We start from the raw sequence: 72,089 nt of genomic DNA on the forward strand, positions 1-72,089 counted from the left end.
ACTTAATATAAGACCTGAAACCATAAAGCTACTAGAAGAAAACATAGGCAGTATGATGTTTGACATTGTTCTTAGCAATAGCAATATTTATTCAGATATGTCTCCTCAGGCAAGGGAAACAAAAACAAAAACAAACCATAAAAATAGGACTACATTAAACTGAAAAGCTTTTACAAAGCAAAGGAAACTATCAACAAAACAAAAGAGCCACCTACTAAATGGGAGAAGATATTTACAGACCATATATTTGGTAAGGAGTTAAAATCCAAAATATACAAAGAACTCATAGAACTCAACATCAAAAAACAAACAACTCGATTTTTAAAATGGGCATAGGACCTGAATAGACATTTCTCCAAGAAGATGTATAGATGGTCAATAGACACATGAAAATGTGCTCAACATCACTAATCATCAGGGAAATGCAAATGAAAACCACAATGAGATATCACCTCATACCTGTCAGAATGCCTATTATAAAAAAGGCAACAAATAACAAGTGTTGGAGAGGATATGGAGAAAAGGGAACCCTGTGCACTATTGGAGGGAATGTAAATTGGTGCAGCCACTATAGAAAACAGTATGGACGTTCCTCAAAAAATTAAAAATAGAACTTCCGTATGATCCAGCAATTCCACTCCTGGGTATTTATCCAAAGAAAACAATAACACTAATTCAAAAAGATATATGTACCCCATGTTCATTGCAGCATTATTTACAATAGCCAAGATGTTGAAGCAACCTAAGTATCCACTGATAGATGAAAGAATAAAGAAAATATTATATATATATATATATATATATATATATATATAATGGAATATTACTCAGCCATAAAAAACAATGAAATCTTGCTATTTGCAACAACATGGAAGGACCTAGAGGGTATTATGCTATGTGAAATAAGTCAGAGAAAGACAAATATAATATTAGTTCACTTATATGTGTAATCTATAAAACAAATGAACAAACATAACAAAATAGAAACAGAGTCATAGGTACAGGGAACAAATAGGTGGTTGCCAGCGGGGAAGGGGATAGGGGAATGAGTGAAAAATGTAAGGAAGATTAAGAGGTACAAACTTCTAGTTACAAAATAAATGAGTCACAGGGATGAAATGTACAGAGTGAGAAATATTGTCAATAAAAATGTAATAGTTTTGTGTGGTGAAACATGGTAACTAGATATATCATTGGTGGTCATTTTGTAATATATAGAAATATCAAATCACTATGTTGTGCACCAGGAACTAACATAGTGTTGTAGGTCAATTATACTTCAAAAATAAATGAACAAATAAAAAACTCGTAGAAATAGAGGTCAGATTTATGGTTACCAGAGGTAAGGGGTGGGGGGATGGGGGAATTCGATGAAGGTGGTCAAAAGATACACTTTCAGTAATAAGATAAATAAGTACTAGGAATGTAATATAATGATAAATATATCATGTAACAACATGATAAATATAATTAACACTGCTGCATGTTTTGTTTGTTTATAAATTTATTTATCTTTTATTTATTTTTGGCTGCGTTGGGTCTTCGTTGCTTTCTCTAGTTGCAGCGAGCGGGGCCTACTCTTCATTGTGGTGCACGGGCTTTAATATCCACTTTGTAGCCAAATTTAAAAGCAGTTAATGGCTTTGCTGATGGAATCTAAAGATTAGGATGTGATAACTAATGTAAAATGCATTGGGGACAAAGGATCCTGGCACCCTTGTCTACTGGGAAATGGCTGTTGGCAACTTATGCCAGAACAATGGAACAATTTGCTCTTTGGCTCCAGAAGGTATGTGCTTTTTTGAGATTTACAGTGTACACTCTACTTCTTCTCCTTTTCCTCCTTCTTGCTTTGATTAGTCTCACCTATAGTCTTCATATATGATTCTCATAGTCCATGACACACTATGTTCTTCTTTTTTTTTTTTTTAGTTCATGAATTTATTGAATGCCTACTCTGTGCTCACCTCTGCACTAAGCTCTGGGAGTACAAAGATAATTAAGAAATGGTCCTTGTATGTAAACCTCTGCATTCCCGCTGGAATGACTGAAACATATTCAAATTATGAGTCTATGTGGCTTGAATATCACTCTAGGCATTCAAATGTATGTTGAATGAATGAGAGTGAAAATAAGAGTATTCATAAAGCAAGCAGAGAGGAAGTGATAGCTCCTGATGGGATAAAAAGGCTTCACAGAAGAGGTAACATTTGAGTAACAATCCTACAGGAAGCTAGATGAGGAAGTAAGGGAAGTGGAAGAGCCATTGGAGGCAGAAGAAAAGCTTGAGCAATAGCATAAAAGAGTAAAGTTGTGTGATGAGTTCAAAGAACATTATGACGAACGAATGTAGCCAGAAGGGCAATTCTCAGCATGGTTCCTCACCAGCCAAGACACATCCAAAGGACCTGCAATGGATCTGCACAATTTTCATCATGCTAATTGTAGCTGTGAAAATTATTTTCTGCTCAAGAAAACATTTGAAATGAAAAGGACTATAATGGTAAAATAGGAAAACTCTTGCGTCTTCAATTATATTAAAGCAGTACATAGTCACTACCTTCAGTATTTTAACTATTATTCTATCAAATTATTTATGACATGCCTCACCACACCAGAGGACCATGGGTGGCACTACTGGACTACGGTACTTGATACTGATATAAGCATGATTGTAAGGCCTATTGATGCATGTTTATTTAAAGCATTGTGTTATTGACTCTGCTGTTAATAAATGAACAAATGACCCTCTGGAGGAATAGCTAAAATACGTGCTTATTTTCAGAATTCTAGAGGTACATTTTTATTTATAATTGGATAGACTATATTAATTAACTTTATAGACCAGGATGATTTATGTAACTTATAGGCCTTGTATTTTTATAATTTTTATTTTTTTGCATATATTAAGTGTAGTTAGAAGGTATTTCATTGATTGCTCTCCATAATTCTTTACTTTTGAAATTTTTAAATATTTTTAATTTTTTAATATAATTTTTAAAGGTTTCCATTTACAGTTATTGTGAAATATTGGCTATATTTCCTGTGTTGTACAATATATCCTTAAGCCAATAGTTTGTATCTCCACTCTCCTACCCCTTTTTTGCTCCCTCACCCCCAACTGGTAAGCATTAGTTTGTTCTCTATAATTGTGAGTCCACTTCATTTTTGTTATATCCACTAGTCTGTTGTATTTTTTAGATTCCACATATAATAAGTGATATAATACAGTATTTGTCTTTCTCTGTCTGACTTACTTCACATAGCATAATGCCCTCCAAGTCCATCCATGTTGCTGCAAATGGCAAAATTTTATTCTTTATTACGACTGAGTAGTATTCCATTGTGTATATATATATACCACATCTTTATCCATTCATCTGTTGATGGACACTTAGGTTGTTTCCATATCTTGGAAATTGTAAATAATGCTGCTATGAACACTGGAGTGCATGTATCTTTTCAAATTAGTGTTTTTGTTTTTGTTTTAGATATATACTCAGGAGTGGAATTGCTGGGTCATGTGGTAGTTCTATTTTTAGTTTTTTGAGAAATCTCCATTTCCAGTGTGGCTGCACCAATTTACATTCCCACCAACAGTATACAAGGGTTCCCTTTTCTCTACATCTTCTTGCCAACATTTGTTTTTTGGGTTCTTTTTAATGATAGCCATTCTGACAGATGTGAGGTCTTGATCTCATTGTGGTCTTGATTTGCAGTTCCCTGATAATTAGCAATGTTGAGCATTTTTTCATGTGCCTCTTGACTATCTGCATTTCCTGTGTGGAAAAGTGTCTATTCAGTCCTTCTGCCCATTTTTCAATCTTTTTTTTTTTTTTGAGTTGTATGAGCTGTTTAAATATGTTGGATATGAACCCCTTATCTGTTGTAACATTTGCAAATATTTTCTCCCATTCAGTAGGTTGTCTTTTCATTTTGTCAGTGGTTTCCTTTGCTGTGCAACAGCTTTTATGTTTAATTAGTTCCCATTAATTTATCTTTGTTTTTATTTCCTTTAATTTAGGAGACAGATCCAAAAGGATATTGTTATGATTTATGTCAAAGAGTGTTCTGTCTATGTTTTCCTGTAGGAGTTTTATAGTATCCAGTCCTACATTTAGGTCTTTAATCCATTTTGAGTTTATTTTTGTGTAAGGTGTTAGGGAGTGTTCTAATTTCATTCTTTTACATGTAGCTGTCTGGCTTTCCCAGCACCACTTATTGCAGAGACTGTCTTTTCTCCATTGTATAATCTTGCCTTCTTTCTCATACATTAATTGACCATAAGTGCATGGATTTATTTCTGAGCTCTCTATCCTTTCCATTGATCTATGTGTCTGTTTTTGTGCCAGAACCATCTTTGTTTTGATTACTGTAGCTTTGTAGTATAGTCTGAAGTCAGGGAGCCTGATTCTTCCAGCTCTGTTTTTCTTTCTCAAGATTGCTTTAGTTATTCAGGGTCTTTTGGGTCTCCACACAAATATTAAAATTTTTTTGTTCTAGTTCTGTGAAAAATACCATTGGCAATTTGATAGGGATTGCATTGAATCTGTAGATGGCCTTGGGTAGTATAATCATTTTGACATATTGATTCCTCCAATCCAAGAACATGGTGTATCTTTCCATCTGTTTGTGTCATCTTCAATTTCTTTTATCAGCATCTTATAGTTTTTAGAGTACAGGTCTTTTGTCTCCTTAGGTGGTGTCTTTAGGATTTTCTATGTATAGTGTCATGTCATCTGCAAACAGTGACAGTTTTACTTCTTCTTTTCCAATTTGGCTTCCTTTTATTTCTTTTTCTTCTCTTGTTGCTGTGGCTAAGAGTTCCAAAACTATGTTGAATAAAAGTGGCAAGAGTGTACATTCTTGTCTTGTTCCTGATCTTAAAGGAAATGCTTTCAGGTGTTCACCATTGAGTATGATGTTAGCTGTAGGTTTGTCATATATGGTCTTTATTATGTTGAGGTATATTCCTTTGGTGCCCCCTTTCTGGAGAGTTTTTATCATAAATGAGTGTTGAATTTTGTCAAAAGCTTTTTCTGCAACTATTGAGATGATCATATGGTTTTTACTCTTCAACTTGTTGATGTGGTGTATCACACTGATTGATTTGTGAGTATTGAAAATTACTTGCATCCCTGGGATTAATCCCACTTGATCATGGTGTATGATCCTTTTAATGTATTGTTGGATTTGGATTGCTAGTATATTGTTGAGGATTTTTCTGTCTATGTTCATCAGTGATATCAGCCTGTAGTTTTCTTTTTTTGTGGTATCTTTGTCTGGTTTTGGTATCAGGGTGATGGTGGTCTCATAGAATGAGTTTGGGAGTATTCCTTCTTCTGCAATTTTTTGTAGTAGTTTCAGGATAAGTGTTAATTCTTCTCTAAATGTTTGATATAATTTGCCTGTGTAGCCATCTGGTCCCGAACTTTTGTTTGTTGGGAGTTTTTAAATCACAGTTTCAATTTCAGTACTTGTAATTAGTTGGTTCATATTTTCTATTTCTCCCTGGTTCAGTCTTGGGAGATTGTACCTTTCTAAGAATTCGTCCATTTCTCCCTGGTTGCCATTTTATTGGCATATAGTTGCTTGAAGTAGTCTCTTATGATCTTTTGTATTTCTGTGGTGTCCATTGTAACTTCTTTTTCATTTCTGATTTTATTGATTTGAGCTCTCTCCCTTTTTTTCTTGATGAGTCTGGCTAAAGGTTTATCAATTTTTTTTTATCTTTTCAAAGAACCAGTTTTTAATTTCATTGATCTTTTCTATTATTTTTTAGTCTCTATTTCATTTATTTCTGTTCCGATCTTTATGATTTCTTTCCTTCTACTAACCTTGGGTTTTGTTTGTTCTTCTTTCTCTAGTTCCTTTAAGCATGAGGTTAGGTTGTTTACTTGAGATTTTTCTTGTGTCCTGAGGTAAACTTGTATCACTATAAACTTTCTTCCTAGAACTGCTTTTGCTGAATCCCATAGGTTTTGGATAATCATGTTTTCGTTTTCATTTGTCTCTTTCATTTTTTTGATTTCCTCCTTGATTTTTTCAGTGATCCATTGGTTGTTTAGTAGCATATTGTTTAGCCTCCATGTGATTGTGTTTCTTCCAGTTTTTTAATTGTAGTTAATTTCTAGTCCATAACTCTTTACTTTTTAAAAAGTATGTGAAAATTTAATGAGTTGGCTAAGCAATAACATACCAAGTGCATTATAACTGAAAAATGTAAATATATACATTATTCGCCATATATTTTTGCTAAGCACATTTTTCATCTTCACATACCTTGGTTCTGAGTTTGAAATATCATGCTATTTTCCTTTTTAAAAAATGCCTATATGTCATATGAAGCAGTACTGACTTTATTCTGTACATGAAAGGGGCCATTAAAGTATTTTCTATCTAGTGAATGACACACTTAATACCTTCTATATATCATTTATACATAGTTTTTTTAAAGTACAGCCTTTCAGAAGCATTTAGTGAAAGAGGCCAGTTACCGAAATGATTCCCTAGTAAAGTTGTAGCTGGCAGAGGGAAGTGGCTGGAACTTTGTCATGAATCTACTCTGAAGCTTTTGACCTATGCACAAGCCCAAAGAAGGTTCCAATTTCACTTGTATCACTTAATGTTTCTTTATAGAAGTAAATTCTTAAAGGGAAACTTAAGAACTACAGAGGATATGCTTATAGCAGTAACTCCCACTTACTGAACACCAACTTTACACCAAGCACATATTTCCTCTAACCATTGTAACAGCTTTATGAGGCTCATTTAGCTTCTCCATGATCACATAGTCAATAAAAGGCAGAGCTGAGATTTCAAGTCTGGTTTGTCTGAACTCAACTTCTGTCTAACCACGACCTCCTCCTCTAGGCCCTCTGTATGCAAGCTCTCTTTGCTTCAATGTGAAAGAAAGTATCAACTTTAGTGATAACGACAAAGAGATTTATATTTGATTTAATTTTTATAGAAAGGTATTCTAATTGCTTTTATCATACTCTCCTAGTTTTCTTCCTGCCTCTATTAAAAAAAAAAAAAAAGTAACCATGTATGCTCCTGCCACCTGGTGGCAATATTTCTAATTTACAAAAAAAGGTTTTAGAAATGTTGAAAGGAACCTTTTATGTGGCTCTTCAAATTCAAATTAGAAAGTGACCAAAGCACATAGCATCCACAGCTTTCTTTCCTAGGTAGATATAACTGGTGCCTGCTCACTAGTCATGCCCCTGTGAGCCCTTCCTATCCATGTTAGATTAGCCAAACCATCTCCTTGCCAGCAGTTCCTAAGACTTCTCCCACTGCACATCTGTGTCTCTGGCCTCTTGTCAACCCACACACTCCAGTCTCTATTAATGCACATAGAAAGTCTTCTTTGCAGTATGATATTAGTACCTAAGCTCTCTGACTCTGTTCTTTGCACAAGTGAAATAATGTCTGTAAAGCACTGAGTGACCTCTAAGTTCTCTTAGATAATCATTTGAGTGATTGTCTTATCTCTCTCACTGTTGTTTAAAGTCTTGTAGAAACTTTGTTCCTGAAATACCAACCTACTGCCCATAGCACAGTGGCTTCCACTCAGAATAATTACTCAGAATTTTCCACCCAAGAGAGGAAAGAGGGGAACATTACTCAGGTTTCTGTTCCCCATTAAAAGGGTTGCACAGGCACCTTCTCTTCAAGGCAATGGGTCTGTTAGGAGACAAGCACTGACATTGCTCCTTGACAATTGTGGTTCTTTCAGACCTAAGTAAATTTGTGTGATACGCCATATCTCTGTGGGAATTGATCACAGTGTGTATTAAAAGACCACTGTTGTGGCCAGTTGTTCTTATCACAATAAGTATGAAGAGTTTAAAAAGTTGGGGGGGGCATATTCAGCAGGTATTATAATTCTTATGAAGCATCATTCAAGAACTGAAAAATTCTTCCATTTCTTAGTTCAGGGTTATCCAGTCTGAGTGAGGGCACCCATCTGGAAAGGTAGCGCAAAGAAAACAATGAATTAGAAGGAGGTGCTGGGTTCTATGGCTCCCTGACCTTCAGGGAATCAGTAGGAAAAAGCTTGCAATTAGGCAGTGAAGTCTTTGGGGTATTGCTTATCTAAGTATTTGCTACCACTGAGTCCTTTGGTTATTATACTGGTGCCATTTTTGAGGGCTTGCAAACTGAGCTTTGTGAGAAAGATGCAAGGGTGAAGTTTTTATTCTGCCAACAATGAACTGACTGTATGATCATGAAACTTAGTCCTCTCAGAGTGGATATTTCAAGACTGATTCTAGGAGTTTGTGTACAATACAACTTTTCAGTTGTTAATTCATAATTGTTTAAATTACTATGGTACAATTATAAGTTCTTAAGCTAGTAAAGTACTTACCAACCACTGATACTGGGCGGTAGGAAGTGAGGTCTGGAAAGGCTATAACTTTAGTACTCACTGTTAATCTGCCCTCTATTGAGGGCATCCTATGTGCAGAGATCAGTACAATCTCTTCTCCAAAGTCACAATCTCCCCTCTCCAGAGATTATAGTTCCCCTTCTTAAGATGTTAGTGAAAAATTGGGAGTAGGTGGAAGCTATATTGCAGTGAAAAATTGAGGATGAGCATCAAAGGAAATCAGCAGAAAATAGTGCCTTATTTCCCACAAAGCGGTCCCCAATTGATGGTAGTTAAGTCTAGGGACATGAGTAGCCACCTTCAGTCATTTCCAATAAACTCCCAGCTAAAGTCATGGATAATATTTTCCCAACTTAAAGACCTGATCTAAATTTGGGAGCCAGACTTACTGGGTTTGAATTGCTGCTTGCTATATCCCAAGGAAAAATCTTCTCGTGGTCCATGTTGTTGTAGGCACTGAGCCAGACCCAGGGAAAGCATGGGGCAGAATTGTACTCTGCAGGACAGCATGCTCCATCAAGATTCTAGAGATGGGGTCTGAGTTCAGATCTAACATTCTACCTCTTCCTTCACACTGTTAGGTTAGCCTCTATCCTCAAGAAATGTCCAAAAAATAAATCCATACCTCCAGCTGATCTTAATACGTCAGAGAGAGCAAAATACCAGGTGTTTTATATACTATAGTTCAACAAGCATTTACAACAATACCATGAGTTATATTAGATTTTGTCAGCCCCGAACTCCTTCCTTAGGAATTCTCCCTTCCCCTACCTCCACTTCCTTCAAGAGAGGCAAACCTTGTTAGTGCTCCCTCTCCCACTTGTGGTCTCAGTGATGCGTACATTATTTAGGCCCAGAAAAATTTTGGAGCCTCATTCCCTAGAAACAATGACTGATACCAGGATTAGCACATGACCTTCATGAGGCCACCAGGGTCTTTCTTGCAACTGACATAGAGTTATCATGTGAGATAAGTATTCCTTCCACTGGGAAGATATTACTTTGGGGATTTCAGCAGCAATTGACTTGATCAGATGAAGAAGATTGTCTGCAAAATTAAGGCAAATAAAAGCAAGCAGAGATTTTGTGTGTGTGTGTGTGTGTGTGTGTGTGTGTGTGTGTAAGAGAGAGAGGAGAGAGAGAGAGAGATCCAGCTCTACTGACCACCCCAGAGCAGGTACAGTGGGGTAAAACAGAAAATGAACATCTTCTTGGGTTGTGTGATTTCTCAGCCTGACAATTATTAGCATCATATTACTTTAAATTTGGATTCTGTTCATGTATTTCTATCCCTGCCATGCTTTGGGGAATTTGTATTTCTAAAGCACTGTAGCTTAGCCTGAAAATTCTGTGATTTTTCAAATCTTGAAACAACTCCTCACCCCCCAAAAGTGCACCATCAAGAAACAAGCTACATGGTGATGGAAACTAAACTTTTGGTGGTAAGCACACTGTAGTGTATACAGAAGTAGAAATAATAATGCTGTACACATTTTAAAAAACAAAACAAAACAAGCTACAAATACTGCACAGCCCATTGGAAGTGTAGACTCTCCAAAGCCTACTTCAGAAGCGGTCATGAAGGAAATGGGCAAGAGAAGGTTCCAAGAAAGCAGTCAGGAATATGGCATGCATATCATGTGCCAGGCACTCTTCTAAGTGTTTTAAGCATATTAATTCACACACTGAGTCCTCACATTTACCAACAAGGCAACTGAAGCATGAAGAAGCTAAGTAACCTACCCAAGGTCACAAAAACGCCAAGATCAGAATAAACACAGTCTGGTCTGGATACATACATTAACCACACACTTTGCTTCTTCTATGAAATGGACAAGAGATTCCTATCAGCGAGAACTAGGGGCTGGCAGGTGAACTAATCAAAGAACTCACACCCTGCCAAGGAGGGAGTCTCTGTAATTCATAGTCAACATGATATGAACTTTGTAATGTTTCCCATTCTTTTATTTTTCCAAAGGGAATTTTTACTGGGGGAGATGAAAATAACTTGCCTTGTAGTTTATAGGTTATCAGGTCATGGGGGTCAACTTAGGACATAATCACAGGACTGTGTACCACCCAAAAACCTTGGCCTTTGAGCTTCAGGCAGTAATTGAAGGGACTTTGGAGTCAACTTCCAGGAAGATAATAAGTGGTTTCTAAACATAAAAGAAGGGTTTGCACAGATATTTGAATGGCCAAAAGGGCAGATGTATGGCAAAGACTGCTATTTACCCCCAATATCTGTCCTTACTTTTATATATGTCATAGTATAAAAATCCTAATATTTACCTGAGTCCATGGCCTACCAGAAAAAAAACGGTATTTGTCAGGTTTCATTGCAGAATGAGTTCACTTTCAGAACAAGTTCACAAGAGAATGTGTGACCTCAACATTAAACTCCCCGCTTCCCCTTTACTTGTGACCAATACAGGGTAGAACCTTGACTGCCCACTGATCTATGTTTTGAGAGAGATGATGAAGTTGGAAGTTCCAACCAATTTACAGCTAAAAGATAAGTTCCCAGAAGCTTATAAGTAAGATTTTTAAAATATAGAGATAAATAGAAACTGCCAGACACATTACCCTTGAATAAAGCACATGTAGAGGGCTTCCCTGGTGGCACAGTGGTTGACAGTCTGCCTGCCGATGCAGAGGACATGGGTTCGTTCCCCGGTCTGGGAGGATCCCACATGCTGCGGAGCGGCTGGGCCCGTGAGCCATGGCCACTGAGCCTGCGCGTCCAGAACCTGTGCTCTGCAACGGGAGAGGCCACAACAGTGAGAGGCCCACGTACCACACACACACACACAAAAAGCACATGTAGAAAAGGGGACAGAAAAAAAAAATCACAAAGATTCACCAGAAATATTTATTTTCCATATAGGAGCTAGTGGAAAAAGCTCCACCTCTATCTCTTTTCTACACTATAAGAAAGACCAATTAAATATATAAGCCCTAACCTTTAAGAAGATGAGTATAGGGTTTATACAAAAAGTAGAAGAAACAAGATAATCCGGTGTCCAGAATGAAATGACAACCCACCTCTATTCCATCAAACCTTAATACGAACATGGAACCCTTTAATCCAATTGCGCTGTCAAAGCACGTGCACACACACACACACACACACACCCGTAAGTTTAGCTTCTCTTAAACACAGGAATATTGAGCTTGTATGGTAGGTTATTGTGGTAATATCCTCCAATTTATTTTTGCCTCCCTGTATCCACTTGGATAATTCCCTACCATTCTAACTCTGGGTTTGGTCATTTGACTTGCTTCGGCCAATGGAACAACAGTAAATAAGATTCAAGCAGAGACTTAAAAATTAATTGTCTATTGGAGATTTCTCTCTGGCTTTCTAGTAACAATGAGACCACAACCATGTAAACTAGCCAGTTGAAGAATGCAAGTCCTCATGCAAAGAGACCTCAGTCAGCCCAGCTGAAGCCATGACAAACCAGCCCACCCCAACCCAACCCACTAGCTGACTGAAGATGCCTGAGTCATTCCAGCCAAGACCAGTTCAGACCATAAAAACGACCTGGTTTTTCAATTTAAAAAAAGTAATACTTCTTCCAAAAAAAAAAAAAAAACCCCACCTAGTTGAACACAGCGTAAATTACCAAATTTTAGATCTATGAGCTAAATAAATAGCTGTTTTGTAAGCCACTAAGTTTTGAGGTTGGTTTGTTTTGCACGCTAACTGATTTGGGATTTATGGTGTGGCAACATGGTCCCGGGGACATGTGCCCACACATGTGTGGATACAGACTATACCTGCTTTAATCATTTATGATAGGTGCCTGCTCCCACAGGTATTTTAATGGGACCCTTATCTTAAAGTCTTGGAGGCTGCACTTCCAAACGAAAAGGTAATATTGGTGGTAGATCTGACGCTCACTAGCATCACTGTTTCCCAGAAAAGGGGGGCTAGAAATTGGTCCTGTGTCTATATTGACTATGAGGGTCAATCATGCCCAAGAAAATACTCTGTAGGTGGACTGCAGTGTGTTGTATAGGAACTGGTGTTTCTGGAGGAGACCTAAGAGAAGTTTGCAGGTAACACAAAAGATAATGATTTTGTCTCCCCCTCCACCACTTCTTATGGAGAGAATAGGTGGGGGTATTTTTAACAGAGCCAACTAAGACTTTACAAAGTAGGGAATATAATTAGAAGGCACAACACCCTCCTCCTTCTCTCAGCCCCCTTGGGGAGTATGGAAAACTTCTCTAGAGGAGATTCTGGCTCTGACCAACAGTGAAGTCAGCAGTTGTTCATGGCAGAGAGGGAAGCACATAATGGACACGGGAATCCACATCAGCATGGGCTAGACACAAACTCCCTCTTTCCAAAAATAACAGGAGAGGAAAGTGACCTTGAAAGGGAGAAGCTGACAACTGGCTAGCACAGGTCATTTCAAGAAAAGAACTTCAGAGAACTCAAATGAATTCTTATGCTTCCAGTTTATTCAACAGAAAAGAGATTAACTCAGTGTGGCCTGGGGCCTGCTTTGCCCCAAGAATGGTTTATGAATGGCTGGGCACAGGCAGCTTCTGTCAGGGGACCTAGAAGAAAAGGCAAGGACTTTCCCCAGTTTCTGCCAACAACAGATCTTAGGATCCTTGGTCCACAGCAGAGTTTTCTGGATTTTCTTTCTTTAGAGAGAGAGGACTCATTGGAAGGGTTACTGAGTCATCAGAGGAATGATTCCATCAGTGGGAACAAAGGGATTATCAAAAGCAAGAGGAGTGTGTCCCGGGGGTGAGATGACGGGACCAGAGAGCAGCATCCAGTTTTCAGCTTCTGTGTGAAGACCAAAGTAACCCACCAGGGGTTCAGGGTCCACCTCAGAAGTCAAATTCTCCTCTCAAGAGTCTCAGTCTGCCCAGCAGGGGTGACTGTCATCTTTCCTGAGGGGATGGTCATCTTCTCAGGGGCTTCAGCCTTCCTTCTTGGGGGCATGATTTTCTCTCCAGTCTGAAGATGCATAGGAGCCACAGTTATCCCTCCAGGGGTCACAGCCTGGTGGCCCACAGGGGTCATGGTCTCCTCTCCAGAGGTTTCAGTCTTCCATTCTGGAGCTAGGGGGTGTTTTCCAAAGGACAGAGTTTCCCTTGTAGGGGTCACAAGCCCCCCTCTGGGGACTGTGGTCATAGTTTCAGACTTTCTATGGGTCTCAGTGGCCACAGCCTCTCCTCCTGGGGGCAAGATCCCCAAATCAGTGGTCAAATCCTTGATCACAGTCAGCCTTTCTGGGCCAATTCTTGAAGAATTCACAGCAGTTGAGAGCCAAAATTCTGGTGGAGGAGTTGAACTGAACTCTAGAGGAAATCATCAGAAAAGGTTGAGATTCCTACCCCCTTCATTTCCATCCTATTACTGGCAGGACTAGACCTACTCCAGGGCTGAAGTACCTGCTCCCAAACCAGAATTGGAGGATTTCCTAATGCAGCCACTTGAGGACATAGACAAAATCTCAACACATAGAAGCCCTGCTCCCCTACCTCATCATGTTAACATGATCCCAGGGACCCATGGGCACTCAGTGGGTCTGTTACACTTCCGGTGAATAACCCCAAGGACAAGTCTGCCAGTTCTCTATGCTTAAGCCCTTGATTTGACCTTTGCACCTTGAGTAAGACCTTGCCCCCAAAGCCTATTTCTTACTTGTGGAATCCTCAAGGAGAACCCTTTTGTGTCCCCCATTGTGGGAGGCACCAGGAACAATGCTGAGGGCAAGAAGCTGCTCTCGATAGCACGCTGTAAAGAACTGGGTTGGAGTCCCATTTCCACCCCTGACTGGCTGTATTATCTTTCTGAGCCCTAGTCTCCTCACAAAATGAGGGTTATAGACCATCTCCAAGATTGTTGCAGCTCTAGCATGCCAGGTTCCATCTCCTAACTGCCAAGGCAGTCTCTACTATCAAAGAGGTATCAAAAAGAAACCTAATTTCCTTTTCTGGCTCTTGTCCCATGAAAACAGGAAAAAGAAGTAGAGAAATAAACTAACATATATTGTGTTCACTATGAGCCAGCATGTTTTCATTCCATATCTCATTTAGTTTGTATAATGTTTTGAGTATAAGGATTACTCCCATTGTGTAGATGGGGAAAACAAAGCTCACAGAGGTCAAATAGAGCATGCATTCAAACCAAGATTAGAAAGCAGACTAGTGTGGCATCAAAGCTTATTCTCCTCTTTCAGTGTCATGTTGCCTCACCAACATCTGTTAGATCTAACAGAAAGCACTCACAAGTAGCTGGGTGTGCAACAGCCAACCCCAGTTTCCAGGTCATAGCTACTCACCAGCCTTCACCAGGAGATTATTCAATGTGTAGACAAGGGGGAAAGGGCCAGTTCCACAGAAAATGCCCCTGACGTCATCCAGGTCCAATGTCCATACCATGCCCCGCCCCAAAATGCTCTCTCATTATGAAAAATGCCTGAAAAAGCAGTAGTCAGTCAACCCACTGTACTAGGTACAATGGCAAAAACAGATGGGCTCTCAGAAGGCAATATGGCAGGATGGTTAGGCATGTAGTCTGTATTTGAATCTAGCCTCTACTGCTTATTAGCTATGGGATCTTGAAAAAAGTTACGTAAAGCTATGTGTCTTAGTTGCCTCATGTGTGAAAAAAATGGATAATAACATTTCCAACATTTTTAGGATCCAAAGAACTTCTACATGCACATGTTACAACATGGATGGAATTGGAAGACATTATGGTAAGTGAAATAAGCCAGTTACAAAAAGACAAATACTATGATTCCACTCATAGAAGTACTTAGAGTAGTTAAATTCATAGAGGTGGAAGGTAGAGCTGGAATTAGCAGGAGCTATGTGAGGGAGGAATGGGCAGTTGTTTAATGGGTGTGGAGTTTCAGTTTGGGAAGACAAGAAAGTTCTGAGATGGATAAGGGTGATAGTTACACAACAATGTGAGTGTACTTAATGCTACTGAACTGTAACAAAATGGGTAAAATGGTGACTTTTATGTTGTATATATTTTGCCACGATTTGAAAAACAATTTTTAAATTCCTACATGTAAAATATTTGGAGCAATGCTTTGCACATAGTAAATGTTCATAAATGTTAAATACTGTCTGGCTCCCCAGCCTGCTAATCACCTCTATCATCATATTAAATGATAGATATTGTTTTATTTTTAAAAAATCACATCAACGTACCTTATACCGTAGCGATGTTAGAAAGGAGGAATAGAGCAGATAATATTGTACACTTTACACATATAAGAAAATAAAGGCTTTAATCCATGATTTTTTAAACTTCAGATATAACTAAAAGGCAGATGTTTAGCCTTGAATCCAGGTTTTATTATTACTTTATGAGTGTTTTCTGTAAGGCTGATGGAAAAGATACAATCTGTCACATCCAAACAGCTCCGAGGCCAAATCAGTTGGCTCCTTCTGGGCTTTACTTTTCCCAAATGTAAAATAAGAATGAACCTCATAATTGTTAAGTTTGAAACTGAAGATTCTGAGATTTTTTTCTACTTACAGGCTAACAAGTTAACCTGCCAGTTTTATAGGTACACACACACATACACTCACACACTGTACAGACAAAGGCCTCATGGAAGCAGAGGGAAACTCTGTGCTGGAGCAAGAAAGGAACAAGGTCTCCCCTTGTAACTGAAGCTGACGGCATCATCATAGCCAACCCACTCCTTCCCCTTGTAGGCATATGGGACATACTGATCATCAATCCAGCGCTTCTTTGCTCTCCAGATGAAGGAGCAAATCTGCCAAGAAGATCACCAGGTCAGTTCTGTGAAGTGCCATGGAGGGAAGCACCAGTAAGGATAAAGAACTCAAGAATCCCTCACCAGGGAGTGAGAAGAAGGTAGACCAAAGAGGGGGTGGGGAAGCCACTCACAAAGGACCTTCTCTCTATCCTGAAAAATTCCTATTACTGCACTTTCCTTCCTCTGACATCCGTGATGGAAAAACAGAGAGAACCAAGGAGTGGCTGACATCCTTAAGTAACCAAACCAGGGTTCGGTAAATAATGTCAATACCAAACTACCACAGTAGCAAACTTGACTCTGGACCAAACCTGTATCTTTTTCAAAGAAGTTTCATGAACAAGTATCTCCTCTGTTCATTAAAACCAACATAAACTGCCCCATCTAGGTAGTTATCAAACTAACTTTCGAATCTATAATAAATATAAAGGTCTCAAAGGCAGGGAGAACTAGGTTATTACAATCAAAGAAGCACTGAGTGTGGACTGGGTACCCATCCCTGATCTGGAGACCATAGGCTGCAAAGACGTAGATGTGTTCAAGTTGGGCTGCAGAAGTTAATGTGTAAGGTTTGTTTTGTTTTTTTTTTGAAATTAAAAGTTTAGTCTACCAAAATTTCTTTGACCCATAATGTCCTTCAAGAACACTCCTTCAACTATGTTATCACTCATAACCATGCTTCATTGGACTAGCAGGAAAACATCTCCAAGAAGCCAGCACAGAATAGAGATTGGAGAGACCCCAGCACCTCCACTACTACCTCAGGTAAAGACACAGCTCACCCCCTGGCACCCCTACACACCTATGTCTATGTGCCTGCTGTTCTCTGCCTAGGAGGTCCTTCCCATCTTGTCATTCCTGCCCATCAGGACTCTACCTGTGCTTCAAAGATCTGCTCAAAATCCACCTGTGCCATAAGACCTTCCCAGGTAATATAGCCACACACTCGGTGCCCCTTACTGTCTTCTCTTTTGTTTCACATCCCTTGGGTCCATGTCTCTTTCCTTCAGTCAACAGTAAGCTTTGCTGAGATGGGGATTAGGGAGTGGAATTAGGGTAGAGGAGAAAGAATCTCTGATGGGAGATGTCTTGAATTACTTCAAAATCATCTAGTAGTGGGAGGGAGCGATTCAGGGAGCAGAGAAGAAACAAGATTGACCATGAGTGGTTATTGATTGAAGCTGGGTGAGGGGTATTTGGTATTAAGTCAGGATTGACTTAGATATCTTTTAAGATTCTTCTAAGGGGTAAAATATCTGTCCCGCTCCATTCAGACTCCACCTAGTCCCTCACCCCTAACAAAGGACTCAAATAACTTCCCCAGAAGAAACAGAGAATATCCCAGAGAGTGGGTTTCCCTTGCCCCAGTAAACCACCTCCTTGTCCTGTCTCTAGCCCTCACTCTTGTTTTTCTCCCTGTCCTTGCTCTTGCCCTGGGCTGGGGTGTGGGAGCCCTAACTAATAGACAGAGCTCCCCATTCCTGTCACCTCATAATAAGCCAAGAAGCCAGCTTGCTTGGTGTACTTCCCTGGAGATGCTGGTCCCACAGCTTCTGCCCACAACTCATTCTTAGAGGCTTTGAGGAGGCGAAAAGTACGTCCATAGGTGGGGAGCCCCATAAGGAGCTTCTCAGGTGCTGCCCCAAGCTCTCGCCAGTAGTTCATGGCATATGCCTGCAGGTAGGAAGAACACAAACCCCTCCTTCTTACCAGGAGCCAATGGCCTGACTCAGGGACAGATTTCTGGGCCACATGAGAGCTTTCTCTTTCTTACCGAAGATTTGGGGTCCTTGGGCATAAAGAACAGCGGGCTATTGTGTCCTGTGAACTTTTCCCAGCTTCCATGTAAGTCATAAGACAAGACGCTGATGAAATCCAGCAGTCTGTAAGGGGCAGGAAGAGGAGATATGAAGATTGTGCTAGCTAGATTTCCAAGTCCGATCATCACAACAATGACTAGCTAACTAGCTGTAAATTGGGCACTCAACTTCCCTGCCATTTCTGCCTGTGGGGACTGCCCAAGCTGTGCCCTCCACTTGAGAGGCTGCCCCTGGAACACACAGCTGGTTAGGGACAGTGGTGCATCAGGACCTATGCCATGCTGAGAGTATCCAAGGGAGTGAGCAGGGGTCAGAACAGAAAACAAAGGCATTCAGGCTGATACAAGTGCAACAGAGATCTGCATAAATCGTCATGTGTAAGCAGTTCTGACCCACAGCATGAAAAAACTTCTGTCCTTCTACCATTATAGGAACCATTGAAACCCATCTCTTCCAGAAAGCTTTCCCAATGACAAAGTGTAATTGAGCCTGACCAGGTCACAGGTGTACAGGTTAACATGGATTATCTAATTTAATTTGAATCTGTCCAATGCCCTAAGTACTACAATTGTCTCCATTTTAAAATGAAGAAATTGAAACTCAGACCATTATCTAATTTGTCTAAGGTGACCCAGCTAGGTGAAGGTGGTCTCACTCAATCCTGCCTGGCTGTAAGACCAACACTAGCCAATTGTGCCCCACTATGTCTCTCACCTTTCCTGCCACCATGGAACCACTCTCCCTAAGTGTAATCACATGCAAAAATTGCGTGTGATTTCTTGTGTTCTGCATCTGCCTCAGTTATCACATCTGTAAATACCTGATTCTTGAGCTTTGAGAAAATTAGTCCAGAGCTGTCCAGAAAGTTAGGAGCTCTCTTTGCCTGATTTTGTAACTTTTGCATGAAGACCTGTGCTCTGAAAACTGGGCCTGACTGGGCATTTCTATTTTTGTTTCAGTGGCAGTAGTTGGTAATTAATCCATCTCTATGATACCAGCCATCTGGCATGCAGTGTATGTCTAAGGGGACTCTGGGACAGCAGAGGCCAGACTCCTGGATTCTTCTCCTAGAGCCCCAGCGATAGGCGATACAGACCTCTACCCAAGAGGATGCTGTGGTGCGGACTGGTACCACATCACCTCCCTCTGATCTGCTAAGGAAAGCTCAGAATATAATGGAATAATCCTTGTCCCCACCTATGCTCCTGATCAGCCCACCTCCCAAAGGTGCACTTATAGCAGGGCAGGAACTTGGAAAGCTCAAGGAATGTTACTCTGGGTACTCTGGGCACCTCTGGGGTTCTGAGCTTGAGATGTCTCCTTCCCTCCAATGTCCTGCCCACCAAGGCAGCACCCACTCACCTTCCCAGAAGGTGCACATCATATGCTTTTTGGATGACACGGGGGTCCCCAGAGACAGCAGCGGAGAGCAGCAGCCTTGGACGCATGGTGAGCTGCGCCTCCTTCCTGAAAGCAAGCAGGAGCTCCTGGGAACAAAGAGAGGCAGACGCGAGAATCAGACAAAGCAGAGTCTGGGAAAACAAGACTCATCCAAGAAACCTTTATTTACGGAGCCCCTTGAGCCAGGAGAGTCAGACACAGGCCCTGCCCACAGGCTCGTGAGAAAAGCGACGTGAGCCAATGTGGTAAGTCACTGAACAGAAGGCTGGCGGCAGGCCCAGGAGCAGAGTTCAGACAGCCCACCTGAGAGAGTCCAGGAGCTGCACAGAGAAGGCATCACTCAGGCTGGAGTGCTGGGCCAAGGCCCGGATGTGACAGAGAGAAAGGGCCGCCATAGGGCCCTTGCTAGGCAGCTCTTTGTCCAACACCTGCAAGTGATGGCAGTAAACAACCTTCTGTTACCGCTGTCTTGCCCTTGTCCCCAGCCTTAGGCTTCCCCTGTGACCCGAGCCCAGATATGATCAAAGTAGAATCATTTCTGGATTCGGGAGCTGCCAGGCTGGCTTTACTTCAAGTAAGAAGACACAGGTCCAGCGGTCACTACTGGGGCTGCCTCTGAGTCCAGGGTACAAGAAGAAGAGGTCCAGACCATCAAAGCCATGAGTCCTCAGGAGGGCTATCACTGAATTGACAAACTTCTGCCGGTTGGCAAATGTGGACAGCATCGTGGTGAACCTGCAGGGAGACCAGAGGTGAGGCCAGGAGTGTTTTCTGCACAACCTCAGCCTCGCTTACAAGACCCCTTGGTTCACACCCCGTGGAGGGCACAGTGGATGTGACTAAGGAAAGGAAGGCAGGTCATTGAAACTCTCAGAGCCTCTTAAAGCCCCTCCCAGCACGGGGCTCCAATACCCAGGAATGGGGACTTCAGGCTCCAGGGAGGATTTGCAAACCACAACTTCCACTGCCAGATGGAAACAAGCACACAGCCTGGGGTGGAGAGAGCAGGCTCAGGCCAGCTTGGCCTCTGAAAACATGGTCCGCCCCTAGCCAGGCACTGTCCCTCTGCTGTTTCCTCGTGGGTAACAGCTCAGTCCTAACACCCTATTCTGGCACTGACTTTCTCTGCCTGAACAGATTAGGGGAGGGAACATGAGCCAAGGGCCAGCATTTCCAGAAAGATCTCTGAGCTAACGTGGCACAAGAGGGCCATACTCTAACTAAGGGTTCTGTACTCTTTGCTCTTTTGTTCTTTGGCTGTTTGATTGTTTTCTATTTTTTCTAGTGTTTTCTCTCCCATAGTAAAGACACTATTGGAAAACTTGTAACTTATTGGAGTTGAACTTTAAGCAATTTGGGACTAGTCCAGAATGCAATGATTAGAAAATTAACCACATTCAGACTTAGGCAGGCCTGGTTCCGTTATCTGTTTGCCACCTCCTAGCTGGGTGATCTCAAGGACACCTGCGTGAAATATGGTAAGTTTCTTAAGCTCGCACTCTTGCTTTTCTCTGCAAATTTAGAATGTAAACAGCCACTCTGTAAGCTTCTCCCAAGTAACCATGAGATAATGTATGCAAAGCCTCTGGCCAGCGTCTGTACACAGCGAATGTTCAAGAAGTCGTGGCCCAGGGAGAGGCGAGGCCTGGGGTCAGGCAGAGCCGGTTCTCACCCAGCTCCCTGCATCCTCCCTGCATTGCTCCTGGGTTCTGGGCCAGGTGCTTCCTCACATTCCCCCACTCTCAGGCCTCCAGGTGTCCCTGTCCTACAGCTCCTTCCTCTAAGGCAGGAAGGGAGGCAACTCTCTACCCTTGGCCTCAGCCATGAAATAGGGGACAAGTTTCTTCAGAGAACATGAAGGCAGTTTGTCACCACCACACTGCCTAGTGGAGGGTAACGAAGAGTAGCCACCATGCACTGGACACAGACCATGTGCCCAGGTGCTCAGCTGAGCATCTTGTTTATATCACTTCCTTTCCTCCCATCTTTTCAGGTTGATACCACTGGCTCCATTTGTAAAGTGAGGAAACCCAGGCCCTGGGAGGCTTGGGGTTTATCCACGTCCTAAACAAGACTTCTCCCCTCTCTGAGGAAAAAGCCCTGCCTCTTCTGAAGCATTGAGGGGACAACTGTGAGCACCCCATTTTGCCCCTCATTTCCCCCCAGCCCCTTTCTCACCACCTCCTGGACCTGCCTTGTCTCCCCTCACTCACCATAGAGGAGAGGTCAGGGGACCCTGGAGTCCAGGGCCAGGTCAGGACTCGGGGGAGTACTAGCGTGTCTCCCCATGGCCCAGCTGGCTCCCCACTCTGTCTTCACCTCCGGCCTGCCTGCTCCTCCCCCATACACTGCCCCCACCCCAGAGAGAAGACCTGACAGCACAGTCTCACCTCGATGTGCCGAAGTTCCACCCCCCGATGGACAGCAGTGTTTTCAACTCCCTGTTCCTGTGATGCAGGACAGAGTCTGTGAGCTGGGTTCTCATTCATTCATTTGGGAAACTGTGGCATGTAGGGGGGGATGGGGCGACAGCAACAGAAAGGGGGAGACGGGTGGAGAAACCTAAGGAAGAAAAGGGCAGAGCCCAGCAGAACCCAAGAAGGGAAGAAGGAAAAGAGGGAGAACAACCAGCCCACACAAAAGTCATCACACCCAGGAACCCCCTGGCTGTCCAAAGACCCCTAAACTCCCCGCTCCCATGACAGTCCCATAAAAAGGAAAAGAAAAAGCAGCCTAAAATTTCTCTACACTCACTTTCTTCATCAACAAATGTTTACTGAGCAATTATTATTTGCCACTAACTGCTTTAGGTGCTTGAGATACAGCAGTGAACAGTGGACAGGCTCCCTGCTCTCCTCTCCAGAGCTTGTAATCTAGTGACATGGATTTCCCCCACCCTTCTATAACCATGCATGCAGTGACAGACCACCCCCGGGGCAGGAGAGCCCAGGAGTCCTGGGGAGGGAGTACTGAGCACCAGCTCTCTGCCGGGCACTGACCCAGCCACTGGTGAACAACGATATAACAGACGTTGGTCCTTCCCTTGGGGGGCTCATTTGCAGGTGATACGTGGTAATACAAACACTAGCATTTGTGAAGCATTTGTGATGCACAGCCCTCTCTGAAGCGCTTCAACAGCATTAATACATAGAATCCTCAACACGGGGCTTGAAGAGTGAGTTGGGGGATGCCAGGCAGAGAAGAGAGAGGAGGCCATTCCAAGCAGGGGCCACAGCAGCCACGAAGGCAAGGAGGCAAGGACGAGCTCAGAGTGCTGGTCAGTGGGGAGCTCCCAAGGCAGGGAAGCTCAGGAGCGCCCTGGACAGGAGACTAGGACACAAGATTCAGAGGAAAGTTGACGACTTACAGGAGAAAAGGATTAACTCTCTTCCATTTGTAAAATACAACCCCATATCCAAAGTGAACACACCTCTCCTTGAGCTTGTTGAACTCTGGGTAGAGGATTTTCTCGTCCTGGGGATCCTTAGGAACAATCTGATTATTGTTCATTGAGGCAAAGGCAAATACCAGGTGGGTGCAGAGAAAGGGGTCCAGGTCCCGGGGCAGGATCGAAGCAGGGTTGGCCCTAGTAAATGCCCAGTTGGTGAAATAACACACCAGTTTGTGGGCAGAACCTGGCAGGGGAGAGCAGGCATTTGTTGGCAGAAAGCAAGGTGGGGATGGAGCTCAGCTTCCACAGAGCAGCGTGGACACAGCTCAAGAGGCAAGGCCAATGTAACACCACCCCACTCACACCCCAAAGCTACACTGAAGGCAGGTTCCTCCCCCACTGCTGGGGCCCCCCAGGGCAGGGGGAAGAACGCCTTGTGAAACCCTAGTCAGCATGGATCCTCGAGTCTGGATCCTGGCACAAGGAGTGAGCCAAAGAGCAGGTGACTGAAAATCCTCTGCTGAACTGCATTGGGTCAGTGATCCCTGACACAGAGCCAGGGTAGGGCGGGGTTGCAGGAGCACTAGACATGGAGCACTTCTCAGGTGGACACTCTCCCTGGCTCTGGAGAGGACCACACAGGGTCCTTACCACTGTGGTGTTTCAGCACAAGAACCAGCCCTGCAGGACACAAAGGAGGAATCACACGCAGATTCACAGGCACACCCAGAGTGACACACCCCAGCACACCCTCCAGTTCTGAGTGCACCCACCAACTCAAGCAAATGGAGACACACACACCCTTCCCTCTTTCCTCTTCTCTACACTGAGCAGGTGAAGCCAGATCTATCTAATCTCCTTTCCACTTCAATAAACACCATACGTATACACACATGCTTTGCACAGGGACAACCATGACATTTAGAAGTCCCAGCAAAAGCTCTAGGTCAATGGTTCTCAACCCTGGATGCTAATTTAAAAGTAGTGATATCCTGGCTCCTCCCCCAGAGATTCTGAATGAACTGGTCTGAGGTGGAAGCCAGGCATAAAAATGTTTAATGTGCAGCCAGAACACAACCACTGCTCTGATCTCTCCTCCCTGGGCCCCTCTGGCCCTTCACTGTGTCCTGTCCCACCTCTACCTAATCCAGGGCCCCGAGTCGCAGGATGCTTCCCAGGAACCAGAGACAATGAGCTTATGAAGCCTGGCACCTCCTGAACTAAGAGACATTGTGGGGCTGGGACCCACCACACTCACCAACGCAAAGCAACAGCTTCCCCATCTCCATGGTCTGAGAGCTGCAGGTCTAGACCTCGAGCCCCTTTATATGCACTTCCCCAGGTATGATCCTGGGACAGCACTGGGATAGCCCAGCTAAACACACACAAAACCAGGAACAGTGATTAATGGGCAGCTGCCCCAGAGTCACAGTGACCCCAGCATCTCCTGTCCTCCCGCCCAGCAGAGCCATAGCTCTCAGATCCAACAAAGCAACAACTCCCTCTCACACTGGCACAGAGTGGGTGTCCACCATGGGCCCTGGCGAGGGCAGGGTGGTACTCAGCCCCTCTTTCTGGAATTCAGCCCCACGTGGACTGAGTATGAGGAAGAAACACTGAAGGGCAGCAGTAATTCTATTGTTATAAGATTAGTGGTTAGAAAAGCTGTGTAATGTAAAGTTAAAAAGGCCCGGGAACATATGTATATGTAGAACTGATTCACTTTGTTATAAAGCAGAAACTAACACATCATTGTAAAGCAATTATACTCCAATAAATATATTTTTTAAAAAGGCCCAGCTATGGACTCAGGCAGGCCAAAGTTTGAATCCCAGTGTCAAAAATTAGAAGTTTTATCATCTTGGGCAGTTATTTAGCTCTTTGAGCTTCAGTTTCCACACCTGTAAAACGGAGATAACACTTGAACTTACCTCATAGGGTTTTACATGAATAAAGAGATAATGTGTGAAAAACTGTTAGTTCAGTGCTTTGCCTATAGTAAGGGCTCGGTGAATGGTAGTAGTGATTAAGGATGGCACAGGAGTTTCCTCCCAGAGCAGGGTTCTCAAACTCAAATGCTGACAGGCAGGTAATGTAAATCGGTGAAGTGGACACAAGAGAATAGTTTACTTTCCACTTGATTAGAATAACAGTTCAAGCCCAGTAATACACTTCAACTTCTCTTATCAGAGACAAGAGAGATTGGTATGAACAGGGACAGAACTCTGAGTAGCCACTAATTTTTGCCTTGCAGTGAAACAGAACCAATCTTTTGGAGGATTCTTCAGTTTCTCCATTTGTTCAGCCCTCTTTGCCTTCCTTTATGTATTCAATGAATATTCACTCAGCACAGGCCAGGCCCTGATAGGCACCCTAGGTATGTGGTGATGAAGACACAGTTTCTGCTCAAGGAGCTTCTAGTTTAGTGAACACATGGATCACACTCCTCAGAGCCAGTGCAGAGTGAAGCACATGAGTTTTGTTTCCAAACAACCTTGAGATCCAATTCCTGCTCTGTACTATCATTAGGTCTCACCTGCATGTTCAATGCCACCCCCCATACCTTCAGCTAATATTAATCAGAATCAGGATATACTTAAGCCTCATAAATGCAGTGCTGGATTAGATTTGGCAACATCTTGCACCATTGGTAGATTACCCCTGGTGCGGTTTTTAACTCTAGTGACCAAGCTCTTACTTGTTTCCCAATTCCCAGCCCATGTGCCTTAAATCTTGTTTCTGGGTCTCTGCTTTGATTTCTCTTCCTGGTTTATAACTGTAGGTACCACAGTTACTTCCTAGGGCCTGGGTCCTAACTCATTCTTGCCAGACTCCTGGGGCCTTACTGCCTGTCTTTTAAGACCACCCTGATGTGAACGCCTGCTTCTCTCTGCTTCTAAGCCCCCCTTCACCCCACCTCCTGCTCCCCAGATACCACATCACTGAGATTTCCCACGAGGTTTGTGCCCTTCCACCCAGACTCCTGCCAGGGGCACTAGCTGTTCATGCTGTAACCATCACAGGGTCAAATCTGCCTGCCAACTGATCCTCCTTCATCTGTACCTGGCTCAGTGTTCTGGGCTCCTAATCTGCTGTAGTGGGCAAGGCTGGATCCCAGACCTCCCTCTTCCATACATTCAAAAGTGACTAATGATGCTGAGAAGAACGGCAAGATATAACAACGGATGCCCAGGAGTGACCTCTGCTTCATTCAGGGATGACTGCGCCAAAGAATTGGCAACTAAGCCTCTGTGTGTAGGAGATGATGAATAGTGAAATGCTGAGTGAGGGTCAGGTTGAAAATCACTGTGCCATGTCGCACTGTTCACTCCCAATCCTCCTCCTTGGGTTCCTGCTCTCAAAAGTACAACCGTTGCTTTGTATTTTCACACACCCACCCAGATACTTGGAAAACACTCCTTCCTAATGCTCAGCCTGTTCTCACAAAATGAGAAAAGGCACGTACAATACCTTTAGTTGGCTTGCTGAAGAAATCCCCACTGCAGCACAACCTCTTCCACATTCTACAACACTCAACTAGATGAAGGCAAGATCACAGACGTGAAGGGCTGTGGGTTTAACAAAGCATTTGACCAAACTTTTCATGATTCTCATGTGGAAGAATTGGAGAAGTATGACTCGAACAAAAGCAATTGGTTGAATAACATAAGAACACATAAGAATAACATAATAACATAAGAAAGAGTGTTGACTCCAGATCAGTGTAAACTTGAAATAGCTTTACCACATCTCTAAAATGAAGGAGATAGACTAGAGCATTGTTTCCCAATATTTAATATAAAAGATGATTTGGGGTTGTACATTAGGATTTTTAAATTATACTATCTATGTGTTTATTTTAATGTGTGTTATAAAATGTAATTATCCAAAAACCCCATTATTTCTTAGATATTATTTAAGTGTAAAACTTGAGGCAATTCAAAAAAGAATATTTTAATAAAGCAGTAAAGGTAACACTGTTTATTCAATCTCCTTAGAAGTCATTTTGAGAACATCACAATCCTAAACGCATCTTGTAACCCAGCAACTTCACTTTTAGAAATCTGCCATGCAGACATATCTGCCCAAGTACACAAAGAAAGTATGTTCACTGCAGGTTTATTTGTAACAACAACAAAAAAGAGAATTCCCAACTAACTAAATGACCATTACTTGGAGACACATAAATATGTTATTGCACATCCATGCAATGACCTCTTTCTTTACCTTTTAAGACAGTGGTTTTCTACTGGGCAATAAATCACCCCCGTGGGACACTTGGCAATGTCTGGAGACATTTTTGCTTGTCATGATGGGGACAGGGATGCTACTAGTACCTAGTGGGTAGAAGACACGGATGGTGCTAAACACCCTACAAGGCACAAGACAGCCTCCAACAGCAAAGAATTATCCATTATTGATAATTAATAGTCCCAAGGGTGAAAAAAACCCCAGTTAAAGCAGAGTTGCTTTCATTATTGTTCTTGTTCTTTTAATGCCATCACAAACCTGAGATCACGTATATACTCACCCCTTATTACCCTAGATTTAAAATTAAACAACTGTTTCAACTATTGCAAAGTGAGCTCTTTTAGTGAGGATAAGTGATTGATTTATCTTTGTAGCCCCAGAACCAAAAATTAAATAGTCTGCCTTTGGAATGAATGAGCTAAGGAAAAGCACAGCCAAGGAGCACACTCTGGCTTAGAAAGAGGCAACTGGCATTGGGTCCAGTTATAGAAGCAGGGATTGTAACAGCTATATTTTATATTACTTGTTTTTATCTTCCCATTTCCCTCCTGTTACTTTATATGAGGGCACTGTTGATGGCTAATTGTTTAGGTTTAAAGTCAAAGTATGAACAAATGAACATCATCCCATGATGATAAAAAGCTGATGGAACTTTGGGTATCTCTTGTGTTGAGGTCACGACATTTGACCTGCATTTCGGACAAGAGAGGACAGTAAGGGGCAAACAGCCTGGACCACAACAAATATTTTCCAATTGTCCCTCTACCTCCCCATCCTTCCCCACCTTGCTCTCTGCCCTTGCAAGTTAGTCTGTTTGGACTACATCCAATAGCTCAGTGGGCTCTGCCTGACAGAAGAGTAGAGGGAGGAAGGAGAGTAAGGTCAGGGTGTTTACTCCCCTAGGGATCACTCCCTGTGAAGTCACATCAAGATGACCGTAACCCTCCTTCGAGGTTCACTGTTCCTCTCAAGGAAGAGTGCTCGACCTGACTATCTCTTCTTCCAGTTTCAGGTAACCTCTCCCTGTAACAGCTCCACTGTTCTAGCCCTGGCTTCCTATACTAGCTCTATGATTCCCCTACACCACTCCCAAAACTCTGTAGTTAGTCTCTTTGTCAATAAACCCTCCTCAAATTATCCTGAGTGTACCACCTGTTTTCCTTAGGACCCTGACTGACAGACCATATAATCTTGGATCATGTTGCTTAATCTTTATGAGCCTGTTTTCCCACCTATAACATTAAAATATTAATAATTATGTTTCAGAAAAGACAACCTACTGAATGGGAGAGAGATTTGCAGGTGATATGTCTGACCAGGGAGTAAATTCAAAAATATACAAAAAATTCAGCCAATTCAATATCAAAAAACAAACAACTCAATTAAAAAAATGGGTGAAGACCTCAATAGACATTTTTCCAAAGAAGACATACAGATGGCCAACAGGCACGTGAAAAGATGCTCAACATTGCTAATCATCAGGGAAACGCAAATCAAAACCACAATGAGATATCACCTCAGTCAGAATGGCTATCACCAAAAAGACAACAATAATAAATGTTGGCAAGGATATGGAGAAAAGGGAACCCTAGTACACTTTTCGTGGGAATGTAAATTAGTACAGCCACCATGAAAAACGGTATGGAGGCTGTTCACAAAATTAAAAATAGAACTACCAGGCTTCCCTGGTGGTGCAGTGGTTGAGACTCCGCCTGCCGATGCAGGGGATGCGGGTTCGTGCCCGGTCTGGGAAGATCCCACATGCCACGGAGCAGCTGGGCCCGTGAGCCATGGCCGCTGAGCCTGCGAGTCTGGAGCCTGTGCTCCGCAACGGGAGAGGCCATAACAGTGAGAGGCCTGTGTACCACAAAAAAAAAAAAAAAATAGAACTACCATATGATCCAACAATTCCACTCCTGGGTATGTATCTAAAGAAAATGAAAATGCTAATTTGACAAAAATACATGCACCCCAATGTTCATAGCAGCATTATTTACAATAGCCATGATTTGGAAGCAACCTAAGTGTCCATCAACTGATGAATGGATAAAGAAGATGTGGTATATACGTATAATGGAATGCTACTCTCCCATCAAAAAAAATGAAATGTTGCCATCTGCAACAACATGGATGGACCTGGAGGGTATTATGCTTAGTGAAGTGAGATAAGGAAAGATTAATACTGTATGTTTTCACTTACATGTGGAATCTAAATAACAAACAAACAAAAAATGAATGAATATAACAAAAATAGTAATAATTACCTTTCAGAGTATCCAGATGATTAAAAGTATTACTTTAAGTAGAGTGTTTAAAAGGTAAATACTCAAAAATATAATGCACTATTAACTAGTTGCATTTGTTAGGTGCAACAGAAAACTCAACTAGAAGCAATTTAATCAAAATTAAAACTTATTAACTCACATTAAAAGAAATCCAAAAGAGGTGGCTTAATCAGCACTGCTTAATTCAGGTGTTCAGCACAATCATCCAGGACCCAAGGTCTTGATGTGTTTCTTCTCTAAAGGACATGGCCACCCATACCTGAACAAAATCAAAGTCCTGTTGGTAAATATGGAGGAAGGAGGGAGAATAGTTATTAGACAGTCAACTGCACAGGCTACACTGTTATTAAAGTGTATGTTAATGAGCAGCTGCCCAACCTTTGGTGGCACACCAGAGTGCATGTGGCCCAGAAAGACTCTTGGGGGGTTGCTGTCAGAAGAGCAGGGTCAGAACAAGAAAGACAATACCCTTCACAGAAACCAATGAAGGGGGACTGTTATTCCTGATGACAGTGATGACTTCGCAGAAAGATTCCCATAACTCTGACAACAGCTTCTATTCACTTCCAACCTCACAGAACATGCAGCATTTTCCCCACTGACCAAGACAGTAATTGTCAGGGTGGTGAGGTTGCAAACAACAGACACCAGCTCTGGCTAAATCAATCAAAACAGGAATTCAAAGGAAAGCCTGTAAGGCAACTTACAATCAATGGGCATGTTGCAGAATCAGTCTGTTGTTTTTGAGGTACAGTTGATTTATAATATTATATTAGTTTCAGGTGTACAACACAGTGATTCATTATTTTTATAAAATACATTTAAAGTTATTACAAAAGAATGGCTATATGTCCCTGTGCTGTACAGTATACCCGTTGATGATTTATTTTATACATAGTATTTTGTGTCTGTTAATCCCATACCCCTATCTCGCCTCTCCCTCCCTTCCTCCTCTGCACTGGTAACCACTAGTTTGTTCTTTGTACCTGCAAGTCTGTTTCTGTTTTGTTATATACATTCACTTGTTTTATTTTTTAGATTCCACATATAAGTGATAATAGAGTATTTATTTTTATCTGATTTATTTCACTAAGCATAATACTCTCTAGGTCCATCCACATTGTTGTAAATGGCAGAATTTCATTTTATGGCTCAATAATATTCCATTGTATGTATGTACATCACATCTTCTTTACCCATTCATCTGTTGATGGACGCTTAAGTTGCTTCCATACCTTGGCTACTGTAAATAATGCTGCTATGATCATTAGGGTGCAAAATTCTTCTCAAATTAGTGTTTTTGTTTTCTTCGGATACATATCCAGGAGTGGAATTGCTGGATCATATGGTAGTTCTATTTTTAGTTTTTTGAGAAACCTGCATACTGTTTTCCATAGTGGCTGCATCAATTCACAATCTCACCAACAGTGTACTAGGGTTCCCTTTCCTCCACACCCTCACCAACATTTGTTATTTGTAGACTTTTTGGTGATAGCCATTCTAACAGGTGTGAGCCGGTATCTCGTGGTTTTGATTCGCATTTCTCTGATGATTAGTGATGTTGAGCAGTTTTTCACGTGTCTGTTGGCCATCTATATATCTTCTTTGTACAAATGTCTATTCAGGCCTTCTGCCATTTTTTAATTGGGTTCTTTGTTTGTAATAATGAACTATGAGAAAGAGAAATTAAGGAAACAATCTCATTTAGAATCACATCAAAAATAAAAAAATACCTAGGAATAAACTTAACCAGGTATGTGAAAGACATATACTCTGAAAGCTATAAAACACTGATGAAGGAATTTGAAAATGATACAAAGAAATGGAAAGATATCCCATGTTCTTGGATTGGAAGAATTAACATTGTTAAAATGTCCATACTACCCAAAGCAATCTACAGATTTAATGCAATACCTATCGAAATACCAATGACATTTTTCACAGAACTAAAACAAATAATCCTAAAATCTATATGGAACCACAAATGACCGCAAATTGCCAAAGCAACCTTGAGGGAAAAGAACTGTGCTGGAGGTATCACACTCCCTTAATTCAGGTGTTCAGCACAATCATACTACAAAGCTTGACTACAAAGCTATGTTAATCAAAACAGTATGGTATTGGCACAAAAAACAGACACATAAATCAATGGAACAGGATAGAGATCCCAGAAATAAACCCACACACTTATTGCCAATTAATCTATGACAAAGGAGGCAAGAATATACAATGGAGAAAAGACAGTCTCTTCAATAAGTGGTGCTGGGAAAACTGGACAGCTACATGTAAAAGAATGAAATTACAACATTCTCTAACACCATATACAAAAATAAACTCAAAATGGATTAAAGACCTAAATGTGAGACTTGAAACCATAAAACTCCTAGAAGAGAACACAGGCAGAACACTCTTTGACATAAATAACAATATATTTTTAGATCTGTCTCTTAAGGCAAAATAAATAAAAGCAAAATTAAACAAAGGGGACCTAATCAAACTTAAAAGCTTTTGCACAGCAAAGGAAACCATCAACAAAATGAAAGGACATCTTACTGAATGGGAGAAAATACTTGCAAATGATATGACCTATAAGGAGTTAATTTCCAAAATTTATAAACAGCTCATACAACTCAGTATCAAGAATCAGCCTTAAAACACAGTCAGGATCCAAGAAAGACTATTTATTAAAAAAAAAAAAAAAAAAAAAAGCCTGCCGGGGTCCTGCCATGGAAAGTCTGGTTAGAAAGTTCCACTGGTGGGACTGGTGCTGCCGCCACTGGGCTGTCACTCGTCATTGCCAGATACCCATTCTTTGAATCTTTGCTGCACTGCCTCCAGATTTAAGTCCTAGATGGGAGTAGCCAAATGGCCAAGCCTAGTTCAGCTGCCTACACCCTGGTGGCTTAGGTCAAAGAAAAAAACAAAACAAAACCTAGGCCCCTTTAAGCTTCCATAGTCTCCCCTCCAAAGCACATCAATGGAATCCATTTCAAAAGCACATCCAACACGTTACTTCGCTGTTTGAGATCTTCAGCATGGCTCACAGCACCCACCATCCAGCAGCAACCAATCTCATCTCCTTTTATCCTGCACCCCCACCTCCATATTTAGCCCTAGCTGCAGTGACCTCCTCTAGGAAGCTCTAAGCTCCTTCCACAGCAGGACTCTCACACTGTCACTTCCATCTGGAATTCTTCCCCAGCCCCAAGCATCAGCTAACTCACATCCAACCTTTAGGACTCAATCCAAATGTCACTTCATCAGGGAAGATTTACCACTTCTTCATGACTGGCTATCATCCTTCTCTTTAGCAATCTTTATTTCTTTTGGCTAGCACTAAAACATTATTTCCTTCCTGTCTCTCTCTCTAGACTAAGCTGCCGAAGTATGGACTGACCATGTCTGTCTTGCTCACTACCACACACCACAATGCCCAAAAGCTTCTGATACACCACAGCTGCTCACTCTTGAATGGCTGGTGACTTCCCTGCCTGGTTCCTGACCCATCTAGAATTCTCAGTAGATAAAGCCAATGCTTCTCAAACTTTAACATGCAGGAGTCACTGGGGAAGTTGTGAAAATATAAACTCTGATTTAGGTGGTCTGAACATTCTGCCCTTCTAACAAGTTCTAGGTGATGCCAATGCTGCTGGTGCACAGACCACACTTTGAGGAGCAAGTCAACACCTTATGAAATGAAATGATAAGCCAGACACATAGTACAAACACTGTACGATTCCACTCATAGAGGTACCTAGAATAGTCAAATTCATAGACCTGAAAGTAGAATGGTGGTTGCCAAGGTTTTGGAGGAGAGTTATTGTATAATGAGTACAAAGTTTCAACTTGGGATGATGGATCGTGGTTGCACAATGTGAATGTACTTAATGCCAGTGAACTGTACACTTAAAATGGTTAAAATGGTAAATTTTATATTTTACCATAATGTTTTTTTTAAAAAACAACTTAAGAGAAACAAACAAGGCCCACGTTGGCCCTGCCAAGTACAGACTGCAACAGGGGCCCAGGAATGGTGTTGGGCACCCAGCCTGTCTCCAGGTGCCGAGGTCAAAGGTAGCATTAATGCTAACTCTGCCAGGCAAATTGACATTGGATAACGGTCAGGGGCCTGTACATCAGCCAGTTTCTGTCCTAATCAGAGGGTTTCTGTGAGACAAGTTGCTTGTTAAAGATCTGGCAGAATTTAAAGCTGATATACACGTAAAGTACATTTTCTGATTCAAACAAGCTTCATTCATTCCTTTCAGCTGAGATCCTAGATAAGGGTTACCATTGGAGTGGAAAATTTTAGTTTGAAGTTCCTAATGCTTATAACATGGTGCCTCCCAAAGTGAAATATACCAGAATCTGACAACAAACATCACAGCGACAATGAAATGTCTACATTCACTGAAGGAACTTGCACCCAGTAGCACTGGCTTTCCCACCAGAAAGTTGAAAGGATGGTGTTTGGGGGTGAAACCCTTTACTTACTGACCTTTTGAATTCTGACGATCTATTATATACTGAAGAAGCAGACAAGACAGAGTTTCCAGAATACGTTGAGGACTACATTAAACCTTACTCTACATGATAAAAGATTTTAGGATCAGTGACTGTATCTTAACATGTCTTTATAACCTAAAATGAGTTAATGCTTCCTGTCCTGATCTTTGCACCTCCTTCACTCTCTGGATTGCACTAGTCCTACGACCATGTAATGAAGATGAAAAATTCCACAACTGCCCATTTTTGATGGAGAACTCAATAAGAAAATGTGTTTGGGGTTCAAAACTGGTCTGCTTACTTTACTTTTCCAAAATCAAGCTATATAGACTGCTGATGCTCTTGAGAGATTTTAATTACATCAAAATAGAGACTAGAGCTTCCTTACCCTTTTTCCAAACAAAATCAGTTCCCTGCAAAGTGATTCTAAATTTCAGCGTGACCCAGAGATTGGCAGTAAGAAAGTTGCTACAAATGGTGATTTGATATGAATTCTTTCAGCTTCTTTCACATATGTTGGCTCTCTTTAGGTGCCCTAAAACTTCCCTAGGATGCATACAAATATCTGATGTATGTCTTACTGAAAGAAATGCTTATGTAAGTATAGTTTGGAACAAACCTTTTTTTTTTCTATTCTTTTAGCTTGTAGATAGTTAAGTCAAACAACTACGGAAATACAAAGGATATGAAAGCACATTGCTCATGCTGTCCAAATGCAGCAAGAAATCTGCATTTTACGAATCAGAGCCCTTTACTTTTGGGTCTAGATGTGGCAAGAGTTTTGCAGCCCTCTGTAACTGAGTGATTAAAAAATAAACTACAGAGGGCTTCCCTGGTGGTGCAGTGGTTGAGAGTCCACTTGCCGATGCAGGGGACACGGGTTGGTGCCCCGGTCCGGGAAGATCCCACATGCCGCGGAGCGGCGGGGCCCGTGAGCCATGGCCACTGAGCCTGCGCGTCCGGAGCCTGTGCTCCGCAACGGGAGAGGCAACAACAGTGAGAGGCCCGCGTACCGCAAAAAAATAAATAAACTACAGGGACCTGCCCACACCCACCCTCCCAATCTCCTGCCCTTTCTATAATGCTGCCCAGAGGAAACATGGCTGGGAGTCCAGAGCAGTCAGAGCTTCAGTGATTTTGCTGCCTTAATGCGACCGTGGATCAGCAGTTAATGCCTATAGCGCTGGTAATTAAAGACCAGCCTCCTACCGTCCTGTGGGGCAGGACAGATCCTGGAGAACCAGCCTGATGTCTGGAGCTACCTGAAACAGTACTTGAGCCAACCTCAGTGTTTGTTGTTCTGAGCACCAGAAATCAGCAGTGGAATATAGTCAGTCAGGTTAGTGGACTTCACAGTAAGAACAATGAGGATAGGGAAATGGACTCACTCCAGCATTTGGATATTTGAACCAGTGAAATTAAATGCAAAATATATGCTTGTATGGTTTTAAACAAAGAAAACAAAATGAGCCCATTTCCACCTGTGGTCAGCAAATCTGTGCTGACTCTACTGAAACTACTCCCAAGTCAATGGCCTAGTAAACAACACTGCATGTGATACTACATTTCTGATTATTTTGAGGTCACCTTCTATTTTGAACCATCTTTTTTTTTTCTCACTGTTATAGACACATTCAATCACAATTGTGAGGGTCATTCTTACTGTGACTTCGATTACATTTGCAAATGTCTTGGTGATGATCATAAATAGATGTGAATTACTTGCATCAGCACAGATCTATCTGAATCTAAACTAATGTTTTTTACATTAAGTAACATCGTTCTTCAAACTCTAGGTTTTCCTTCTCTGATGTCATTTTAACCACCTTGACACATTATATTCATTTCCTTGGACTCTTATCTCTTTCACTGACTTTTCTCTCTACCATTCTTCAGTCCATGAGGAACATGCCCATGAAAATTTAATTCCTACCCACCTCACCCTCTACCTCACTTTCTCTAAGTGATCACAAATTTTAAGCTTTTACCACTGGGAAGAACTTAAGTGTTTCTATCAACACATCCTATTACCTCCCAAGAAGTTACACTTACGAACAGTGAGGGCTTCAATTCCACCTCCCCCCAAACCCGACAGTTAGATCATATGACAACAAATTCCCATGCTTTTACTCCAGGGTAATTGTGAGAACAGAGCTCACGCTCAGCAAGGGTGAAACACAGAAGCTTTACTTACAAATACTTTGCCCGTGAAACTGCCCCAATTTCATGATATTTTAGCTAAATGAAACTTGCAAAGCACAAAGGACATAATTGATTTAATTTAGTTTCAATACAATCAGTAATTGATCCATAACTTCTAAGTGGCAGTAGCCACCACCCAAGTAACCAAATATTTACCTTAAGTTCCAACTAGCTACTCTGGGGGGCCGGGGAAGCACACAAAAAAGTAACAGGCTATAAGAGATACCCTGATGACTCACATAAGTAGCATGTCTAATGGCACATGACATACACGCTTCAAAAGACAAGCCAACAGTGAATCGACTTTTTATTTCACTGACCGGTACTTCCGATTCTTTCTCTGATGCCGTATTCAAAATTTTCAGAGTCCCCCGAAATAGCATTCAGGCTTCCTGTATCTAGAGACAGGGGCCCAGAGGCAAAAAAGGTCAGGCCCCGGGCTGTTTTCAGGTGGGAAAGTGGCAGACATTCCTATGCAAGTCTGTGTCAGTGTTTAACTGAAATGCCTTTAACCTCTCCATCCTGAAACTCTTATATGGCATCTATGACAGAAATACACTCATCTCCCGTATACACAACTCCATGGGGGTCGGGGGTGAGGTGGGGGCATTACACAGGTCCCAGCCAAACTTCTTATTAAGCCAGAAACTGGACTTCTGGCTCAGTTTAATAACAAGGGATGCGCAAAACTGTGGTGACTGTCCTGGCTCTTCCTCAAGGTGAGCTGGGCTGGATGTGAATGGAAGCACTGCCCACTACAAAGGTGAATTAAGCTCGATAAAAAAATAAAATTGCTCCTATCTCTATAAGCTGCTTCCAAGAATCCAGGGATGACCACATTCCATACCTCATAGCCAATTCCTCATGCAAAGTTACGTGGGAAGCATAAAATCTTTTGTTAACTTTGGGGTGGGTGCAGGGCGGGGGGGAATGGGGATTGGGCCTTGGGAAAGATGCGGGATGGATTTTTTATTCCCATCAATAAAAACTATTTACCTACATACACACTCAGATACATACATATCCATGGTCAAGGAAGTTTTTCTTCCCTGGCTACAGGACCCCAGAATCCGGCCTACTCCAGGCTGAGAGACAATGCCTATTAACTGCATAGATCTGGTGTACCAACATACTGTAAAAGGCTCCTGTGTTGTCTCACAAACTGAGAGGGAAGGGGCAAAGGGAGTGGATACTCATTGGGGATTTGCTTTTTGTCTGAAATCCAATCTACTCAGCAACGCTCTTAGGTCCAGGCTCTGGGAGAGGTTCTGTGGGCACGATATGGTGGATGACCTGATGGTCCCAGCCCACTGTGGTAAGAAGGGAGTGATTGAGCGGGGACCAAGTAGCATCTCTCACAAAGTCTCTGTGGGCTCGGCTTCTAAACCTACAAGAGAACAAAGAAAAGTGTGGGCATAGTAAGAGACAGAGGAAAAAGCAGAAATGGAAAGAAGAGACCCAACACACCCAGGGCACACTTCACCACATATATGGCCTAGTCACCAGCATAGTGGTGTAGCTACCCACAGAAGACTTCATCATCCAATCTAGGGCCCTATTTTCATAGAAGAAATGATAGCTAGACCAAGGGTGGTGATATGAGGCAGTATCAGACAGCATCTCATGGCAAAGAAGGAAGTACAATCAGATCTTCTGTCTGGTGCCTTTCACCCTATAGCAGGTTGCATTTCCTACATGAGGTTCTTTGTGTGAAAAGGGTAGACTGTCTCTTTCTGGGAGTCAGTCGGAATGCCAGGCTCAGAAATCACACCCACCACCACATTCCTCCTCTACCAGGGACAAAGCTGGTTGTGAGTCAGCCCCTAGAACAGGGAGACAGTCAGCAGTCGGCCTGCTTCCATCACCAAGTCTCCTTGAAAGAGACAACCCAGTTTTCCAGAGAGAAAAAGGACCCAGCCACCTGTTGCTCCCCTCCCTGATTCCTCAACACAGGGTTCCACGTCACACTTACACCTCAGAAAGGCCTGAGTCCAGCACAGCAAGGGAGCAGTCTTCACTGACAGAGGCCAGGAAGGGAGCACTAGGAGAGAAGGAGGGGGTTGGGAAACATAAAGCCCATGGGTCTCAAGACAAAACCTGACTGGGCAATCCCCAAAGCCCACCTAAAATGATCAGAGAAGGTGGCTTGATCACCACCTTGGGTTAAGGCCTGGCTACCACTCAAGTCTAGGTACAAGTTCCAAGGAAAGATGAGGAAAATGGAGCAAAGTCAGGGTTGACAGCCATCCTGGCAACTAACCATCCCATCTAGTCCCACCCTGTAGCTTCAGTGATGATCCAGAAACACAGGCTTTCCAACCACACAGCCCTACAAGCCCACAGTATTAATCATTTTGGGTGTTGAGCAGGAACAAGACCATATTTTAGCCATTTGCAGTCAGAGACCATACAACCCCAAAAATGGACTAGTCTTAAGAGATCTTTCACATTCCAAAACCTCAGCTACAACAGTGCCTGCTTTAAGGAGCTACCTAATCAGCTAATGCTACGCCAACACAAGCATCCCCCCTCATTCTTCCTATTCATACCCACCAGGCCCTTGACGACAAAGAACAGTACCTGTGCGGGGAGAACACCAGCCCAGTGACACACTGGGAGTGCACAGCTGAGCTGAGGGCACAGCTTGCACTCTTGGTGTCCACAAGGGAGACAGTCCCATTCTCATCACCTGAAGGAAAGAGGGAGTACATCACAGAGGTTACAAGCATCGGCTGTGGACTCAGCCAGATCTGGACTTGAATGTCCTCCATCTTAAATAAATTAACCACTCTGAGCATTACAGAGAAACATTACAGAGCAAGGGGAGAAACTGAGCATCAGCTTCCTCTTTGGTAAAGTAGGAATAACTAGTCATTTGGGGGTTCTGGAAATTAAATTAATGGATGATGTAATTGTTATCATAAACTATGTCACCATAACACACAGCCATATCACCATGTTAATGCAACTGTCCCTACTATACAACCATATTCCCCATGTAGCAATCCACTTGCTTTGCGGCCCACTGACTTCTAGCCATGAATACAAGAGCCACAGCAAACAGTCAGGAATCAAATCTACGAGGACAAAAATCATCACGTTCTCCAAAGCTAAATTAAAACTACTTTTGGATCATCCCACCTCTCTACACCCCCATTATTATAATTCACCTTGCGCCCACATAATGAGACTGATGCGCTGATGAGACTGAGCAGCCAGGGTCTCGAATTATGGAATCAGCTCTCACGCTCATCCTCCCCTTCCCAGAGTCAACACACAGTTCGACATGCTGCCTTACCAAAGACAAAGATTTCACTCTGCTGAGGATGCCAAGCCAGGGAGGCGGGAAGGTAGCCAGAAGCACTGCAGCCTGCAAAGGGGAAAAGAGGGGTCTGGAACAAGACTCCGAGCCCAGCTCTGAGCCAAAGCTTCTCAGGTGAAGTCACTCGAAATCCCAGGAGCACCTTTGTTCACTTTCCCAAGCCCTGCTAAGGCAGTCCTGTCCTCATCCTTGACCCTCACAACCTACATCTACCCATCAGCCTCCTGCCCTTTCCAGATGTGAGTCACGGGCAAGTTCCAAAACAAAGCATGAAGAGAACAACTCTGACCCCTTTGTTCATCCATCCAGGAAATGTAAATGATCCACCCAGTAACTAGCCCTTCCTCTTGGGACCCACTGCACACAATGTGCCTCAGTGGGAAAGAAAGTCATTGTGTCATTTGTGTCAGTGACTGGGCATCTGGCAGCTTTGCCTCTGACTCTGGCCAAGGAAAGCCTCTTCCAGGTGGTTTCCTAGTATCATTCTCCCACCACTGGCTCTCAGACTCACCCATCTGTGATGCTGGCTTGGGACAGCGGGTATCCCACAGTAAAATTCTATTGTCCTAAAAGAAGGAACAGAAAAAGGGCTTCACAATCCAAAGAAGCAGCTGCTGGCCAGAAGCCCTCCACACTAGACTTAGGTCTAAAGGGTCTGAGTGCGGTTAGGATGTGGGAAGGGAAAAAGAGATTATATCTCACCTCACCACATGAAAGAAACACAGAATCCTTGTGGGGAGAGGCAGCAACACAGGTGACCTGCCCAGAGTGACCTGTAAAGGAGACAGAACAAGAAATAAGACAGAGAAGATGCAGGCATTACTATCAAGCAGCCCAGACACTATGAAGGGGTAGGAGGGAGGGTGAGAAATAGGCCTAGTCTCATGATGCAAATTAACAAATTCTGTGAGATTTTTGGATTAGATGAAACCTAAGAGGAAATGTTGATATCATTATAAAAACTCAAAAGGCTTGGAGAAAAATGAATCACTAAAGACATGAAAGATAAATTAAATGCTGAAAAGGAACAGGAGAGGAATTTACAGTAAAGACATCCTAGAAGAGCAGTAGCACACATGCCTCCAGGTAGCATACAAAGACTTCTGAGGGAGTTCTGGACACTGAGAGTTTTAAGGGAATTTCTCTAATGTTCTTCTGCCATATTGAACTGAGAAGCTGCCTATAATCGGCCAGCAGTGCTGACCTCTACTCTCACAGTCACCCTTCTCCCATGTGTACAAGAAATACACACCTCTCACCCACCCCAAACCTTACCATGATGTTCAGGAGTATAAAAACCTAAGGTATAAAACAAAAGGGGCTTTTTCTGAGACAAAGAAAGAGCATCTGCGTAAAATTCTGTGAAGGAGGCTAGCCTTTCTCAGCCACACTACAAACACAAGTGTGGTTCTGTGACTGATCTCTTCTCTTTAATAATGAGAATTTTGAAACATATGACAGGTGGTTGTCATAAGGACATCTCATAAGCTTATCTGAATTTAAAAATGAAGTCAGACTTTTTCTGACTGAAAGTTAAGTCTCACTTGGCCAACTGGCTTAACAGTGCATATGGTTTTTGGCAGTTAGGTTATTTGGTAGATGTTTTACATAAATTAAATAAGCTTAATCTGCAAATCCAAAATTTTGACAAACATATGTTATAAAAGTGTACAATAAATGACATGGCCAGATATAACTTTCTTTGCAACTAGTTTAATTTAAATTAGATACTAATTTTAAAATGTGTGAGAGATTACAGTTTTTCAAAATTCTTTTAGGGCTACATGCTAAAAATGTTAAAGGTCTCCAATAAATGTTAACTACAGGCTGTGGAAACCACCTTCTCCAAAGTGATTTAACCAGACTTTCTGAGATAGTCTGAATGTGGCTCTGCCCAGAGACAGAAGTGTGGGCTCAAACTACCTTCCATAGAATCCATGGAAAGCCAACACGAGAAGGAATGTATTGCTAACTTGACAAAAGCAAAGCTTTGGGACAAACACCATAGGGGAGTACAAAAGATGAAAAAAATATGTGGTTCCTCTGCCCTCAAGGAATTTGGAATCAGTGGGGGGAATAAGAATAAACACAAAGAACTAATTAAAAAGGTTGAAAGGAACAAGTGCTGAAAAAGAGTTATTTAGCATTGACCAGAAAAACACGTCGTAAGTCTAGGAAACAAAAAGCAAGTACAGTAGACTTTGAGCACTGACATTTTAACATTATTGTCTAACTATCTGCAAGTGACCATGAAGCTCCAGGAGATATATAAGTTTATGATTTTGCTTCGCCCATATCTAAATCACGCACTTTGAAGTTAGAACTGGCAGAGAAAGGCACTTAGTCACTGGGGGAACCAGTGATCACCCATATCTACATCTCTTAGCCACACACACATTAACGCTCTATACATTATCTTCATTAAGATTTGGTATCTTCATGAGGAATGGCTCCAAAAATAAAGTCAACTGCTAGTGCTGCTAATGAAAGTGAGCAGAAAAAGGAACATTAATAGAAAGTGATGGCTCTCACCAAAAAAATGAGATTTTATGGAGGTGAATATTCAAAAGTTCAAGATTCACAAGTATCAGGGTTTATACTTGGAGAATTCCAAAGATCTACAGTGATCGGGTTTAGATAGCATGGTATGCTTGAAGGAGTGACAGTAAAAAGGCCTGAATGCCAGGACATAAATATGAGATTTTAACCTGCAAGCCACAAGAAACCAATGAAAGACTAAAGATTACAGGTAGAAACAATGAGATGAGTGCCACCATCTGTATAAGATAAAGCCTGAAAGTAAATGGGAGCATAAGAAATGGAACGGAAGGTCACTGACGAAATGGAAAAAGACTCTAAAGAACTTGGGGACCAAGTGGGAAACAGGAGGAGTGGAAGAGGACTGGGATTTTCAGCCTCAGGTGACCAAGAAGGTGGTGAGGCTGTCAATAAAAAAAAAAAAAAAATAGGGAAATTATGAAAAGGGCTAGAATCGACACTGGAGCCTGACTGTAGTTTTGGAAGAAATATACTACCAGGCAGGAGAGCAAAGAATTGATATCACTAACATGCAAGCAAAGTTCAAAGAGCACAAAGGGGAGAATAAAAATAAAACAGCCAAGGCAAAGACTGAAAAGGAAAGAACATGCACTCACCTCGGTATGAGTTGAGAATCATCTGCTGAGCAAGGTCCCAAACTTTGATGCTAAGAAGCAAAAGGAAACAGAGACTTAATTTGACCTACACTACCTACATAAAAACGTGTGTTCAAATAAGAACGTCCTATGTCTTTGCCTACTGGACTTCTGGTACAGCCTACTTTTACAATGGATTGCAAAAATCTCTAAGAAAACCTTATAGGCATGTCATAACTAGTCACTGTGTTCTTATAATGAGCCCAAAACACTATTTAATGGGGCTAATATGATGCTAAAGACACCCCCCAAAGGAGGCCCAGAAACAGGAGCGATGAGAGAAGGGACCCACCAGAAGTCTTTGCTACCACTGACAGCTTGCGTGCCAGAGCTTAGGACACTGACTGTAGACACGATGTCATCGTGCTCATACTTGCAGAACTTGCTGACAATTAGTGTCTCATTCTCATCCAGCTCCCACAATTCAACAGCACCTGTTGGGGGTGGGGAGGAGGGTGAGGGAAACAAGCTTGGATTATGCCAAGACGGCAATTCGCTTCTAGGATTCTAAGCTCTCAGGAGACAAGGAGGAAATCTCCTCAATGATCTGAGTAGCACACAGTCCGTACGGTTAAATATTCCCAGTTATTTGGACACTAAAGTATCTGCTGAACAATTTGAATAAATGTCTTAGTCACAAAAATATGTTGAATAACATAAAAATATGTTGTACAGTGACTAAGTACAGAAAATCACCAAATAGCTGCCCTGAATATAGTGTTCAAGCTCAATCGCCAGAGAGGCTCAGTCTTTAATGTCCCACGTTTATCCTTCCATGCAATGCCTGCCAACGTCCATATTCTGATTTCTTTTTTTTTTTTTTAATGTCAAAGCCTCCATTGCTGAGTCTGACATTCAAGGCAAAGAAAGCAGAATAAAGACATTTAAGAATAAAATGGGAAGAAATGGAAAGAGCACAGATTGGCCTCGGTATCATCTTTAAGATCAAGATTATCCTTGGTTTGGGGTTGGGTGGATACAGAGAAGAAAAATAGTTCCAATTAACTCCTTAATTTTGTTATGGATTTTGCTACGAATTTCCACCAAACAATTTAGAATCTTGGGAAAGGTATTTCCTACCTACACAGTTACTCTCCTTCGGGACCAACATCCTCAAGCTCCTCCAAGCACTGAGTATAGGATTTTAAAAATTGAGCCCAGCCCGACCTATACCCCTGGCCTCCATCCCACCTGTAAGGTTGAGGAGAAAGTGACTCACCTGAATCGGAAGCTACTAGGATACCTCTGTCCCCTACCCAAGTGAGGTCAGCCACTCCGGCCTCCGTCTGGACTCCAGCGGAGCAGAAACCTTCGTTGGGGGCGGCACAAGGGTCCTTGAAAAGCCAGAGGGAGCCAGCCCAGCAGCGGCCACTCAGGCTAGAAGCCCCGAGCAGAAGCGCCCCATCTAAGGGAGATACAAGTTGTCAGCGCGTGAGGAGTGGAAGGGCTAATCTCCCTGGTGACCGCCCAGCAGCCAGCTGGCCGGGTCTGGATCGGAGCCCAGGAACGCCGATCACGGCTGGGGACTGAGCTCAGCGACGCGAGGCAGGGGTGAGGATGGCATGCGGGGTAAGCGGGGGGCTGGGGGCAGGCTGGAAGGTTTAGTCCCGGGAAAGGGCATTCGGGGTGGGGTGAGGGAACTCCCAGACCCAGGACCTTGGCTCACCCGACCGGTACCGCGCAGCCTCCAATTGCCGCTCCATACAGGCGGGCGCATTAGGGGGAAGGTTCCACTCCCGGGCCTCCGGGGGCACTAGCGGGGGCGGGGTTTCCTTCCGCATCTCCACGATTCCAACTCCAACCTAGACCCAAACTGGACGCCCGCCGAAGACTCAGCTCCGCGAGCCACCACGTGGCCCCTCTGTAGGCCTCCGCCCCTCTGGCCAGGCTACAGCCTCTCTACATCTCGCGAGAACTGCTTCTACGATTCCACTCCGCTTTCCAATGAGCAACCTCTTGCAGCGGGCTCTCAGTGCTCTGTGCTTCTTATCGCCTAAAAAAAAAAAAAAAAAAAAAAAAAATTCGACCGGAAGTTGATGAAAAGGGCACGATGGTCTCTTCTCGCGAGACTTGTGAGCGACCATCTTGTTTTTACCCCTGACGGAGTCTCCTGTAGCGGTCACTGGGGCACGAAGACTGTTGTGTGGACGCTACCTGACAATGCTGTCCCGGGTGGTACTTTCTGCCGCCACCGCAGCAGGTGAGAGGTACAGACCCTGGTCCGGGCTAGCAGAGTGATTGCAAACCAGCGCGTCTAGGGTTATTTGGAGCGGGTGGGAGGAAAGGGGGTGAAAGGCGCGGCGAGATTTGGGCCTGAGTGGAGAGTTGATTAGTGCCGCTCAGAAGGAGAGTGTGGGGTCTCGGGGGATAGGAATGGGGGACGCATGGCCTTAGTGACTGGGCTCCGCGGGGACCGAGGAAGGGGCAAACCAGATTTCACCGTGACCTTGCTAACCTGTGCCTTGTGTATTTCTAGCTCCCTCTCTGAAGAACGCAGCCCTCCTCGGCCCAGGGTAAGTGTAAGGGGTGTAATACTCCCTTTTGTCCTTGCTTGATCACCTATTTCACTTCTGGATAATCTGCTCTTAGCTTTAGGCCGGTAATTACCTTTCTTTAGGTTATTTTAGAACGCTTCAAGTCTCATTCAAACATGTGTGCTCCTGTTACTGCCTGGAACACCGTTGTGTCACCTAATGTGTTCTAACTAAACTAAAAACTGGTTTTGGTGTCCCCTAAGCCCCGCCCCTCTCCCTTGTGACCTTCAGCTAGGCACAGCTGTGGCATCCCTAGTCGGGGTTACTAGATTGCATACCCTAGGACAAGTTTTGTTAAATAAAACAATGAAGCATATTGTTTTTAATCTGTCTCCCAGATTCCAACTTCTACTGTCAGGTCAGAGAAGTTATTCGTCGTTTCAGTAAATATTTATCTTGCCACCCACATAACCGAACATAAAAAAAATGAGTAAGGTTAAGTACCTGCCTTCGTGGACCTCACGCACAGTCTACCAGAGGAGGCAGCTATAAAGTAGTAGTTTACAGTGAGGATTCCAAAGCTGAAAGAGGGTACACCGGGCTCCTCCACTTACAAGTGGGACCTTACTGTGGGACCTTAATTCCCTCTTCTGCAAAATAGAGTAGTACATTATGGATTGTGAAAATTAAGGGAATTAATTCCTGGGAGCCCTAAAAACAGTGCTTGGTACATAGTATGTGCTTAGTAAATATTAGAAGGTGTTACTCATATTTCATAAAACATGTCAGTTTTCTTTGGGATTTCTCTTTTTACTTCCAGACTTAGTCCTAAATCTTGCAAAATTTGATAACGATCCTGTAGCTTGAAAAAGTGGCTTTGGTTTATCTGTAATTTTTGTATAAGCAATAAAGTGAGGCTATAATTGTCTGCTTCCAACTTCTCAGAGAAGAAAGATTCCATATAGACAAGTAAATGATTGTAATATATGTAATAAATACATATACAAAATGCAAGGAACATCCTTGATTTCTCTTTCACATTTCATGTCTAATACCTCAGTAAGGCTCTTTCTCCAGATGATATCCAGACTCTGACCACTTCTTTCACTACCACTACTACTGGAGTGTGAACCACCATCACGTTTCACCTAGGCTATTGCAGTTGTCTCCTAACTAGTCTCCTTGAATCTATATTCTTGTCCCATTACAGGCCATCCTCACACTAGCCACAGGGATTATGTCAGTCCCCCCACCCTTCCCCTGCAAAACCCTCTAGAGCTGCCCATCCCACTTGAAATAAAATCCAAACTCACGATAACACAGAAAGTTCAACATGAGTTGACCCCATCCTACCTCTTGATTTTACCTTCTTACATTCTCTTTTAAGCTCATTCTCTAGCCTTACTGGCCTTCTTGCTATTCCTCTGAAAACTGCCAAGCTTATTGTTGCCTCAGGATCTTTGTACTTGCTCTTCTCTCTTTTCCCCAGGTCATTGGCTCAAATGTCATCTGATCTACCAAAAAAGCCTTTCCCCCACTCCATTGCTCCTTAGCCCCTTCCTTCACCTATTTTTCTTCATGGAACTTAAACTGTCTGAAATTGTGTATGGCCCTGTACACTCACACTTCCCAAACCCCCACTAGAATGTCAGAGGCTGGGACTTGTCTGCTTATTGTTATACTCTCGGTGCCTAATATAAGTAGAAAGTCAGTAAATGTTTTGTGGAGTGAGTAATTGTCAACCCAAGATCGGAAGGCCTTTATAAAGGATATACTCAAGATGTTCTGAAGGCTGGTTCGTCTTGGCAGTCATTAAGTGAAAGGTATACCAGGCAGAAGGAGCAGCATGAGGTGTTTTGTGAGGTGTTTTGTTTTGTTTTTTGGTATTTGAAAGCTGTAAGTAGTTTCATATGGCTGGAGAGTAGGAGAATGAAGGAAGATGAGGATATAAAATTTGACAGGTGCTGAATCACGTATGCTGTATTAAGTAGTTTGTTTTCTGTGGGCAGGAGAGAGCCTGTTGAAGAGTTTTAAAGTCAGATTTGCATTTTAAAAACTTTCAAAGCAGCAGGGAGCGGGCTAGGTTCAAGGGGTATTTGAGGAGAAGCCAAGAGAACAGATTTTGGGTTACTTACTTGTTTAGGCAGGAGTAGATGAGGGCTTGAACTGAAACAGCCAGTTAGGGAGAGGATTTGTGTTCCCCTAAAGCAAGTTCCTTAGTGCTATGATTTAAGTCAGTGGTTCTGAGGGGCAGTTTTGCCCTCCAAGGGACTTGTGGCAACATCTGGAGACATTTTTGGTTGTCACCACTGGGTAGGAGGGGGGATGCTACTGGCATCTGGTGTACAAAGGCCACAGGGATACTCCTAATTAAGTGCACAGAACAGCCTTCCACAACAAAGAGTTGTCAATAGTTCAAAATGTCACTAGTGCTGAGGTTTAGAAACCCTGATTAAAATGAAAGAATCTGGAGCATGATTCTCAGATTTCAAAAGTTGGTGAGGTAACTCAATACATTGGGAAGCAGAAATAATGTTCAAAAGGCAAGCAGTGAACAATAGTCAATGAAATAATGTAAACTCCTACATTGCAAGGAGATAAGAGAGAGGGGAGGTGAGGGACAAAAGCATACTTAGAATTTGAAGGGGATTTAGCTCGACAGCAGATATGAAAAGGCTAGAGGATTTTATTTCATCAGAATCCTATGTACCAGTATGCTGTAACTGCTACAGATGCAATCTTAGGCTGCTTTAAAGACAAGAATAGTTCGCAAATCCATGATAATAGTACAGTGGTTCAAGCCCAATAATGGCAATAGCAAGTTCTCAATATGTATTGATATTTGTAGGATGAATGAATTAGTCAAGCTATATTTCAGTTCAGTATTATGTTCAGTTCTGTATACTTCATTTTTGTAAACCAGTTTGCTCTTGTGGACAGTCAGGATTGTGAAGGAACTGAGATGTTTAACCCAGATACATGAGTGTTATCTTACATAGAAAAATAATACTAGAACCAATGGATAGAGGTTTCAAGGATGTATGTAGCAGTTCAATTCAAAGGATGAACATAGTTAGAGCTATCCAACACTGAAAAAGCATGTTTCACTTAGTGGTTATTTAGCACCCCAATACAGAGAATATTCAAAAAGGTCAAAGTTCTCGCCATCAGGGAGCTCACAACACAGTGGACATGTAATAGCTAACCACTTACATAAAACTTTACCATATGCCAAGCACCATTTTATATACTTTACATTTATTAACTCAGTGAATCCTCACAGCAACCCTCTAAGGTCATATTCTTTGTTGCTACTTTACTTTAGAGAAATCAGAGACTACAAAAGCATAAATTAAAATTTGAACCCAGATAGTCTGGCTGCAGAGTCTATGTTCTTACAAAATTCATTGCTAGTAATAGACATATAAAGTGCTAGACAGATGACCCATGAGACTTAACAGAAGGGATTCTAGTATTGGGTAGAAGGTTACATACAGCTTTAAGTAAGTTGTTTCCCCTTATCACACAGCTAATTATGGGACCCTAACCTTCCTGTTCTTGGTCTGTTCTGTTCCCATTAAGACAGTGGGAAACAACAGCCTCAGTCCTCATCCCTATTCTTTTCTACAGTTGTTCATACATTGTGTTCTCTTTAAAGAATTAGGCTTTAAATTTGTGTAATTCCTACCTGTAGGGTATTGCAGGCAACAAGGATCTTTCACAAAGGGCAGCCAAGTCTTGCCCCTGTACCACCTCTTCCTGAATATGGAGGAAAAGTTCGTTTTGGGCTGATCCCTGAGGAATTTTTCCAGTTCCTTTATCCTAAAACTGGTGTAACAGGTGAGCATTTGCCCAATGTTTGATAGTATGTTTAGATGGTATGGTTTATGTTAATCTAGCGTTTTAGTGGCCTCTTAACCTCTTCCACATGTACCAGAAAAATCAAGTCAGCTGTTTTTAAAGTGTAGAAGTGATTCAATATAAGAATTGATTTGGTTGCTTTAACTTGTCTTTGAAATAAATTTGGGATTTTAATTTGATTTTATAACATTGTCTCCATTTCTTGTTACACCAAATTTATTGACTGCCTGCTCTATGCTAGGCACTGTTCTAGGCATACAGTGGTGAGCTAAAGTGCCTGCCATCATGAAACATACATTCTTTTGTAGGATAGACAATAAGGAAATGAGTAACTGGGGAATTCCCTGGCGGTCCAGTGGTTAGGACTCGGTGCTTTCACTGCAGGGGCCCAGCTTCCATCCCTGGTCAAGGAACTAAGATCCTGCAAGCCGCACAGAGCGGCCAAAAAAAACCAAAATTGAGTGTACAATACACTTTCAGGTAATGATAGAAAGAGCTATGGATTAAAATAAAGCCAGGTAAGGCGATAGAGACTGTGTTGTATGTATAATTATGAAAAAAAGAGCTGGACCATATTTATCAGGGTTTTTTTTCCTTTTAAAAAGGCGTAGGGACTTCCCTGGTGGCGCAGTGGTTAAGAATCCGCCTGCCAATGCAGGGGACACAGGTTCGAGCCCTGGTCCAGGAAGATCCCACATGCCACGGAGCAACTAAGCCCATGCGCCACAACTACTGAGCCTGCGAGCCACAACTACTGAAGCCCACGCACCTAGAGTCCCTGCTCTGCAACAAGAGAAGCCACTGCAGTGAGAAGCCTGCGTGCCGCAACTAGAGAAAGCCCACGCACAGCAACGAAGACCCAACACAGCCAAATAAATAAATAATTTTATTTAAAATAAATAAAAAGTCATAAACTGTACTGAAGCCTTACTTTTTTTTTTTTTTTTTTTTTTTTGTGGTACGCGGGCCTCTCACTGTTGTAGCCTCTCCCGTTGGCAGAGCACAGGCTCCGGACGCGCAGGCTCAGCGTCCATGGCTCACGGGCCCAGCCGCTCCGCGGCATGTGGGATCTTCCTGGATCGGGGCACAAACCCGTGTCCCCTGCATCAGCAGGCGGACTCTCAACCACTATGCCACCAGGGAAGCCCCATTAGCCTTACATTTTTATAATACGATATGCTTTCACTTTATTTAATCCATACAACAGTTCTATGAAGACTTTTTTTTTTAATTTATTTATTTATTTATTTTTGACTGCGTTGGGTCTTCGTTACTGCGTGCAGGCTTTCTCTAGTTGTGGCGAGTGGGGGCTACTCCTTGTTGCGGTGCGCCCGCTTCTCACTGCGGCGGCCTCTCTTGTTGCGGAACACGGGCTCTAGGCACACAGGCTCAGTAGTTGTGGCTCGCGGGCTCTACAGCGCAAGCCCAGTAGTTGTGGCGCACGGGCTTAGTTGTTCCGTGGCATGTGGGATCTTCCTGGACCACGGCTCGAACCAGTGTCCCCTGCATTGGCAGGTGGATTCTCAACCACTGTGCCACCAGGGAAACCCTATGAAGACATTTTTATTACCCAGAACTAGAAAACAGAGAATTTGCTGAGATTTATTCTCTCTTTAGTGACTGAGTTGGACTTAAACACAGGTTCTGCAGTTAAGTTTAGTGTTCTTTCTACTGTGTGCACTGCCTCTCTTGCTGTACCCAAATATTGCTATGACCATGAAACATTGAAAACCAAAGTTGTTTCTTTTTTTTAATCTATCCAGGGAGTGGCCTGAGGTAGCATTTCTGTAACTAAAATTGCAAGAAACATTAATTTCCTCAGACCTCCATAGCTGATAAAAATGCTACATATGATAGGCCTTTCTTTTTTTTTTTTTTTTTTGCTGTACGCAGGCCTCTCACTGTTGTGGCCTGTCCGGTTGCGGAGCGCAGGCTCAGCGGCCATGGCTCACGGGCCCAGCCGCTCCGTGGCATGTGGTATCTTCCCAGACCGGGGCACGAACCCGTGTCCCCTAGCATCGGCAGGCAGACTCTCAACCACTGCGCCATCAGGGAAGCCCTGATAGGCCTTTCTTATAAATTCACATTTAAAATTTATACATTGAAGGCAAATTTTTTAAAAAATGAACTGGTGAAACTCTGTATGGGAAACTGGGTAAAATGTATTTGAGAATGTAACCCTTTTATTCTACTAGTACATCCTAACATCCTTTGGTACCTGTATTGCTCAAAAACATTGTAAACTGCTTCCCCAAAGACCTGCTTTGACCTTACCTAGCATCTAATGAGGCATAGAGGAAAGTCCTAAAGAAATGTACCTTATGGTTTGTGTCCTTTCAGAATTCATGGCCTGGTTAAAGAAAAAGATGGCTATATTTAAAGCATTATAATAAGATGCTACAGGAATTGAGAATCCTGTTATTTAGTTCTTTTACATACATGCTGCTTCATAGTTGTATCTGTTTTGTTTGCTTATTTCCAGTGTCAGGTTCCTATTCAGTAAATAGGCAAGAGTGGATAAATTTTATTCTGACTGATGTCCGCACTCAATAAATAGTATATTTTGCTGCACAAATTACTTCTGGAAGTAACCTGACATCTTTATAAAATACTTCCTGTTTGTTGAGCAATTGTACCAGATACTTAATATACATTATTTCTCAATTTCATCAACCCTATGAAGAAGGGACTATTCCCATATTACAGTTAAGGAAACTAAGCTCAGAGATCATCTATATTGCTCAGTGTTTTATAAGTTGCAGAGTCAGATTTCCATGGGTCCAGATCCTTGTTCTTGCAACCCTACCATACTGGTTCTCATCTAGTGTTCCGTCTTTGAATCTGATTATTTAAAATCATTATTAACTTTGCCTTCAGCTAATTAAATGCGGAAGTATCTCTGTCTTCCCCTTTTAGACATAGCATATCCATCATAAAATAACTTTTTCTTCTTTTAGGACCCTACGTGCTCGGAACTGGGCTTATCTTATATTTACTCTCCAAAGAAATATATGTGATAACTGCAGAGACCTTCTCTGCCATTTCAACAATAGGGGTGCTTATCTATGTAATTAAAAAATATGGTGCCTCTATTGGGGAATTTGCTGATAAACTCAATGAGGTAAGAACCATAAACCTTATTTCCCATTTTAGACCGTAGTAGTCGTGTCAAAGCCATCAAGTGATGTTTTTGGTACGAATGATAGGGGCAGAGCATATAGAAATGAATCTAATTATAATGATTTCAATTATAAGTGTTAATGTTATTACTAACTTGAGATCAAGTTTTAAAAATCTACCAAACTTTCTCCAGCTTTTCCATAGTTTTGTTCATTCAACAAGATACTGTATAGCGATTTTGGGCAACTCTTTTTAAGGATTTGTATAGTTCTCCCTATGTGTGGGTGTTTTCACAAATGAGGGGTATGACTTCGATGAAGCATAAAATGAAACTTTTTTATTACCCTTGGTACTTTCACTGATCTTTGTTGTAAATATCATAATTGCAGGAAAAAATTGCCCAACTGGAAGAAGTGAAACAGGCTTCCATCAAACAAATCCAAGATGCAATTGATCTGGAGAAGTCACAGCAGGCACTGGTTCAAAAGCGCCATTACCTTTTTGATGTCCAGAGGGTAGGTTTCAGAACTTTCTAAGGCAAGTGAAGTTACTCATTTGTGTGCATTTAACACAAAAAATTAGAATCTTATGAGGAATAGTTGGATAGGTTGAGCATATTTTGTTTAGAAAAGAGAATATTTGGGGGTCTAAATAGCAGTTACAGCTATTAACTATTCAGTGGACCTCTCAAGTAGAAAAATAACTAGAATTATTACTCTAAAACTAGAAAGAGTAAAAAGTATAAAAGGACACATTTTGAATCCACACAGAGGGAAAATAATTCATTAAGTTATAGCAGATTAAAAAATGGCATTCACTGTAAAATACAGTAGGTGAAATACATGCTGTGCATTTCATACGTGCTCGCTATAAGAAAGTCTTACTTAACATACTTGCTCTAAGAAAATCTGATACCTTACGTTCCAAATTCACAAAGCAGATTCAGATGGCAGGAGAGCTTTTTACCATGATCAAAGCATAATTAGATTCTAAAATATTTAGTTTCTAAAACAACTTTAGGAACGTGTTCAAGCATTTTGTTGTTATTTACTTTGAGCCCAGTACTTTATGCCTGGTATTTAAAGTGAGATGAGCTTATATTGAAATTTTATGTATAGAAACACCTATGAAATGAAAAATGAGGTGCTAAGGTAAAATAAGTATCTGAAATATTAAGGGTCTGGGCCAGTATTTCCTAGTGTAGTCTCGGTACCATGTGCATCAGTCATCTTTTTTTTTTTTTTTTTTTTTTTGTGGTACGCGGGCCTCTCACCGTTGTGGCCTCTCCCGTTTCGGAGCACAGGCTCCGGACGCGCAGGCTCAGCGGCCATGGCTCACGGGCCCAGCCGCTCCGCGGCATGTGGGATCTTCCTGGATCGGGGCACGAACCCGTGTCCCCTGCATCGGCAGGCGGACTCTCAACCACTGCGCCACCAGGGAAGCCCCATCTTTGATGCAAATTTTTGGACCCATTCCAAGACCTGTGAGATTAGAACCTCTGTTAGGAGCTATCCAAGAGTCTGTATTTTTTTAAATAGGATCCTGAGAGATTCTTAAGCACGTAAATGTTTGAAATCCTCAGAAATTTTTAAAATATCTTTCCGTGCAGATTTAGGTTACAATCTAAATGCTTCCTGCCTCATAGAAACTATGTATGCACAAACAAAATCTGGCTTTTGAAGATGTAGCTTTTTTATAAGATTCAAATGATAGTCATTAACATTTTTATTTATTTATGAAATATTTAATAGGTATATTTTATGTGTGAACACTGGTCAAGACAAGGTGCTGGGAATACAGCAGAGAGCAAAACAAAGTCTGCCTTCCTGGGGTCTCTCTCCTAGCCAGGGGTTGAGAGAAGGACAGGAGAAAAATAATTAAGCAGATGTGAATGTCAACTGGTATGAAGTACATATAGAATAATGAACTTATGTTAATGGAAAAGAGATTTTAGAAGGAGGGAGTTACTGTTTTTATTGGGCAGGCTAGAAAGGCTTCTAATGTGATATTTGAACAGAGACCTGTCGAAGTGATGGTTCAGGCTGTGTGGATTTCTGAGGAAATAGTATTCCAGGCAGAGGGAAGAACAATTGCAAGGGCCCTAATCCTGGAAGCTTGCTTGGTATAGACAAAGAAAAGTAAGGAAGCCACTGTAGCTGAAGTGAAATGGGTGAGGAGGAAGGTAAAAGGAAGCAAGGCAGAGAGTGGCCAAGCGCTAGATCATGTAAAGTCTTACAGGCTTCTGTGAGAACTTTGACTTGTACTCAGAATGAGAGAGAAAGTCATTGAATCTTTTAGGCAGAGGAGTGATGCGATCTCCCTCGTGTTTTGAAGGGCGACTCTGATTGCCTTGTTGAAAGTAGCCTTCAATCTTGTATGCATTGGTTCGAAATGCCAGTAGTTAGCCAAATAGAGTTGTTAGGTAGACCATGAGATATGTGAGTCTGGAATCACTGGGGAGAATTCCAGACTGGAGATCAGGGAATCGTGAGCTTACAGGAGGCACAGCTGTAAGACTGGAACATAAAGGAAAATAACTGGAGGAAACAAGGATTATTTTAATTTGTAGTTGCCCTACTTATGGTCAAGTAGTAAGGGTCTAAGAGTTTGGCATAGGATTTAGCAACATGGAGGTTGGTGACCTTGGTAAGGACTATTTGAGTAAGTTGAAGGACAAAAAAATGGAAGAAAAGAAATTGGAGTCTGAGTATAGATCACTGTTAAAATTGTGAAGGAGTTTTACTGTACTGGTGGGCAAAGAAATTAGTAGCTCAGAAGGTAGGATGTAGTAATCAAGAGAGATTTTTTAAAAGATGGAAAGTATAACTACATGTTAGCATCTGATAGAAGTTAGTAGAGAGAGAAAAATTGATGCAAGAAAGGGCCGTGGGAGTAGGGAGGAATTTGCTGTAGCAATGTCCTTCAGTAGGCCAGAGAGTTTAGAATACACGGGTGGAAGGGTTGGCTTCAAGAGCAGAGACAGTTCAGCCATAGTTAAAGAAAGGAAGGCAAAGTATGTGAGTATGGGTCCAGGTAGATTGGTTTATATGGCGGTAGAAGTTTGTGAAGTTCTTTGTTTCCTTTTTCTCAGTGAAATAGGAAGGTAGGTCATTTGTTGAAAAGGAAAGTCAAGGAGGTATACTAGAGATTTCAGGAGAAAGAAGAACAGGAGAGTGAATGGACTAAAAAAAAAAAAAAAAAATGTACCTAGAAGTATTAAGGGCCTACTTGAGATTAATATCTCAAGCCTTTATATAAAACAGGCAGACCTATAAGGATTCTCATTACAGACTAGAAGATAACAATATACCTGTCACCATTACTAATTCAATGTTATTCTGGCAGTAGTAGCTGATATTAGAGAAGAGAAAGAAATAAGAGGTATAAAAATTAGAAAACATAAAGTTATCCTTACTTATAGATTACCTGATTATATATATATATAATATATAAGCAAATTATATATAAGCAAATTCAGTAAGGTATCTGGGTACAAAATTAATATCTAATAAAATCAGTAGCCTTCTGTATACAAATATCAGTCAGTTAGAAAATATACGAGAAAGAGGTAAGCCATTTAGGAAGAGATACCTAGGAGTAAACTTAACTAGAAATGTACAGTCTTTTTACTTTGAAAAATGTGAAATGCTTGTGAGGTATAAGGTTCTAAGAACCTAGACTCAATAATACAAGGATATCAAATTCTCCCTACTTTAATCTCTAAATTTTACACATTCCTAGAAAGAAAATACTAATAGACTGCGGGTAGGGGGTGTTGGGACTTGAACAAATTGATTATTACTAGAAAAAGTAAAAAATGTTCAGGAGTATTCTGAAAAAGAGAAGTAATGAACAGTCCTACTAAATATTAAAGCTCAAAATTTTAAAGGAAATTTAAATAAATAGCTTGGCACACTGCATGAATAGAAAGTCAGATTGGCACAGCACTTGAGAGAGAGGGTCTAGAGATAGACCTAAACGCATAGGGTAGTTTAGGTCGGTGGTATTTTCATCCTAGAGGGGAAAGACAGACAGGTATCTTTGTAGATACAGAGTTGTTTTCCTACTTTTTGCCTTATACCAAAACAAATTTAAGATGAATTAAAGATCTTTAAGAAATGAAACCATAAAAGTAGAAAAAGAGAACATGAAAAACAATACCCTTGGAATGGCAAAGCCTTTCTAATAAAGACAACAAAATGCAGAAACTTGTGTGGTGACGTATGTTAACTAGACCCATTGTGGTGATCATTTCACAATATATACAAATACCAAATCATTGTGTTTGTATACCTGAAATTAATGTAATATTGTATGTCAGTTATACTTCAATTTTTAAAAATCCAGGAACTATAAGAGGAAAAATTAAGTTGATCTCATTAAAAATTTAAGTTTTACATGTAGAAGTTACCATAAACAAAGTTAAGAGACAAACTAGGAAGAATACATGCATTCCATGTGACACAAAAGGGTAGTTACCTTAGGATAGACCAACATCCCAGTAGAAAACTAGGTGTAGGACATGAACAATTTATAAAGATGTAAGTAAATGTAAATGGCTTCTAAATATGTAAATTTTCTCCTTAGATAATGACAATTAAAATTGTTATTTTTTTCTGCTTATCAGAATAGTCGAGAGTAAAATGTTTTATAAACACCATTGGTCAGGGTTTAGAGTAACAAGCATTTGTGTTGCTGGTGACAGTATGAAGCAGTACAACTTTTCTGTGGAATTGGACAGTGTTAATCACAAGTTAAAATGGATCTTCAAGAGCCTGGGCTTTGTAGCCTGACTCCTTGTAGTCAGGTCTTGGCTTCACAGTTCCTTTGCTCTATAACCTTGGACAAATTCCTTAGCTCTGCCTCAGTTTCTTCCTCACTGTAAAATGAATATAATAATAGTAACTATCCCATGGTGTGATTTTAAGATTTAACTGAATTGACACACGGTGTTTAGAACATAGTAGGTACTCCAACAGTTATTAGCTATTATTTGACCCAGCAAGTATTCACACATAAGTGCAAAGACACATACAATATACACAGCAGCATTATTTGTTAAAGAATTGGAAGCAACCTAATCTATTAATAGAGCTTAAATAAATTATGGATTATGAGATACCAAAATAGTAGAATCCAATGTAACTTTTAAAATTAAGGTGGGTCTTTGTGTCATAATCAGTAAAAGTGATGTTCATGTGTGTACATATACCTATGTTTTGTTTATTAAATATTTCTGGGAGAGAATACAAGAAATAGAGGAAGATGGTAGCCTATGGAGGGGCTGCAGGAGACTTATTTTTTACTGCATATACTTTTAAATATATTTTTACTATATGCTGTTAGAATTTTTCTACCACATGCATGTGTTACCTATTCATATTAAACAAATGAATTTTGCATAAAATACAGGTAATGATGGGTATTCTAATGGGCAGAATCCTCAGAATGGAAGTGATCCTTTAACTGTGCAAACAGTTTTCGTCACTTCTTAATTTTGCTTCAGAATAACATTGCCATGGCCTTGGAAGTTACTTACCGGGAACGGCTGCATAGAGTATACAAGGAGGTAAAGAATCGCCTGGACTATCACATCTCTGTGCAGAATATGATGCGTCAAAAGGAACAAGAGCACATGATAAACTGGGTGGAGAAGAACGTGGTACAGAGCATCTCTGTGCAGCAGGTACATGATGTTTTGAAGCTTCTGGAGTTGTATTGATATCTCTGACAGTATAAAAATAGCTGGAAAGGAGTCTTTAGCCTAGAGACATTGGGGTGGTCCTGGTTCACTTTTCTGGTTAGTGGTAACCTGGAAGATGCTGTACAACTGCCTTGGTAGGTTGCCTCCCTCCTCAAACTTTGGCTTCCAAAGGGTCTCTCACCTCATGGATCAAAAAGAGTGGAAAGATGGTTGAGAACACTCGATGAACAGACATATGTTCAAGTTCTGACATTTGGGAAATATTAAGCAACATATTTCATTTCTCTGTAAAACAGAGGCTGGACAAGTCTACTTCTGAGCCTCTTCCATTTTCTGAATAATTCCATGATATCCATTCCATGCCATTTCCTCTTCCCAGCCACTTAATTCATTGGTCTTGAACAGAAATGTTTTCTATTTTTTACCTAAATGTGATTTCCTTTTTAAATTTTATGTTCTTTATTTACTTTTGACTTTATTTCTTCTTTCCTAGATTTATAGTATACTTAGGCATTTCTGATCATTTTCTGCATAACCACGCAGGACTAGAAAAACAGAGTCTGTCAACATTTAATGCCTTGGGTTTTTTAAAATAAACTGTCTTTTACATAAAAGTGATATATTTATTTAAGAAACTTGAAAAGACAAAAGTATACAAAAGAGACTAAAAGTTATTTTTATTCTTTCTTAACATTTCTCTATTACTAATGTTTGTTAGGTTGGTCTTTTTCAAGCAGCTGTTAGCTGTAAAACCTAACATCAGTGGCACATGGTTACAGGAGTATCTAGCTTCAACCTCTAAACAGGTTTCACTCATGAAAGCTATGAGCCAGGGGACTTTAAATTGCCTGCATTTGCTTAAAATAAATTTTACATCTCCCCCATGTTAAATAATTAAATAATTTTTTGTAGTCTATCATATTAAACCAGTAATCCATCTTGAGATTCCGAGGAACTTCTTATAGGAGGTATCCTTTAGAATTACAGTGTTTATACCCTTCCATGATTTGAAAAGTTCTAACCAGCTTTCTCTTTCCTTATCACAGGAGAAGGAGACAATTGCCAAGTGCATTGCAGATCTAAAGCTGCTCGCAAAGAAGGCTCAAGCACAGCCAGCTCTGTAAATGCATCTGTCCCAATTGAGACAGCTAGAAACAGTTGACTGACTAAATGGAAACTAGTCTATGTGACAGAATCTTTCTGTATTGCTCTCTGCTGAAGTTAGTTTCCCTTTCCTAAAAATGAAAAGTTTGAATTTCATATAATGAGAGAATTAAAACAATCTATTGGCCAGTAAGATGTTTCTCTCATCCTTCTTGGTGTGCATTTTGAGTTGTTTCATGATCACTTTTGAATAAGCAGTTTGCTTTGAATAAAGTTTGGTACCTGACTAAAAATTGTCAAGTTAGAGTTTAAATTTGAATTAATTCAACCATCTTACAATAAAGTGATGGTTGAAACAAAGTTTTCAAGATGCATAATTTTCTGAAATGTTATTTCAACATTTATTATATGGGTAAAAATTAAAGATGTCATTGAGCTGATAATATTGTTTATAAAACTATTAGTGATAAGCTATTTCTTGCTGACAGGTTATGGGAAATTTAAAACTTCTCAGTATTCTTAAAATAACTAAAGGAAATCTTGTATATCAAATTATATCATTGACTTTATTTTCATTTTAGTAGTATGTCAACAGAAAATATTATGGACTCAGTGTGTCATAAAATCACTCTGAAGAATCCAGCAGATAGTTAGAAAATTCTGCCCTTCCTTGGTTTGTCTATATTTAATTCTCCCATACTTGTATAAGGATTTACTTGTAAACAAATGGATAACTTACGTAATAGGAAATATTTGAAAATACGTACCATATGGATAATTGCCATTTTCATTGACTTCCTAAGGTTTTAATTATATAACAATCATTTAAGTCAGTATTTATTTATTGATTGATGGCTAATGTATTCATCTTATGTAGAAATCAGACTATCATTATTAAGATGTTACTTAAAGGAGATTTTGATAGGGTCACCAGAGGTGTTCCAAATTATTCATTAAACAAAGAACTGCTGTGCTAAGCACAATCCTGCACTGGTCATACAGAGATAAAAAGTTCCTACCTCAGGGAGTTAAATATCTACTGGAAAGGCAGTAAGAATATGTGATACAGTACAGATTTTAGGTGTTTTGAGAGTGTAATGACAGCACCATTTTAGGTAGTGTCAATAACCTCATCAGTTTCCTTGTACATAACTGTATCAGTCAGCATTCAGTTAGAGAAGCAGAGCTACTAGGATATATGTTTGTAGGTAAGGGATTTGACTTTATGCTGTCGTGGGAGCTGGTTAAGCAATCTCTGTAAGCTCTTAATCTTTGTTTCTGATGAAGGAGTTTGACGTGCATGGAGCAGGCATTTAAGAAGGGAAGGTGGATGTGAAATGGGAGCGGGTAGGAACAAGTGGAAATCACAAGCATGGACTGAAACCCTTGTCAGTTTTTATTACCTCAGATCTTCATGGTATGATTGTCCTGCAAAACGCTAGGCCTTTCCTCACACACCTGGTCCAAAGGTTAAAGCTGAAGGGTGACCCAAGGAAGGGTTGGGAAGTTACAGGCCCAGCTACAATTGGTGAGTCAACAGATTAGCACCAGTATGTATAAGCCACAAAGTTGCTTCTTTGTATTCGCAAAGGCAGCTAGGCTAGGCATGAGGCTGTCAAAGTCCTCTGGCCAGTCATTTCAGAATGAGAACAGTTTCATCTGGGTCTCCTCATAAGGCTATCAGATCCAAGCAGAGACTGACAGTGTGCCCCATAGTCCCCAGAACCAGGGAGCCGGATGAATGACATCCTGTACTCACAGCAACACTTACAACATGTTATGGATAGCCAACACGGTGCTCTGCCACCTGGACATTACTGCTGCAGCCAGCTGTAGAGCATGTGCTGCTCCTTTTGGACAAGGATGTGCTGGAGGAGTTTGTTTACCTGTGCCCAAGGAGCATGTGAAGCCAAAGTGAAGCCAGTCAGGAATGAGAAGGAGGTAATAAGCTGAGCAGGTTTCCTAGAGGCGAAACTCCAGACTACAGCCCCAAATCTCTACCTTCAGAATACCAGAAATTCATTTCTGTGTGGTGAATGTGGTTTGGTATGTACAAATTGGCTGCATGGTAATTGGTTGTGCAGTCTCAGAGTATCACAGTTATTTTTTAAATGTATGGTATGAAAAAGTTCAATTGATGTGAAGTATTTTTGTATTAGCAAAAGAAATGGATTACATTCGTCAATGATAAAAGGGAAATGTTGGATTCTTTTGTCATAAATTTTGTAATGACCGTAAAAATAATTTCTAATCCATGATAACTAATAAGAATCTGAAGATCATTCCATCAAGTGGTCAATTACGTAATTCACTGGTTGTTATTAGCATCATTCGTGGTGGAATAACCAGATATCTTTCCTGATCTGCTGAAATACGAAGTAGACAGTATCACCTGTGATGTAATCTAGCCAGATGTATTTAACCTGAATCTCTCAGGACTTAAGATGTAAATTCCAGTTTCCAGGAAATGCAGGAGATAGAGGGACATTATAAATGACACCAGCGGAAGTAAGTAAATTAGGGATTATGCTTCCATTTATTGGGTCATAGTGTTTCTCATTAAAATTTTTAATGTTCTCTGTTAAGGTCCTGTACCTTTTTTTGTAAGATTTATTCTAAAGACTTTCTATTCTTTATTAAGATTATAGAACGTACCTGGCTTAAAAGTAAATATTCTGTTTGTTGGAGTAAGAAAATTAAGATTCAGATTCCTGCAACTTTGTTGCTGAGGTTAAATGCAATTAAGATGCAAAATGCTATAACATTTGCTTCCAGTAATGGTAGACTAGGTAATTCAGACCAACTCTCCTACTGAAGAAATTTTTCGCATCTGGGTGAAATATAAAACATATCTTAAAAATACTAAAGCACCGGATGGCCCTAGAGATTGTCATACTGAGTGAAGTAAGTCAGACAAAGACAAGTATCATATGATATCGCTTATATGTGGAATCTAAAAAAATGGTACAAATGAACCTATTTACAAAACAAATAGAGTCACAGATGCAGAAAACAAACATGGTTACCCAGGGGGAAGGGGTGGGGGATAAATTGGGAGGTTGGGATTGACATACACACACGACTATATATAAAACAGATAACTAATAAGGACCTACTATATAGCATGGGGAACTCTACTCGATACTTTGTAATGGCCTGTATGAGAAAAGAACCTAAAAAGAGTCACTATATGTATATGTATAACTGATTCACTGCTGTACACCTGAAGCTAAAAACACTGTAAATCAACTATACTCCAATAAAATTAAAAAAAAAATATCTGCCTAACCCAGAAGTTTTGTAATTTTAGCTCCTACAGGTAAGGATATATTACATAATTTGTAGATGGTGTGAAATAAAGAGTTTAAGCCTTTTTTGTTTTTCATATGAATTCCCAATTGTTTCAGCACAGTCTACTAAAAAGATTATCTCCCCCCCCAAAAAAAATAGAATAAAATAAAATAGATAACTAATAAGAACATACTGTATAGTACAGGGAACTCTACTCACTTCTCCATAATGACCTATATGGGAATAGAATCTAAAAACGTGGATATATGTATATGTATAACTGATTTCACTTTGCTGTACAGCGGAAACTAACAACATTGTGAATCATCTATACTCCAATAAAAATTTAAAAATGGTAAAGCACCAAGAGATCATGAGAAATCATCAGATCAAGAACTGAGAGAGTGGAAATTCAGACAGGTGAGGTTAGCCCTCAGGACCGTTTTTGTCCTGGGAGCATTTGCCCATCTGAAAGAGATGGCTAAGACACTTAGTCATGTTTTTGGTCGCTTCACAGGGCTAGAGGAACAAAAGATGGAGTCCAGGACCCATCAAGAATAGAGACCCTAGTAAACCACCACTGCCTACCACCACCACTACCATACACACAGCTGCACTCTAGGAATAAAGATGAAGACAGAAATAACCAGCCCTTGGGAGTTCCCTGGTGGCCTAGAGGTTAGGATTCCGGGCTTTCACTGCTGTGGCCTGGGTTCAACCCCTGGTCCGGGAACTGAGATCCTGCAAGCTGCGGGGCACGGCCATAAATAAATAAATAAATAAATAACCAGTCCTTAATGAACGGTGTCCTGCTGTGAACAGATGATCCAGTATGAACTCAAGCCCCGAACTTGGATTAAGGTGATCCCAGATTGCTGGTGCCCCCAGGTGGCTGGCAAAAGCAATAAAAGAAAGCTTGTTCGGAGGAAGATAACATGATTCTAGACTTGCACTCCGATCACTACATTACGTTGTGTTAAGGCTCCATCTTAGCAGGCTGGAGAGAGGCTCTCCTGCTGGCCTTGAAGAATCAAACTGCCAGGTTGTGAACTGCCTGTGTACAGGACCACATGGCAGGGAACTGCAGGCAGCTTCTAGGACCTGAAGACAGACTCTAGCTGACAGCCAGGGCCCTGCGTTACACAGCTGAAAGAAAATTTATTTGTCCAGCAAATAGGGGAAGTGGATTTTCCCCCAGTCAAGCCTCTGATGAAACCAAGGCCCCAGCTAATACCTGAACTGCAGCCCGGTGAGACCCTGAAACAGAGAACCCTATTAAGCTGTGTCCCAGCCTCTAACCCACAGAAACTGTGAGAAAAGAAATGTGTACTGTTTTAACCATCTATGCTTGTGATAATTTATTATACTGCAATAGAAAACTGATACAGCAAGGATCCCTACCTTTCCATGCAGCATGATTTTTCCTGATTCACCCACTGTGGGTTTCCTTTCATGGGGTCTGATCCAATTTCCCGCTTTGGTGCAGGCTTTAGACTTGGTTTCCTGACCTCATACAAGGCCTTCAGACCCAATCTTCAGGTCACCAAAAATTGGTGGCTATTCCCAGAGCAAACCTTAGCTTCAGGTCTCACTCAACTCTCTCTGATCTTTGAGGATTTCCAACATCTAGTTCAGCCATGCATTTTTTTAATAAATTTATTTTATTTTATTCATTTTTATTTTTGGCTGTGTAGGGTCTTCGTTGCTGTGCACGGGCTTTCTATAGTTGCAGTGAGCAGGGAATACTCTTCGTTGCAGTGCGCGGTCTTTTCATTGTGGTGGCTTCTCTTGTTGCGGACCACAGCCTCTAGGCGCATGGGCTTCAGTAGTTGTGGCACTCAGGCTCAGTAGTTGTGGCACACAGGCTTAGTTGCTCCATGGCATGTGGGATCTTCCTGGACCAGGGATCGAACCCGTGTCCCTTGCATTGGCAGGCGGATTCTTAACCACTGCGCCACCAGGGAAGTCCCCAGCCATGCATTTTTAAATTATGGTGTTTCAAATGTTTTATCCAGCATTTGTTGGTGTTCTTTAACGAGAGGATCTCTTTAAAAGATCTAATCTGCTGTAGGTCTAGGGATTTCCATTCACTCTTCAACCCACTGAAGTCTGACTCCCCACCACTACTACACCCCAAGCTGCTTTAGCAAAAGAGATCAGGATCTCTTCATTTCCAAATTCAATCAACTCTTTCCAGTCCTCATCTTACTCAGCCTCTCTCTCAGCAGCACCTGGCACTGTTGGCCACAGCTTTTCCTTCCTTCTTTTCCTCCCTGGCTTCTAGTAGCATATGTATGCTATTACTGCTGTCACTGTTTCCTTGCAATTTCCTTAGCTGACTCCGCTTTTTCTGCCTCCCTGTTAAATAGCGGTATTCCTCAGAGTTCTAGGAATGTTTTATTCTCATTCTACAAACTGTACCTGGATGATCTTATCCATCCCCGTGGCTTCTATTGATACTATCATGTGTATGCTGATGTCATCCTAATCTATACCTCACGTCATATTAGGCAGGGTAGGTTAGGTTAAGTGAGGTAAGAATCTACCCCAAATCTCAGTAGTGTAACATGAAAAAGTTTATTTCTTGCTCACACAGAATCCACTGCAGGTCCAGGTGACCCTCCAGAGAAACTATCCTCCATACAGTGACTCAGTGATTCAGCTTTAGAGCTTGCAACCTCACCTTCTCATCACAAAATCTCCATAATCACCCTGAAGGGGAAGGGGTCAGAGGAGGTCTTCCTTAAGCAATTAAATGCTTCAACTAAAAGGGAAATACATCACTTTCATTCATAGTCCATTAGCCAGAGCTTATCACATGGCACTACTAAACCACAAGTGGGGCTCAGAGGCCAGGAGGAGAGGAGCTCTGGTTAGGGGTGAGAACTAGTACTCCTTACCACACAAATCTAGATCTCTTTCATGAGCCCCCAACCTGTGCATCCAACATCCCTCTCGACATCTCTACCTGAATGTTCCATAGGCACCCTAGACTCAATGTGTCCAAAAGTAAACTCATTATATATGCCCAATCCTACACCCCTCTTCTGTGTTCTCACCATCAGTTGGTGATCCAAGGCAGAAACCTGGGAGTTATCTTGAGCTCCTCTCTCCCCCTTACCTTCCTCTCACAACTGAAAAAAAAGACTAGATTCATCACCTTTTTGCCCTACCTCCTCTTCCCCACAGCCTGTGCCTCTAATCAGATCATCCCTGTTTCTCACCTAGAACTCTGCCATACTAAAGGACTCCCTGCCCACTCTCTGTCCCACTGCCCCTCACCAGTCCCTCCTACACTCTGTTGCCCAAACCCAAATGTAATCATGTTACATCCTTCAGCACTGTCTCCATTGCCTCTAAGGTGAAGTTTGTTTAGGGTCCTCCACCATGTGAGCTTGTCCTTCCTCTACAGCCTTTCTCTTTCCATTCCCCATCCCCACCCACCCTCATTCCCTGTAGCACCAGTGACGGTGAAATACTTGTATTTCCCTGAACATCACAAACATGACAAAGCATGTGTTTGCTCATGCTGTTTCTCTGCCTGGAATATGCTTCCTTCCTCTGTCTGCTTACAAAACGTGATTCATCTTTCAAGATGCAACTCAAACATCATTTTCTCTATGATGTTTTTCTTGACACCCACCCTCCCTCCTTTTTTTTTTTTTTTTTTTTTTTTAGAGAGAAGGCTTTAATTTTTTTTTTTAAAGAAGATGTTGTGGGTAGGAGTTTATTAATTAATTTATTTATTTTTGCTGTGTTGGGTCTTCATTTCTGTGCGAGGGCTTTCTCTAGTTGTGGCAAGTGGGGGCCACTCTTCATCTCACTGCGCAGGCCTCTCACTATCGCGGCCTCTCTTGCTGCGGAACACAAGCTCCAGACGCGCAGGCTCAGTAGTTGTGGCTCATGGGCCTAATTGTTCCGCGGCATGTGGGATCCTCCCAGACCAGGGCTCGAACCCGTGTCCCCTGCATCGGCAGGCAGATTCTCAACCACTGCGCCACCAGGGAAGCTCCACCCTCCCTCCTTATTGTGCAACCTGAGCCCTTTCTCTTTGAGTCCCACTCCATCCTGTATGTCTGACACAGCATCTACATTTCATTACACTTACTTACTCCCAAACTTAACAGTATGTTTGGGTCATAGTAGGTGCTCAGTAAATATCTGATTAATTAATCCTCACTCTAAGTCTGGAACTACTGCTGTTTCCTTCCCTGGCTGCTCTTCCTCCTTCTGCCCTTTGGAGATATCTCTGATCATAGTCTTTGACTTTTTATCCTCCCTTGTTTTTTCTACCACGCTCCTAAACATCTCTCAAGTTCATTTACATTTCTTTGTCTCTCCACAGCTACCTACCACCCTAGTCCAAGTTACTATTATCCCTCAACTGGATCACTGTAATAATCTCTTAACCAGTCTTGTCATATCTATTCTGGCTCCCTTCCAATTTATTCTCACCCCCCCACCCCCAGTTTTCATGATTGTTTAGAAAGCAAGTCTGATCACATCACCCTTGTTTAAATACCTTCAGTGCAGATAAGCCCACCTCTCTTGTCATAAAGACAAAAGCTCTCAGGGAACTGGCCCCCACCTGGTTCTTCAACTTCATCCCCATCATACTCCATACCCACCCCCAGCACCCCAGCATCACCTCACACACTTCCTTGCTCTTTCACGCTAGGCTTTTTTTCGGGGGGCACGGGGGGGCACTTCCTGCCCTCCTTTCTTGCACAGAGCTTTTGAATTTCAATGTTCTCTTCCCTTTGATCATTACTACCACCACCAGCACCACCCACCACCATCTTGGCCTAGTGGAACTCCAGCTCACAAAAGATTTTGGCTTATTCTCTTCCAGGAAACTGTCCCTCGTTCCCTGTATCATAGGCATATATAGCCAGGGATCCTGCACAAAAGGCTGTTTTTTTGCCCACCACTATGTCCTCAGAACTTAGAACTCAGTACATGGCCCATAGTAAACGTTCCGTAAGCAATTTTGGAGTGAATGAACAAATGAATTCTCTTGGCCACTGAGATTCAAACACTTGGAGTAATCATGAACTCATTCTGCTATTTCATGCCCTGTATCCAGGTCCCAAGTCTTAGAACTTCTAATCTTATTATACCTGTGGAGGCCTCCCCATTCCTGATGCTCCCACCCTTGTTAAATACCTGAGATATTGCCATACTCCTCCAGCTTATTTCCTTGTCTCTTTCTTTACCCACAATTTATCTTATTTGATGTGATATGATCTTCCTTAAAGGCCATGTTTATCATATTATACCCCAATTCAAAAACCTTTAGTTGTTTGTCATTAATGCTTAAAATATATTTTTTGCTTGGATTTAAAGACCTCCACAATATGTCTCAAATCTATCTATGCAACTATTTTCTATGTCTCACCCTTTACCAAGGCCCCATTCTTGAACCATTCTGATATCCCAGAAATCCATCACTCAACGCCCAGCAACAAATCCTGGGCTTGGGCATTTCCTCACGCAGTCCCTTTCTTCTCCCCCATCCACCCTCCAGGTCTCCCTGCACACAGTCCTGCCTGATTCGGCCAGCTCTGCCAGCCCTTCCCTTCTTCTAGGCCTGCGTGTTGCTCTGCCCTCGGCCTGAAGCTGTCTTCCCCAGGAGGTTCTTTGCCCGGCCAGCTCTTTCTCACCCTCTGGTTCTCAGGGTAAATATCGCTCCTTGGACAGGCCTTCCCTGGTCATCCATTTTATCTAAAGATGTTCTCCCATCATTTACTCTCCGGCATGGCACTTTGCTTCTTTCCTTCATGGCCCGTAACACATCCGTGATTAATCTGTTGTTTTCTTGTTTGTCGTTGCTCTTCTCAATTAGATGGTAGGCCCCATAAGGAGTTTTTCTGCCTTCTCTCTGAAATACCCACAGCACTTAGCCCACTGCATGGCCCGTTGTGTTTATTTAATGAGCATATTTATTAATATTATTTTATCAATAAATGTTTACAAGGTAAAACATTCCCTTTGAAGAGATCTCCATAATCTTAAAACACTTAAAGTCTGTCCAGCCCGCACTTAACTCTTAACACCATTTGCTCTTTGTTTTTCTTTATCAAGAGAATTTCCCTGGCTAGAATAAATGGGACTATGACATGCTTGATGACAATGATAATGTCACACCACTGTGACCCCTACTATATCTGGCATGGTGGTCACATATTCAATAAATATTTAATTAGAAATAAACTTATCTCCCTGTGTTCTGGCATTCATGTGTCAAAAGATATAAAAGCAGCTCTCTGCTTATGGAATTAAAAAAATACAGTGTTGGCCACAAAGAGGAAGTCTGCCCTGGGGTTTAGACAAGATCTTTGGGACACACAGCTTGGTGTAGCAAGGGCAGTGGCAGTGGCAGTAATCACTATTTCATCATTCTGAAAAATAAGGGTGGTAACAGAAGCAGCAGGTGAAAAGTTCAGTCTTAGACAATGACATCTTAGGACCAGACTTTTTCTTAAAAGGTAAACGTGTTTACCCCATGCTTTTAATCTAGACAAAATAATCACCAAAAGAAAATACTACCTAATTTATAGTGGTTTCTGTAACTTTTTTCTTTTTAACTTTATTTGATGGGGGAAGGGTTGTATTTGAATGGCTGAATTTAATTGGTAGATTTTATGGCAGTCAGTAAGGTTCACCAATGCCGGACAAAATGTGAAAAAGTATACATATATAGCACTGTTTCTATTTTAATTTATACTTCTATCAAATGTTTGGAATGTCATTTTCAAAGGGAATGTGTTTCCTGCTTTAGTTGGCCTGGATCTGTAAGTAACTATTTCCCTGTGGCATCATGTGATGGTTTTGTCTTTCAGGGTGGGGGACCAAGCTTTTGTTTCAGATGGCTGTGCTAACATTTCTTTGGGATGATTGTAAATTCAGAGCCACTCATGGGAAGGTTAAGATTTTATGGAAACCTATGATCCTCCCCTCTTCCACCTCCCCAGTGATATGGTCTAGTAAAAGTTCATAGGATATGTTTATACTATGTTTAGTGCAAACATGTATTTCAATATTTTAAAAATACTATATAAATATTTTACAGTGCTCTACAAAGAACACCGTGGACTTTTAAATTAGAAAAGGAGCAAAAACTGCTAGAAAAATTGTTGCCACTGTTGATTCTGCCATGGATGGCGGACTTTCTATTCTCATGGCTCAGAATTCTCACCAAATTTCCCTGTTGGCACCTTTCTTGTTATCTTAGATTACATGCTCTTAAAAAGTTTGTTTGATTGTAAGGCATTTGATAATGTTGCTGTTGCTGTTTTAACTGGTACATGACAATGAGGTGTCCTTCTCCCAATCCTCTCTATGTCCAAGGACTTAGAAACTGATTCACTTTGGAGAGCTGAACAATTAAACACAAATGATTGATGACATTTATTGTCTAACTAAATTACCTTAAAATACAGTAGATATAGCAGAGCCAAAAATTCTTATCATGGGTTTGCCTAAGTATAAAGTAAAATTGTGGGCTCCTAAAATTTTTTGTTATTTGATTTTGTTTAAATAAAAGTGGGAATAATTTTTATCAACAAACAGGAAACTGGAAAAGCAAGCTATAGTACATAGTTATAACAGAAAGACCTATCACAACTAAAACGCCTAAAGAAATTTTCAGTAAGATGGGAGAATGTTTATGGTAAAAATCATAGTAAAAAAACAAAACAAAACAAGGAGATATGAAAAAGTATCTCAACTAGCTTTTAAAAAATTCATGAAGTACAACACAAAGGAAATACACTAAAATATTAACAATAGGTAGTGGAAGTTTGAGTGATTTTATTTTTCTGCTTTTAGGTACTTAATACTTTTTAGTATAAATAAATGAGGGAAATACAGAAAGCTTAACATAATAGAACTATAGCTTAGATAAGGGCATTTTCACACTCAAAAATATAATGTGTGAACAAAATAGAAGTGTCTGATGCAGCCTAGAGGAAGGACCTTCAAGAACAAGTTAGTCGGTTTATCCAGCACTGCCAGGGAAGAGTGAAGCAAATGCATCAGACCTAGATGGCACTCAATGTTAAACTCAGCCATTCTGCTTCTATCATACTTCAGTTCGATGTTTATCAAGCAAAATTATGGTTTTAATTAGCTTTCTCATACATTTTGATAGAATGCACTGGTTATACCAACTTGTTTCTTATGTTATTCTAGTTCATACATCAGTCTCCTGTGAGTTGGTTGGTGTGAGTCAGTTCTGGAGCAATCAGTCAATTTTTGGTGCCCTGATATGATCAAATTTATGAACCTACAAAGCTGAGGACTGCCTGCTGAGCTACAGTACTCACACTGTAAAGTATGTGACCACTGATCTCACTAGAACACCCACCCACCACTTGCCTCTCTCCCACATTAGGACTCTAATTTTAAGATCACAGTCTCAGAATTGGCCACTCTGCTGCGTCTCCTTTCCAAGCTTTCTAAGAGGTACCTTTTTTAATTCTCAGGAGAAAGCAACATGGGAAGTAATATTTCCAAACTTGAACCAAACAATAGTAAGTCCAGGACAGAACCCATTGCCTGCCTCACTGCTGAGTTAAAAGGGACAGGAATCACTGGAAACTGCTGAAGGGCTGTAATGAGACAACATTTCTGAAGTTGGAAAAATCAGATTTTAACATCATGCAGGGTCTAATGCCAAGAAGAGTGAAAAGGAGAGCAAGGAAGAATTATCTGATCCTCCAAATTTGAGTAAAGGGTATCTCTGTGCTCAATATTAGACCATCTGGGTAGTTTACGAGACTCTGGCTCCCTTCCTTAACTCCTATTCTATTTGTGGCATAAGTATTAGGAAAGTTCACTAAGGCTGCCTTTGGCTAGCCACTGTTAATAGCTGCCCTGAAAAACAAATGAACAAAAAAAAGGCAGCAATTCCCAAGGTCAGATTCCCCAGGACTTTGGGAAATGCTAGTTCTGGGTTTCACTTTTGGTTCTTTACGCCCTGGCCTTGAAATTCTCTGCTTAAGTCCCAGGAAGCATTTGTCCCTAGGGTCTTATTAAAATCTTTAAGGGAGCACCCTGCAATGTTTTTATCAAAGGGACATATGGGGCTGCAGAAACACTAGGCTCTTCTTTCATTTGTGTAGCTGATTGTTGTTTAAGTTCCTGATCTAGTTTTCACGTTAAAGTACACAATGTTCTCTCCTTTTGAGGAGCTGTAGCCTTATCGTTAGTCTCCACTGGTTGCTTGGATATGGTGGGGTATGTGGGTGCCCTTAAGCTAGAGAGAGACGTGGCAGATGCACTAATGCCCTTCGTGTTCTCTCATAGACAGACAAAGCACCCACTCCATGGCAGCCCCGGCAGTGACCTCTGCACCCTGCTTCTCTGGCCACCCCGAGTAAGTAAGCATACTCCCACCCATTTTATCTCATACCGCATGGCATTTGATTTTGCGTTGAATGCTTTGCCTTATGGACTTGGGGAGGGAGGTCTGAGGAGAAAGGACCAGAAACAGAGGAGGAACTAAATCAGCTTTTTACCTTCAGAGTGTGTTTCTTAACCTGGGGTCCCCCAAGCCTCGAGAGATTCATGAATTCCCTAAGCTTATAGATAAAATTTGCTGTGTGCAGTCCTGTGAACATTTTTAAGGGGGAAGAGAGCCACAGCTTTTATTGAGCCCTCAAATGGATCTGGAACCCCAAAGCCCAAAGTTGAAAACCCAGGGGTGGGATTGAAAGTTAACTAACCACTGTGAAAGCTATTTCAGGGATTTGCCCATAGGTGGGAAATGTTACCCTCTGGTCTTTAGGAAAGGACTTCAAAAAGCCCAGCGGGTCATCTGCTCATTTTCTTCACCACAACAGCAAACAATATTTGGTCTTAACGTTGCTTGGTGGGGTTCTACTGACACTGCTGCTGATGACCCTTGTCTTTTTCATCATAAAGAGTTGCAGAAAATGTAAGTCTCCAAGAGCTGTGACAGCCCTTCTTTTTCTGTCTTTGAGAGTAGAG

The 72,089-nt window shown here is 41.6% G+C and overlaps 3 protein-coding genes across 5 annotated transcripts; 1 reads left to right on the forward strand and 2 right to left on the reverse strand.

Annotated features, from left to right (window-relative positions):
- Nucleotides 1–12,846: 12,846 nt before the first annotated feature.
- On the reverse strand, nt 12,847–24,065 carry OVGP1 (oviductal glycoprotein 1; the record flags this gene model as incomplete). The annotated part of the gene is given in 12 exon segments (XM_079724634.1): nt 12,847–13,723; nt 14,710–14,812; nt 14,814–14,846; nt 16,051–16,167; nt 17,659–17,844; nt 17,945–18,053; nt 19,353–19,477; nt 19,961–20,126; nt 21,782–21,838; nt 22,822–23,026; nt 23,434–23,463; nt 24,041–24,065. Coding segments are annotated over 12 exon segments (1,623 nt in total). The 3' UTR covers nt 12,847–13,256.
- Nucleotides 24,066–37,253: 13,188 nt separating this feature from the next.
- Nucleotides 37,254–44,356, reverse strand: WDR77 (WD repeat domain 77; the record flags this gene model as incomplete). 3 transcript variants are annotated; one of them, XM_079724645.1, is made up of 10 exons in its annotated part: nt 44,209–44,356; nt 43,762–43,947; nt 42,835–42,976; nt 42,504–42,553; nt 40,051–40,121; nt 39,860–39,914; nt 39,325–39,396; nt 38,607–38,715; nt 37,999–38,067; nt 37,254–37,407 (listed from the first exon to the last, which is right to left on the reverse strand). In XM_079724645.1, exons 1-10 carry the CDS (start codon nt 44,321–44,323, stop codon nt 37,254–37,256), a joined length of 1,023 nt encoding a protein of 340 aa, XP_079580771.1. In that variant the 5' UTR covers nt 44,324–44,356. The 3 variants fall into 3 exon arrangements, with proteins under 3 accessions (XP_079580771.1, XP_079580770.1, XP_079580772.1); XM_079724644.1 differs by having other exon boundaries at nt 37,254–37,413; XM_079724646.1 differs by lacking the exons at nt 42,504–42,553; nt 42,835–42,976 and having other exon boundaries at nt 37,254–37,413.
- Nucleotides 44,357–44,646: 290 nt separating this feature from the next.
- ATP5PB (ATP synthase peripheral stalk-membrane subunit b) lies at nt 44,647–59,091 on the forward strand. The gene is made up of 7 exons (XM_079724670.1): nt 44,647–44,742; nt 45,019–45,055; nt 48,711–48,856; nt 51,835–51,998; nt 52,387–52,512; nt 57,504–57,683; nt 58,748–59,091. The coding sequence occupies exons 1-7, from the start codon at nt 44,703–44,705 to the stop codon at nt 58,823–58,825; spliced, it is 771 nt and encodes a 256-aa protein (XP_079580796.1). The 5' UTR covers nt 44,647–44,702; the 3' UTR covers nt 58,826–59,091.
- The last annotated feature ends 12,998 nt before the right edge of the window (nt 59,092–72,089 follow it).

Source organism: Hyperoodon ampullatus (genome assembly GCF_949752795.1).
Source record: "Hyperoodon ampullatus genome assembly, chromosome: 2".
In the NCBI taxonomy this organism is placed as follows: Eukaryota; Metazoa; Chordata; class Mammalia; order Artiodactyla; family Ziphiidae; genus Hyperoodon; species Hyperoodon ampullatus.

Coding starts and splice junctions, on each gene's coding strand:
- ATP5PB (XM_079724670.1), top strand. CDS start 44,703: ATGCTGTCCCGGGTGGTACTTTCTGCCGCCACCGCAGCAG. Junction 48,857..51,834: donor TCCTAAAACTGGTGTAACAG/GTGAGCATTTGC, acceptor TTCTTCTTTTAG/GACCCTACGTGCTCGGAACT. Junction 57,684..58,747: donor AGAGCATCTCTGTGCAGCAG/GTACATGATGTT, acceptor TCCTTATCACAG/GAGAAGGAGACAATTGCCAA.